The 72,089-nt window shown below is 47.6% G+C and overlaps 1 protein-coding gene across 1 annotated transcript; it reads right to left on the reverse strand.

Annotated features, from left to right (window-relative positions):
• Positions 1–8,592: 8,592 nt before the first annotated feature.
• LOC149358576 (uncharacterized) lies at positions 8,593–46,705 on the reverse strand. The gene is made up of 13 exons (XM_089567566.1): positions 45,950–46,705; positions 40,685–40,818; positions 38,246–39,344; positions 35,555–35,691; positions 33,674–34,772; positions 30,982–31,118; positions 29,100–30,198; positions 26,409–26,545; positions 24,527–25,625; positions 21,836–21,972; positions 19,954–21,052; positions 16,200–16,336; positions 8,593–15,406 (listed from the first exon to the last, which is right to left on the reverse strand). Exons 1-13 carry the CDS (start codon positions 46,445–46,447, stop codon positions 8,932–8,934), a joined length of 13,287 nt encoding a protein of 4,428 aa, XP_089423692.1. The 5' UTR covers positions 46,448–46,705; the 3' UTR covers positions 8,593–8,931.
• Between the last annotated feature and the right edge of the window lie 25,384 nt (positions 46,706–72,089).

Below are 72,089 nucleotides of genomic sequence, written 5' to 3' on the forward strand. Positions count from 1 at the left end.
TGTGGTGGAAACCTTTGCGGGTCTGCCTCTTGAAATAGCATACCTCTGTGTACAAGGGCTACTAATCTGGACGCAACGACTTTTCTAGGTTACGTGATTTATAACCGTTGCCATCATGGCTACAGTGAACTAGAATTAGGGGTAATGTAAAGCGCCAGAGCTGCAGTGTGACTCCAGAGGTATCAATATCGACTGTCGACAGTGGCACGAGCATGCAGTTGATGGCTTTGGTGTGTTATTCTAGAGCAGATTGAAGCGATACCTAATTTTCAGATTACTGAACATTCTTATTTCGGTAAAGTTCACTAAATGAATATAGCCTTCTTAAGAAGCCAAACAAATTAGGTGTTTACGTGAAAAGCTGGAGCTGCGGCGTGAAGCTAGAAGTGTTGACTGCTGACAGGGGCACGAACATGCAGTTGAAGGCTCTTGTTTGTTATTCCAAAGCAGCTTAAAGTGCGGTACTTCATTCTTGGATTACTGCTCATTCTTTTTTCCGAGAAAGTTCACTAAAAACAATACCGCCTTCTTAAAAAGCCAAACGCAGCATTATACCTTCGTACGTTGAGAAAGTGTTGTCCCAGATGGGCAGCCACGGTTGTTATGTTTCAAGGTCAGGAAGCTTAGGAGCACAACAACATTTGCTTTGACCATACTTTAACGCTTGCTCAAGCCGGAAGAAGTTAATTGAGCTATCTTTATTAAATGGCGCTGGCGTGAAGTCCTATTGATGGGAGAGCGGAGTAGGGACAGAGAGAAGTTAATTTAGCGCTTAATTTCGAACCAGCGATCTTGGATGGCGTCAAACGGTGTTGGCACAACCTCTTCGAAAGTGTTTCGGAGTTTTCGAAACAACTGGGAACTGTAGTGGTTTATTTATTTCACGGAACTGTATCACGGGCGCCTCTCGATTACTAAGCCGATTCAAAGAATTGTTGCATAAATCTCTGCGCTAGTTCTTTGCTGACGTGCGACAGAATAATAGGGCTCACCACAGGGATTTTAGCTCAGTGAATGGAAGCTAGAGGATTAAGAATGGAAACGATCGTCGAAAATGCGGGCGCCATTACACATTGCGCGCACCGTGTCCAGGCGCCGCAAAAACACGGAAGAGATAGCAGCAGCACCATGGCAGTGTTTCAGATGAGGTTCCCGCATTTTGTACGTTTAATGAGCCGTCATAAAGCGTTTGGCTGTACGGCCCAGCACTGCTGTACACCGCTGATAACAGCCTCTGCATTTTTGCTTTAGGCTAAGCAAAAAAACAAAGTGCTTGGAACAAAAAGCACTCGACTATTTTGGATGTAATTTTTTAGTAATAACATTAATGAACTGTGAAATGCGTGGGTGTGCCCTTACTGCTGTTATTCAGCGGAAAAAGCTTAGCCGTCAAACGCACAATGGCTTAAGTAAGCAACGTACCCAATGCAAACGATTGTTCATATTGCCTTATTTATATTGTCAAATGGACCGCAGCCAACGTTTAGCCAGGAAGACTAGAAATAAACAAAAGAGGAGCTGTGAAAGCATCGAACAACCGCTTACAGCTCGAAAATATCCATAAACATGCGCTTGGTGTCACTTTTCCCCAAACCTCATTAGGAGAAAATCGATGCGACCGATGTGAGCTTGGGCAAGTGAGTTGTGCAGGCGTTGCTGTGAAAGTTAAGTACTAGACAGGGCGCGTTATTTTTGAAGCGATAGACGTATTTGGCGTACAGCCCCCGTCAAAAGTATACAGCCCAAGGGGTTTGCTTGTGATGCTCGTAGCATGCCTCGTTATGCATCCTTGGCGACCGTAATCTATCGAAAGTGGAATGGCTTTGCGTCCTCAATCCTCCAAAGCTTTGGAGTGCTGGATAAGCGAGGTAGCCCCGCTAAACAGTTTATAAGCAAACCCGTTGGCCTGCATACTTTTGACGGGACTGTAAGTGAGGTTTTACGTGGAACCTGAACATAATGATAGGAACGTGGCAAAAATTTCAAGGCAAAAAGAAAGACCTGGGCTGTGCTGAACTCACGCGGAAGTTCTCTACTGCTGGACACGGGTGGTATCTTTATTGCTGCAGTCATCCTCGCCGGCAAGTCCAATGCCTATATGACTGCCCCATATAATATGCAAAACGTCTCCTAAAGGCGCCTTAACAAGCAACGAAGATTTTTTAATGTTGCGACACAAACGCCTGCCTTTGTGATGTTGGTCTTTGTACTTCACGGTGGATGACATGGGTGAAAGACGAAGTCAGTGAATCTGCATAAACTTCTTACCTCGGATTCGCATCCCACGCATTCCGGAGCCCTCCACTACGGCACCTCTTTCTTCCTTTCTTCTTTCCCTCCCTCCTTTATCGCTTCCCTTACGGCGTGGTTGGGGGTGTCCACCGAGATATGTGATAGTTACTGCGTCATTTCCTTTTCTCAAAAATCATTTTTCAATTTCAATTTTCAATCACACGCCACAACACCTATGTTTCACGCGCCCTATAAGAAAATTTGCCGAGAAATCATTAACTGCAATTAAATATTCATGGAAGAGTTTGCTAAACATATCGCGACGTCGTTAATGGTAATGACTTAGTTTAAGTACAATCCGCGCTTTGAGACCTTAACTTATGGTTCAGGCACTCCCCGTAAACATGGCATCGCGACTGGCTTTCCGGCACAACAACCCTCGTGGCAAATGACTTCCAGGAGGTGTTGCGATTTTACCCGAAGGGAGGCAGAGATTAGTCCCGGTTGCTGTCGGCAAATGGAGGAAATAAGCCACGGCGGGCGACGAAAAATTCCTTTCTATAATCGGCAGAAAGAAGGGAAAACAAAGGGGTTGTCAAGCCCGAGGGACGATATGCGAAGAAGGCAATCTGTTTCCATAAATAACGAAACGGATGTCCATTTAATTTTTATTTGTATTTATTTTTGATACGAGAGATGGCACGCCTTCCGGTTTGATACCCTGAAGACAAGGTCATGAGGAGAAAAAAAGAATGTCGGTCTAATGGACGACACTGGAACAGCGCTTTAATGAAAGCCCCGCCGCGCTCTAGAGTTTAATACCTTTCAACGGATTCGCGTGGACGCGCTTAAAGAAGCACTAAATCACACACGTGCGCGAGCATTAAATGTCCATCTAGAGGCACGAAGAAATGCGCCCAATATCTTATGGCACTGAGAAAGCAAAGTTTTACGTCCGCGAAGCAATAGCATAACAGAGGTCTCCACAGGTGCCGTCCACTTTCCTCGTATTTTAGCCAGGCCTCTTACGCGTCTTCCTGTTTAATTTTAAATGGCCTTTGCGCGCCTCCTCCATTCTCCTTCTTAGGCATCGTCTGGTCGTTAGAGGGGAATATGCGAGACATGTGGCTCTTCCGCCACGTAGGAAGTGTTTAGAGAAGAGAAAAAAATTTTGCGCCTCCGTCTTCATAAATATGCAACTGGCGCGGATCACAAAGTGCTTTCCTGAGGAGCTGAGATGGTGAGCGCTGCAGTTACGCCGTTGATAGCTTCTGTAAGTGCGCCACGTATATATTTCTGTCGTCTAGGAACTGCGTGCACAAAAACCGGCTATTATACGCTGAGTGCCATTAAAACAACAAAGCTTTTCAGAGAGGCTCTTCTACCTCCTAAGCCTGCCTGCTTTCTCATGACAGCAGCTCGTAACCCTCACTTTTGCGACGTTATTTGGGGTTATTATCGTTGCAAGACACTGTCGCCATGCGACTGCACTCTAAAAAGAAAGGACTGAAAAGGGAGTAAATTTTATGCGTAGCATATTGCAATCACTCAGTTCAGCCCTTGGACGCGGCCGGGCAGCCACCAAACCACGTAAAAAAAGAAAAAAAAGAAAAAAAAGAAAAAAGAGAAGAAAAAAAGAAAGGAAAAAAAGAAAAAAAAAGGACGGCTGAGCACGGTGGCGGTTGCCACCGCCCCGTTTCAAAGGGGGCGCTCCTATCCATCCATCCATCCATCCATCCATCCATCCATCCATCCATCCATCCATCCATCCATCCATCCATCCATCCATCCATCCATCCATCCATCCATCCATCCATCCATCCATCCATCCATCCATCCATCCATCCATCCATCCATCCATCCATCCATCCATCCATCCATCCATCCATCCATCCATCCATCCATCCATCCATCCATCCATCCATCCATCCATCCATCCATCCATCCATCCATCCACCCACCCACCCACCCACCCATCCATCCATCCATCCATCCATCCATCCATCCATCCATCCATCCATCCATCCATCCATCCATCCATCCACCCACCCACCCACCCATCCACCCATCCATCCATCCACCCATCCATCCATCCATCCATCCATCCATCCATCCATCCATCCATCCATCCATCCATCCATCCATCCATCCATCCATCCATCCATCCATCCATCCATCCATCCATCCATCCATCCATCCATCCATCCATCCACACACCCACCCACCCACCCACCCATCCACCCATCCACCCATCCATCCATCCATCCATCCATCCATCCATCCATCCATCCATCCATCCATCCATCCATCCATCCATCCATCCATCCATCCATCCATCCATCCATCCATCCATCGATCCATCCATCGATCCATCGATCCATCCATCGATCCATCCATCGATCCATCCATCCATCCATCCATCCATCCATCCATCCATCCATCCATCCATCCATCCATCCATCCATCCATCCATCCATCCATCCATCCATCCATCCATCCATCCATCCATCCATCCATCCATCCATCCATCGATCCATCGATCCATCCATCCATCCATCCACCCACCCTTCCACCCTTCCATCCATCCATACGTCACGGAGGAAAAGCTGCTGAGAAAATCGAGTGCCGCCAAGCAATACCTCGCGCAAAAAGACCGCGCAATATACAACGCATTCTTGGCTTAACCAAGCTAAGCCTGGGCATCTTTTTTTCCTCTAGCGCGCACTATTTAAGAAAGGGAGTGTGTTTACTCCCTATTTACTCCCATATAGGTGTATTCGTGTACAGAGTGTACTTACTCCATTTTCAATGCACGAGCCAGGATTCACAAACGTCGGCTATCGCCGAAGCGGCCAATGGACTGCGACAAAAGCTGCCCTGAGCGTACACTTCCGAAAGCGACTGCTAGGTGACTGCTAGGCTCCTATAGGTAGTGCACAGGGCGCATACATATACACCACATGGGGACAGAGTTGCGCGTAGGTCCACCATTTTGCTTTCCAAAATGTCCAAATTATACGAGAAAGCCTCCACTTTTGTATGCAGGGGCGTTGATTTACCTTGCAGTTAGAGCCGGTGCTAGCTCAAACCGGTAATTTTTAGGTGTTGGACTCCCTTTATTTTGTGAAAAATACATTTTCAAGGATTGAGACACTTAGTAGCGGTGTGGTTGCACCAAGACCTATGTCTAGAAATTATCAACAGAATAATTGCCATGTTAACGGGCGGTGCCATTTGTTGTGAACTCCACAAGTCACTAACGCTCTATTTTCAACTACAAGAAAAACATTGCCATAAAGCTGAGTGCTCTAGAAACAAAAACACGTTTCAGTCAAATTGTCCACTTGGGCAAAAAAAAAAAAAGCCCGAAAAGGACGAGCATAGCAGGTGAACCATTGGCCATTGGACTTCTGGAGCAGTCGAGTGCAAAATGGTGCGGAGGTGTCGGCTTCTCTGCGGTGCTTGGATGCTTTGGTGAGACGTGATCGCTGTTTGGCCTGTAGGGGCGCGAACAGCGCGTGGAAAAATAACGCGAAATTCGGGTTCCTTTTACAGCGTGAGAGCATGGGCGGCGTAGGTATAGTGTTGCATGGCTCGGACAAAAACGCATAAAAATTGTTTCTGCCAGAGCACCGGTTTATTCGCGCTCAAGTTTCGCGCAGAGGCGGCAATTGGCCGTAAGTTTTGTTCTGTGCCACGTTTGGGTCAGGTACCTGCCTGAATCAGTGAGAATTGATCGAAAGCCCGGATTGTATGAGGCGATGTCGAACAAAAAATACGGTTTCGAAACCTGTTAACTAGCAGCGCCAGCTCTTATCGGCGGCAGAATGACAAAAAGCAGACGGACGAAATGCGCGTCACGAAGAGCGCTTCCCAACGTTTCGTGGGCGCGAGTGATGGTGGTAGTTTTACAGCTGTTGCAAAATTGCCTTTTTTGGTCCGGCATTGCCGCATAGGATGCGGACTTTCGATTAAACCTCATTGATTCTGGCACCAGATCCAAGCTTGCTTCGTGTAAAACAAAACTTACCGCCAAATTCTACCCCTTTGCGAAATTTGAGCCCAGACAAGCGAGCGGTTAAGCTGAAGGGTCTTTTTTTTGTATTTTCTCCGAGCGCCGAAACACTCAGTATTTGTTCACGTGACCACTCCGACGTCACCGGCCTTCGCACTTCTGGTTTCGACGGCTGGCGGCTCGCTGGCGTTCGTCTGCAAGGCGCTCTTCCGGTTCTCGCTGTGGATAGCCAACTGGCGGACGGCACAAGAAACTTCCTGCTTATGAGCATGTTATGTGCTCGTGCTGCAAAATGCTAGATTCAACCAGATGATTTACTCGTACTATTCTGAGTGTAGCATCGGCCCGAATGTGTCCTAAAACCGGCAAACCTGCAGAGAGTTTTTTTTTTTTTGCTAAGCTCACGTCATAATGCTCTTCACGCACCACGTAATTCGTTTTCAAACTGTACTACAGATTACAAACGAAGTATACACTCTGCCCAAACGTAGCCCGCCGCCTGCCGGCTGTAGTCGTCGACAAGGAATGCACTACATATTGTTGTCGAACGCACATAAGCTGGTTGAACGTTCTTCTTACGGAAGTGCCTGTACCGTTAATATCAACTTAGCCGTATAATGGATCTGCATACTAAACTTCGCCGTATAGAGATTGAGCACTCGAATGAAAGGCGATAATATATGGCCTTGCTTGCCGGTGCCTCACGTACTGCATGAATGATGGCCGGCTCTGGGGAATTTGTTTAATGATTCAAATGATCGGTATGTCCATACCATGTGGCATAAGTTGGCCACCTAACCGAATAACACAAGTACTGCACGAACCAATAACCCAGCTACTGAGGACTCGGAGGCGAAGCTATTCAGCTTACATTCGCAAGAACAGCTTTCGCTGGTGAACCGGACAACAGCGGCGGCAAAAGCCAATGGGCTCCAGGAATGAGGGCCCAACCAACCAGCTGCGATTTCCTCTCTGCATTAAACGTTCTCTCTGTCTTCAAATGATCGGTGACGGTGCATGTATGTTGTACAGCGCAGATATTTTTTCAGTATATCTGAATGCGCATTCACCTTTCCACTGCACAGAAAATATGAAGGAACACTTTCTTGCAACGCTCTTTACTCGATCTCTACTTGAAATGCGTGCGCGTGTCTGTGATAGCACTTGTTAAAAAAAAACAAAAAAAAAACAGGCATTTTGCAATTTCAGAACGCCCGCGGCCTGCGCAAAGTAGCCGATTCGACGGCTGGAACGAAAACGAAACTGCTTCAACGGCCGCCTACACTTTAAACAGAAAGGGGTAAAGAAGGGAGTAACCTCTCCTCTAGCGCCATCCCCGCTAGAGGACAGTTCACTCCCTTTTAGTCCCATATAGGTGTATTCGTCTTAGTGTAGCAAGCCCAACAGCTTGAATGCCGTTGATAGCTTGTGGTTCTGAACTTGGATACAACGCTGACACGCTGTTTGAGTGCACAGACTGCGAGTCGAAAAATTTAGCCCTCGTGCTTGCGTCCAGCCTTTCTCTTCGTCGTTTGTTTTGTTTTGTTTCAGATTATCACTCTTCATATTCACTCATACTATCGCCGTGCTGCTGTCTTCGTATTTCGACGGTAATTGTCCACTGACGGCGAAATAGCGTTCCTCTAGAAAGCGCGTAAATACACGTCACCAAGCGCAGCTGTACGAATCCGTGAGCGCTCGCGCAATTTTTGTGGCCTATAAGAGATTTGTTTTCGGTAAGAATCACACATTTTCTCTCACGTGACGCTATTGTTTAAATCTAGCCTGACTTGGTATTCCCCCTTTTTATTGTCCCTTTAACACGGCGATTTCAGAGCGTTTGCTCTAAGCTCGTTATTGTCGTTGTCCTTTGTTGCAGTCGCATCAGGGTGCCTTGCACAGTAAGATAGTTGTGAAACACTGACTCATTTAAGGTAGTCGAGGTTGAATTTTGTTTTGCAGCTCGTTCTTCTTCTTCTTTCTCTTGTTCTTCTTCTTCTTCATCTTCTCCCGCAGTAAAAATCGTTCCTTAGTGCCTCGTTGTCGTTGTCGTCAGCGGCGGCGCAGTCCGCAGCGCAAAGTGTGAAGAAGATGTTGAAAACGAAGCGCTAGCGACACTTTTTCGTCATCGCTGATCGCCTGCGCACGAGTCTTCTGAAGCAGCACCACGCATGCGATTAGTCTCCGTGTAGTGCCACACGAATAGACGGCCTATATGAAATGTAAATAGGGTTCGACTTTCGGGAGGATCCCCATCAGCTGTCGCTTGAGCAGCGCCCCGTACATAGCTTCATTACAGCGCTCTTTTTTCACTTCGTTTACAAAATAATGAGAACAGAATTCGGTTCAAGCACGAGAAGGTACATTTATTAACAAGCGTAGTCCCGTAGAAAGAGCAACAAAAATTCAGTCTTAAATAAAGCACTCAACAAGGTACAAGAGCACAAATAGGCAATGCTACAAGAAAATACCATAGCCCATAGCCACCCATAGCCAGCCGAGCTGGCTATGGGTCCCATCAAGTTTTGATGTATTGGTTTCACAAAATAAAATGATGATGATGATTAAGGTACACGCTTTGCAAGGACACGCAGCAAGCACAGGATGGCGTCAGAAACAAGCAAGTACAATAAGGCGCTACAAAGGATCATGATGTTTAATCTAAAAGGCAATTATATAGGCACTTACAAAACTGGAGAAAGGAGAGCCGAATCTTCAGGTAAGGAATTCCAGTCGGATATTGATTTCGGAAGGAAAGAAAATTTGTACAAGTTCTTGCGGGCAAAAAGTGGCTTTATGTAACGACTGTGTTTATTCCGAGGTCGGCAGCTGTCTTTTTTGAGGTAGTCTTGAAGCTGTGTGCCTATTTTGTTGAAGTACAAAAGACGAAGAAAGCGCAGTCGTGCGAGCTTTCTTCTTTCAGCCAATGGTTCAAGACGTGCCTGTCGTAACATTTCGGACGGCGAGTCTTTTCGCTTATACCGGTCGTATATGAATCTAGCGGCTAATTCTTGAATCTTTTCTAGTTTATTTATGTCGGCTTTAGTGTGCGGGTCCCATATTATGGAGGCATATTCCAGGGATGGTCTAATAATGGATTTATATGCTTGCAACCTCCGCGCACTCGATGCGTTGCCCAATTTATGCCTCAAGATTCCAAGCTCTTTCCTCGCTGATGCGCAGATGTTAGAAATATGTGCTGACCATTTGAGGTTGGGTGTTAAGGTAACACCCAAATACCTATATTCTTCCACTTGTCTAATTCTATTGTCCTTGATAGTATACTCAAATTTCATTTTATTTGTTTTGTTGCTAGCACACAAGTAAGCAGTTCTGTCAAAATTGATGACCATTTTCCAGTTATTGCACCAGTCAGCTAGTCGTTTCAAGTTTTCTTCTAAGATTCGTTGATCCAATTTAGAATGAATACTTTTGAAGATAATGCTGTCACCAGGGAGTAACCTAGCCGACGTGCTGTTTCCTAGTTCACTTACAAGGTCATTCATGTAGATATTAAATAGAACCGCTCCCAACACGGAGCCCTGCGGAAGGCCATCATTTAAATAAGATTTCACCCAGTCGCGAATTTGAAGAGGGACGCCTATTTTTTTCATTTCACTTATTAATTTGCTGTGGGAAATATTGTCAAATGCTTTGGAAAAGTCTAGAAAGATTATATCAACCTGTCCACCATTATCGAGAGCTTCAGCTAGCTCATGAATGGTGTCTGTTAGCAGCGTATTCGTGGAAAAATGTTTCAGAAAGCCAAATTGCCTGTTGCCAATTGCTGCATACCTCTCTAAAAAGCTGTTAAGATATGTTAGTATAATATCCTCTAGAAGTTTGCATGGAATATATGGGCATGGTAATGGTCGGTAATTATTCATTTCTAATGGAATCCTCTTCTTTAATACAGGGTCAACGCGCGCAACACGCCAGTCATGGGGCACGACGCCTGACTCAACAGATTTTCGAAAGATTACGACAAGAAACTTAGCCAAAATTTGGGCATACCTTTTTAGAAATGCTGCGGGCATATTATCAGGACCAGACAATTTTTTTGGATCTAGTCGCAGGAGTAATCCGATGACGAGTTCCAAAGAAATGTTAATGCTGTTTGAGCCATCACTGACGGGTGTGTTATCAAAACTCGAATCAGGTTTTGAAAATTGGCTTTCGAATGGAAGGTCGAACCTATCTGCCATTTCTTTTTCGTTGATTATAGTGTTACCATCAGCAGACACTGGTTGTAGCCTTTTACTCTTCAGCTCTCTAGCCTCCGAAGGTTGCTTTTTGCATACTTTCGTTCGTTTTTCTGGAATGAAGTTGTGCATGCAGTAATCGCAGTGGAATTTAAACTTCGCCCACAGCTCATTTACGTCGTCCTCACTGAAAGATGATAAGGCGTCTTCAAGATAACCCTCAATACGTGAACTGTCCGCCGCGTCATAAAGTTTTACGATTTTTAATTTCGGCGAAGAGCGTCCAGTTAGCAGTGGGAGCATGCAGGTAAAGTAGAGCAGTTTATGATCAGAGATCCCCTCGTGAACTTCAGTAGTACAATCTTCAAAACAAGAGGAACAGAAGATGAGATCTAAAAGAGAGGAGATTGATCTAGTTACGCGTGTAGGACAACGGACAGTCTGAGTGAGGTTATAGGCAAGTTGCATACCAAGAAGTACTTCGGAACTTTTCGTACCCGGTGCTTCATACTTCGTTGTTCCCCAGTCAATATTGCGAAGATTGAAGTCTCCTGCAATTATCAGGTTCTGATTTTGATAATTTTCCAGGTAATCATGTAATCCCTGCAGATATTCTACTCCCGCCCCAGGAGGCCTATAGATTCCAACGATAGTTATCTCATCGCCTGAGAACTTCAGCTTGCACGAAACACTTTCATGATCATTTGAAACGCCGGGAAGCAAGGAAGAAGACAGTTCAGTTTTCACAAGTATCGCAACTCCTCCACCCTTCGTGGTGCGGTCCTTCCGGTAGCATGTGTATGCAGGTGGCACTATATCACTGTCAGGAATGTTAGCATGTAGCCATGTTTCAGATATAACTGCCACGTGCGGATCATACGAGAGTAATAACTTCTTTAACTGCTCCTGTTTGTTACACAAGCTTTGCGCGTTGAAACATATGAAACGAAGGGGTAGGCGCTGGTCTGCCTTGTCCACGTTACTGGCTGTCGCCTCCAAGCCTGGTGTAGCATTTTCGTCCACGTTGTCGTTTTCATTTTCCATATTTAAAGCAGAATAATCTTCTTCCTTTTCAAACTCGTTGCCTTCTTTGCAGCAAGGGGACTCCATGTCGTTTTCATTCAAAACACTACCGGCAACCTCCCAAGATGTTCTGGGTGAAGCGGGTGGCAGGGGTTTTTTTAGAGCGCTATCGAGACCAAAGAGCAAGCCTCCTGCCTCCAACAAATTCGCTGGAAATTCCGCATCGTTTCGCTGCTTTTTCAGTTCATCGTCACAAGTGCGGATATCACTGGCGTCATGAACGACTGAGGACGCCTCAGGGGATACAGATGAAGGTATCTTCACGAGAAGACGATCCTGCGAGTTATGCAGATCGTCATTGGTCAAATCAATGGTCCTCTGATTCTTGACGGGGCTGCCGAAAATGTGATCCAGCAGAGGGTCTTCCAGTCTCTCTGTATTTGGCTCCTCGTGTTGTCGCGTCCTTTTACTCTCACGGCCATTTTGCCAATGTTGCTGGTTCTGCTTGTCGCTGGTTTCAGGTTCACTCCATTCGATGTCTGCAGTAGTCCTTTGACTGGAGATAGGCGCAATTACGGACCGTTCCGTCTCCTGGTTAGCAATGGAACTGGGGCCTTCATTGGCATCGTGAAGGACAGAAGACGCCTCAGGGGATAGAGAGGAAGGTATCTTCACAAGAATTTGAACCGGCGAGACATGCAGATTGGCATTGAGCGAATCAATGACCCTCTGATTCTTGACGGGGCTGCTGGAAAGGTTATCCAGCTGCAGGTCTTCCAGTCTCTCTGTATTTGTCTCCTCGTGTTGTCGCGTCCCTTTACTCTCACGTCCATTTTGGCCATGTTGCTCCTTCTGGTGAGCCGACTGCTTGTCGCTGGTTTCAGGTTCACTCCATTCGATGTCTGCAATAGTACTTTGACTGGCGATATGCGCAATTACGGACCGTTGCGTCTCCTGGTGAACGATGCAACTAGGGCCTTCACTGTCATCGTGAACGATGGAAGGCTCCTCAGGTGATACAGATGACGGTACATTCATGAGAACTCGATCCGGCGAGGCATGCATATCGGCATTGCTGAAATCAAAGCCCCATTGATTCCCCACAGGGCTGCCGAAAAGGGGATTCCACCGCTGGCCTTCCAATCTTCCTGTGTTTGCCTCGTCGTGTTGTCTCCTCCGTTTCTTCCGTTTCCTCTTTAATCCGTTTGGACCCGGTTGCTGCTTCTGATGTGCCGCCTGCTTGTCGATGGTTTCATGCTTACTCCATTCGATGTCTGCAGCAGTCCTTTGTCTGGGGATATGCGCAATTGCGGGCAGTTGCTTCCCCTGGTTAACAATGCATTTGGGGCCTTCACTGGCATAATGAACGACCGAAGACGCCTTAGGGCATTCAGTTGACGGTACCTTCATGACAACTGGATCCTGCGAGGCGTGCAGGCCAGCAATGGGGAAATCAAAGCCCCATTGATTTCCCACAGGGCTTCCGAAAAGGGGATTCCACCGCTGGCCTTCCAATCTTCCTGTGTTTGCCTCGTCGTTTTGTCTCCTCCGTTTCTTCCGTTTCCTCCGTTTCCTCTTTAATCCGTTTGGACCCGGTTGCTGCTTCTGATGTGCCGCCTGCTTGTCGATGGTTTCATGCTTACTCCATTCGATGTCTGCAGTAGTCCTTTGTCTGGGGATATGCGCAATTGCGGGCAGTTGCTTCCCCTGGTTAACAATGCATTTGGGGCCTTCACTGGCATAATGAACGACCGAAGACGCCTTAGGGCATTCAGTTGACGGTACCTTCATGACAACTGGATCCGGCGAGGCGTGCAGGCCAGCAATGGGGAAATCATAGGCCCATTGATTCCCCACAGGGCTGCCGAAAAGGGGATTCCACCGCTGGCCTTCCAATCTTCCTGTGTTTGCCTCGTCGTTTTGTCTCCTCCGTTTCTTCCGTTTCCTCTTTAATCCGTTTGGACCCAGTTGCTGCTTCTGATGTGCCGCCTGCTTGTCGATGGTTTCATGCTTACTCCATTCGATGTCTGCAGTAGTCCTTTGTCTGGGGATATGCGCAATTGCGGGCAGTTGCTTCCCCTGGTTAACAATGCATTTGGGGCCTTCACTGGCATAATGAACGACCGAAGACGCCTTAGGGCATTCAGTTGACGGTACCTTCATGACAACTGGATCCGGCGAGGCGTGCAGGCCAGCAATGGGGAACTCAAAGCCCCATTGATTCCCCACAGGGCTTCCGAAAAGGGGATTCCACCGCTGGCCTTCCAATCTTCCTGTGTTTGCCTCGTCGTTTTGTCTCCTCCGTTTCTTCCGTTTCCTCCGGTTCCTCTTTAATCCGTTTGGACCCGGTTGCTGCTTCTGATGTGCCGCCTGCTTGTCGATGGTTTCATGCTTACTCCATTCGATGTCTGCAGTAGTCCTTTGTCTGGGGATATGCGCAATTGCGGGCAGTTGCTTCCCCTGGTTAACAATGCATTTGGGGCCTTCACTGGCATAATGAACGACCGAAGACGCCTTAGGGCATTCAGTTGACGGTACCTTCATGACAACTGGATCCGGCGAGGCGTGCAGGCCAGCAATGGGGAAATCAAAGGCCCATTGATTCCCCACAGGGCTGCCGAAAAGGGGATTCCACCGCTGGCCTTCCAATCTTCCTGTGTTTGCCTCGTCGTTTTGTCTCCTCCGTTTCTTCCGTTTCCTCTTTAATCCGTTTGGATCCAGTTGCTGCTTCTGATGTGCCGCCTGCTTGTCGATGGTTTCATGCTTACTCCATTCGATGTCTGCAGTAGTCCTTTGTCTGGGGATATGCGCAATTGCGGGCAGTTGCTTCCCCTGGTTAACAATGCATTTGGGGCCTTCACTGGCATAATGAACGACCGAAGACGCCTTAGGGCATTCAGTTGACTGTACCTTCATGACAACTGGATCCGGCGAGGCGTGCAGGCCAGCAATGGGGAAATCAAAGGCCCATTGATTTCCCACAGGGCTGCCGAAAAGGTGATCCCACCGCTGGCCTTGCAATCTTCCTGTGTTTGCCTCGTCGTGTTGTCGCTTCCGTTTCCTCTTACGTCCATTTGGACCCTGTTGCTGCTTCTGATGTGCCGACTGCTTGTCGCTGGTTGCATGTTTACTCCATTCGACGTCTGCAGTAGTCCTTTGTCTGGGGATATGCGCAATTGCGGGCCGTTGCTTCCCTTGGTTAACAATGCAACTGGGGCCTTCAATGGCATCGCGAACCACCGAAGACGCCTCAGGGTGTACAGATGACGTTATGTTCATGTGAACTCTATCCGGCGAGACATACAGATCGGCATTTGTGAAATCAATGGCCGATTGATTCGTCACAGGTCTGCCGAAAAGGTGATCCCACCGCTGGCCTTCCAATCTTCCTGTGTTTGCCTCGTCGTGTTGTCGCCTCCGTTTCCTCTTACGTCCATTTGGACCCTGTTGCTGCTTCTGATGTGCCGACTGCTTGTCGCTGGTTGCATGTTTACTCCATTCGACGTCTGCACTAATCCTTCGGCTGGCGATATGAGCAATTACGGACTTTTCCGAACCCTGTTTAACAATGCAACTGGGGGCGTCACTGACGTCATGCGTGGCCGCTGGGAAGTGTGAGGACAGAGAAGAGGTCTGCGGCTCGGAAAGTCGAGCCGAGGCGTGTTCTGCTGTAACCATTTCAATAGACGTCTGCAATCTGACAGGGCTGCCGGATCGATTATACCGTTCCTCCTCCTCCGGTTTCACCCTCTGGTCCTCCTCAAGCCGCAGCCTACGCTCCCCGTCATATTTTTGATCCTGCTCTTGATTCTGATGAGTGTGAACCCTATGGCTGGTTCCTTGCGTCTCTCTTTCGATGTCTCCCAGCACTTCTTGACTGATGATTGCGCACTGGAGCTGCATAGCAGTCGAAGTGTCATTGCTGTTACAGGCCCTGTGAGAAAATAGAAACAGGTGCTTATTATTACTGCTGCAGGCGAATCTCGGCAATTGATTTCTGTTCGTGTGAAGAGTGAGAGTTCAGCTGGCCAGAATAAATTATTTTACGAAGACTTATTGAGAAAACTGGACGATAACAGAGTCCATAAACAGTTTTGACTCACAGTGGCGAAAATGAGCACACAGCTGACCGGTAAGCATACAGGAAACCATGACAGAAGGTTAAAGGGTTATAAACGTAGGGTAAAAACTCAACAGTACGGAAACCGGAACAGGATATGCAGGAAGGCGTGGTTCCATTACAATCGAAGAGGCGGCGCTCTACTTATTTAGCAAGATCAGCGAGATGTGAAGATATAAAAGAGAATTTAACTAAGAAGGCGAGAGAGGTGTAGTGCGTAACATGTTCGTAGAATCAATTTACCATATTTTAATAGAATGCAGCAGTGCCCAACTCAGATGTCGACACAGGTACTGGCAATTTCTCTCTATGGTCGTAGGGTTTAGAGATAATAAAATACGTAAAACTGAATCTGAGGTAAACGTTAGCAAAAACCGATATGCACATTGACGGCTTAAAATCAATGCATTAACGTAAGGACACAAGTTTTGAATTAAAACCGATGAAGCATAAAAGTCAATAGAGCTATTGCTTCTAAAAAACGATGAATTTATGCATAATACCACTACGTTTGACAGATTGGATAGAGAAATGTAAAGAAAAGAAATACAGAGCATGGTGGTTAGTCCCATCATCCATTCCTAAAGAGAACGCTCCTAACACCCACCCATCCATGAATCCATACATATCTTGCTGGTGGGGCGACGTCCCGTCCGCCACCACTTGCGAGCTGCCGTCTGTGCGGCACCATCCGGGGGAGTCCGCGTACTCGGACTGCCAGTAGAACTCGCTGCCAGCCTCTTCCTGCAGCACATACAGGAGACTGCTTATCTTCGTCGCGGGATGCACTGACGCAGTGCCGCACATCGTTTTCTGCAGGCCACGCTGTATGCGGACTGCCATAGACCTGTGCCCGCAGGCGCAATAAAATCACTTCGTACGCTGATACAACAGATGCCCTAACAGTTCGACGAAGGCGCATGTGTGTGGGCAAAACATTTCAAGAGTTGAGGCCAAAAGTTCACTGCACTCTGAGCAACTTGGTGCGCAAGGAAATACAGTATAGCGCTGGAGATCCGAAGCAGATAAGTAAGAGAAAAATATGACCGCTTATACAAATGACAGAAACAAAACAGAGACCTCGTCCTGATTACGACGGTTTAGGACGACCACGGCAGACTTTCGTAGATTACACAAACTCTGACATCGTACGATATTGCGTCGCTGAAATGCAGTGCACAGTATGTTCAGTGACATTTGTTAACTTTCGGTCTTTGTTACCTCATGAACCGCGTAGTGAGTATACCAGGCTCGTTTCTCGAGATTATGCGTCATAAATGAGGTTTGGAATCCTTGGTTTTCATTTTTGAATATTTTGTGGAAATTTTTCGATGTTTGTTTTAGAACAGAATTTCTCGTTTTTTTTTAGTGGAAGAATATCGATATGTTCTAATGATTTGGTGACTTTTTCTGCGATTTAGTGTTGGAGTCCTAAGGGATGGAAAGGCACTTAGAGTCTATATTAGGCTTTCTTCAGCATGAACGCGTTATTCTCTAGTAGTTGTTGTTCATATGGAAATGCTTGTAGCAGAGCATGTAAGAGGAATAGCTGTCATACTGAAGGGCAGTGCAACGCAAACTAAATGAGAAGATAAAAAGTCAGCAATAAAATTCCAATACGGAAAGGTGTCAGGCAGGGAGGCACGATCTCGCCAATGCTCTTCACTGCCTGCTTACAGGAGGTATTCCGAGGAGTGGAATGGGAACAGTTGAGGATAAGAGTTAATGGAGAATACCTGAGTAATTTGCGATTCGCTGATGACATTGCCTTGCTAAGCCTCTCATGACAAGAACTGCAAAGCATGATCAATCAGTAAGACAGGCAGAGCAGAACGGTGGGGCTAAGAATTAACATGCAGAAAACCAAAGTAATGTCCAACAGCCTAGCATGGCAACACCAGTTCGCAATTGGTAGCGAGGTGCTGGAAGTAGTAAGAGAATATGTCTACTTAGGGCAGGTAGTGACCGCAGATCCGGATCATGAGAGGGAAATAACTAGAAGAATAAGAATGTTGTGGAGCGCATATGGCAGGTTCTTTCAGATCATGAATGGTAGCTTGCCAATATCCCTGAAGAGAAAAGTATACAACAGCTGTATCCTACCGGTACTCACCTATGGGGCAGAAACGTGGAGGCTAACAAAGAGGGTTCAGCTGAAGTTAAGAACAACGCAGCGAGCTATGGAAAGGAAAATGATAGGTGTAACGTTAAGAGATCGGAAGAGGGCGGAGTGGGTGAGGGAACAAACGCGGGTTAATGACATCTTAGTTGAAATCAAGAGGAAGAAATGGGCTTGGGCAGGGCATGTAATGCGAAGGCAAAATAACCGCTGGTCCTTAAGGGTAACGGAGTGGATTCCAAGAGAAAGCAAACGTAGCAGGGGACGGCAGAAAGTTAGGTGGGCGGATGAGATTAAGAAGTTTGCGGGGATACAGTGGCGGCAACTGACAAAGGACAGAGTTAATTGGAGAGACATGGGAGAGGCCTTTGCCCTGCAGTGGGTGTAGTCAGGCTGATGATGATGATGAAAAAAATGAGTGAAGTTTACATGTAAGAGGTAGATTAACACATCACCGCTTGGTTGTCATGCTGCGTTGAGCGAGAGAGCGGGGGCATAACTTAGTTTGGATGTTGCTGGCTCCAATGGAACTGCGGCCGAATCGTGGCAGCCAGAGCGTCATACGTAATCATTCCGTCCACACAAGATTCAGCGGCGCTGTACTATATGGAGTTGATAAACCAACTTAACCGACTAATTGCTCAAATAGGAAGATGATAGCGACCAAACGGTGCTTAGTCAGCAGGTGGGAAGGAGGTGATGCTTGCTAGTCTGCTGAGGCGTGTAAGCTTGCGAAGCAATGCACCAAATAGCACAACTACCAAACTTACAAAACAATTCCGCCACCACGTCACGCCGCTGGCTTCTCTACCTATTTATTTTCACCTTTGAGTGAATGCTACACGTGCTCATCAGTCAGCTAGCTGCGCCTTGCTGCCAAGCATCCAGGCTTTTTTCGGTTAATAGCGATTTTCGAAAACTTTATTCAACGTGTGCCTATACGATTTTTCGGTTTAAACAGCAAATACCATAGCCTCCTCATATGCTGATGCTGCCGGTCAGACTACAATAGCACTAATTTGCTGAGTTTTTCGCTGCAAAGGTAGGCATGCTAACCCAGCAAATCAACAGGGAGCGCGCAGCCATGGCTGTATTGACCTACTACCAGAAGTAATTATGCCTACCATTAGTGACAGTGAGTTTAACGATTCTTACCGATAAGCACAGCAGAAAATGTTTTATTCTCACGACAGATTTTCCGGTAGTGTTTTGAGGCCTGACGGCTGAAAATCTTGTCGTGACAACCGGATTCGGTGTAGTATGGCGCAGTCCCCTGTCCTATCGACAGAGACAGTATACTGTCGTCATAAGAGAAAGCTTCTCCTTCGGAGCAATAGCGCAAACAGGACAAGGGAGAAAAGAACGAGTAGACACACACTTTATCTTTTGTCCCTTGTCCTTTTTGCGCGCGCTATTGCTTCGAAGTATGAACCAACAAGCCCGAATTTCAACGTTGCTTCTCAATGGTACGGAAAAATTCGTCTTAACGACAGGACGACAAAAGATATGTTGTAGTGTGGGAGCAGGTTTATCGTATTTTTCGGCTGGGTGTATTCTGCCCTTTTCATCTATAACCTTTTAGAGAGTATCAGTAGTTTTTGGCTTTCACTGCCACTTTTCGCTTTCGTACCTTGGGACAATGCGCAAAAATATCGGAATCCCGAATAAGAAATAAAAAAATAAACACCGCAAAAAATTACAAGAGAGTAGCGCTACGTGGTTGAGAGCCGACAATTTGGGAAGTACTGTGTTCGTGCCGCTATGGCTCGTGGAATATGCGGACATCGTGTGGCATCGCGAACTTTGTTCCCAGGCGTAGACAAAGAGCGGCTAGGGGGCTGCAACGGCATATTCGCGAATTTTTCACTTCATGAGTTCTTAAGGCGCGACAGCCCTGGCTATTAAGACGTTACATAGCCCCAACGGCTGCATTCTCTTGCTCTCATCATCCCGCTATCGGATGCATTTCCCGCCTTGCTTTGGCTATTCTAGGGTAGCCTGTGGCAATTTCGGACTCATCTCAGCAAGCAGCACCTTAATCGGAGCGCGCCGATAGGGCGCTTCACTCTTGTTAGCTATACGGTCGCCCTGCAGTGTGGTCGAAAGTAATCGGAATCACGCACCTCGTGCCGCCCCCCTACTTCTAACGTCCTAGCCCATGATCAGCATTGGAACGATCAAGCCCCCATAGAATATAACCGCCCCGCGCGGCGTACCGGCAGCTTTCGGGAAGATCACTCACCGGCTTCCTAAAGACTGCACCTATACTCTTCATCCTCGCATTGTTGTTCTGGGAGTCTTCACGGCTCTTGTTCAGGTGTTTTGCTTCGTCGTGGCTCTTGTAATGTGACATGACGGGCTCATCATGGATCAAAATGGTAGTAAGCTGCCCAGGACAAGCTTCCTGTACGCAGCGCCACCAACAGCGCACTCCGTCTTGTCTCAAGAGCGTGAACAAATAACCACGGTAATTGGCCTGCCCAGCCGCGTCGACTACGACTGACTCTTCGCCTTCAGTGACTTCCAAAGTGCCACCATGATTCGTTGGAGTTGTCATCATTTCACTCTCTGGGGCTCTGCCGAAGGAACGTTGCTTCTGCTGTTCATCGTCGTAACTACGGGCATCACTAGAGTCGTGAATGACCGAAGATGCCTGAGGGGATACAGATGAAGGTACCGGCGTGAGAAGTCGATCCGGTGAGACATGCAGATCGGCATTGGTCAGACCGATGGCCGACTGCTTCCTGACCGGGCTGCTGTAAAGTTGATTCCACTGCCGCTCTGCCTGTCTTTCTCTATTTTCCTCCTGATGCTGTTGCCTCCATTTCCTCCTACGTCCATTTTGGTCCTGTTCCTGCTTCCGATGAGCCGACAGCTTGTCAGTGGTTTCTTGTTGACTACCTTCGGTGCCTGCGTTGATCCCTTGACCGGCGATATGCACAGTTACTACGGAGCGTTGCGTCTTCTGGTTACCAATGCAATTGGGGGCTTCATTGACGTCATGCGTGGCCGCTGGAGCGTGGGTTAATAGAGGCGACGCCTCCTGCTCAGAAAGTCGACCCGACGCGGTTTCTGCTGTAACCGTTTCAATGGACGTCATCAACTGACCAGGGCTGCCGGATGGGTGATGCCATTTTTGTTCCTCCAGCCTCTCCCTCTGCTCGTCTTCAAGTGGCAGCCTGCGCTCCCCGTCATATGTTTGTTCCTGGTCTTTGTTCTGGAGAGGGTGCATCCTCAGGCTGGTTCCTTGCGTCTCCGTTTCGATGTCCCCAAGCACTCCCTGATTGATGATTGAGTGCTCGAACTGAATAGCAGGGGATGTGTCGACATCATTGCAAGCCCTGTGAAAAAATAGAAACAAGCGCTTATAATTACTGCTGCAGGGAGAATATCGGCAATTGAATTGTGTTCATGCAAAAAGCGGGAATTTAGCCGACCAGAATACAATATTGTACGAAGAACTACTGAGGAAATTGGACAATAACACAGTCCATGAGCAGTTTTGACTTATAGTGGCGGAAATGACCCGTAAGGTTATAGGAAAACATGACAGCAAAATAAAGGTTTGTAAACCTAGGGCCAAAAACCAAACAGTACAGAAAGAGGGACAGTCAATGCAGGAAAGAGTTGTTCTATGATAATCGAAGTGGTGGCGCTCTGATTGTTTAGCAAGATCACGGGAATGAGAAGCTATAAAAGAGAATTTAACCAAGAAGGCGAGACAGGTGTAGTTCTTAACAAGTTCGTAGAATCAATTGAGCACATTATAGCAGTATGCGGCAGCCCCAACTCAGATGTCGACACAGGCAGTGTCAATCTCGCTGTGTGGTCGTAGGGTTTCGAGATAACAAAATAAGTAAGAATGAATCTGTGGTAAAGACTTGCAAAAACCGATATGCACATTGACGGCTTGACGTATGCACATTGACTTAAGGACACTAGCTTTGAAATAAAACCGGTGAAGCATAAAAGTCAACAGAGCTATTGCTTGTAAAAAACGTTGAATTTATGCATAATACCAGTACTTTTGAATGATTGGAGAGAGAAATGTAAAGAGAGGGAATGCAGAGTATGGTGGCTCCTCCCATCCCCCCGTTTCAAAAGAGAACTCTCCTAACACCCACCCATCCATGAATCCATACACATCGTGCTGGAGAGGCGACGTCCCGGCCGCCATGACTTTCGAGCTGCCGTCTGTTCGGCACCATCCGGGGGAATCCTCGTACTCGGATTGCCAGCAGAACTCGCTGCCAGCCTCTTCCTGCAGCACGTAGAGGAGATTGCTTATCTTCGTCGCGGGATGCATTGACGCAGAGCCGCACATCTTTTTCTGAAGGCCACGCTGTATGCGGGCTGCCATAGACCTGTGCCCGCAGGCGCAATAAAAGTACATTGTACGTTGGTACAACGGAGGCCCTAACTGTTCGACTAGGGTGCATGTGTGTGGGCAAAACTTTTCAAGAACTGAGGCCCAAAGTTCACTCCACTCTGTGCAACCTGGGAGCGCAAGTATAGCGCGAGAGGTCGGAAACAGATAAGTAACAGAAAAGTATGACCGCTTAATATAAATGACAGAATCACAATAGAGACCGCATCCTGATTACGATGGCTTAGGACGACTACCGCAGACTTTGGTAGATTCGACGAACTGTGACATCGTACGACATTGCGTCGTTTACATTGCACAGTGTGTTCAGTGATATTTCTTAACTACCGGTATTTGTTACTTCATGAACCGCGTAATGAGTATATCCAGCTCATTTCTCAAGATTATGCCTTTGGAATCCCCGGATTTTATTTTGGAAAATTTCGTGGACATTTTTCGGTGTTTGTTTTGAGAACGGACGTTCAAGTTTTTTTGTGGGGAAGGATATCATTATGTTCGAATGATTCGATGACTTTTTCTGCAATTTAGTGTGTTAGTTATAAGTGGTGGAAAGTCACCTATTGTCTATATTAGGCTTTTATCAGTATGAACATTTTGTTGTCTAGTAATTGATGTTGATATGGTAATGCTCGGAGCTGAGCTTGTAGAAGGGATGGCTGTCGTAATTAAAAGGCAATGCAACGGGAAATAAATGAGAAGGTATAAAAAGCGAGCGAAGCTTGCATCTAAGAGCTAGACTGACACATGATCGCTTGGTTATCGGGCGGCGTTTAGCGAGGGAGCGGGGGCATCTCTCAGTGTGGATGGTGCTGGCTCTGATGGAACGACGGCTGAATCTTGGCAGCCAGAACGTCATACGTGTTCGTTCCGTCCAAACAAGGTTTAGTGGCGCTGTACTATATGGAGTTGATTAAACCAACTTGGCTGACTAATTGCGCAAACAGGAAGATGATAGTGACCAAACGGTGCTTAGCCAGGAGGAGGGAAGGAGTGGTTCTTGCCAGTCTGCTGAGGCGTGTAAGCTACCGGAGCAATACCCCAAAACGCTCAACTACCCAACTTACAAAACAACTCCGCCACCACATCACGCCGCAGGCTTCTCTACCTATTTATTTTCACCTTCGAGTGAGTGCTACACGTGCTCTTCAGTCAGCTAGCTGCGCCCAGCATGCCAAGAATCCCGCCCTTTTGCGGTTAATACAGACTTTCCAAAATTTTATTCAGCGTGTTTCTATACGATTTTTCGCTTTAAACAGAAAAGACCATCGCCTCCTCATATGCTGATGCTTCCTGTCGGATTGCAGTTATACTAATTTTCTAAGTTGTTGCCTTTAAAGAAAGGCATGCTATCACAGCAGATCAGCAGGCAGCGCGTAGACATGACTGCATTCACCTACTACTATAATTAATTATGCCGACCATTGGTAACAATGACTTGCCGATCTTTTTAAAAAAGCACAGCAGAAAATGTTTTCTTGCCGCGACAGATTTTACCGTAGCGTTTTGGATTCTGACGACGGAAATTCTTGTTCGTGGCAACCGGATATTGTGCAGTTTTGTGCGGTCCCCTGCCCTATCGACAAAGCCAGTACACTGTCGTAATTAAAGAAAGCTTCTCAATGCTACAGAAAAATTTGTCCTAACTGCAGGACGACAAAATAAAAAAAAAATGTCGCAATTTGGGAGCAAGTTTGTCCTAATTTTCGACTGGGAATATTCTGTTCTTTCTCGTATACCTTTTTAGACAGTACCAGTAGTTTGTGGCTTTCATTGCCGCTTTTCCCTCTGGCACCTTGCAACAATGCGCAAAAATACCGAAATCCCGAATAAGAAATCTGTGCTGAATAGCATTCACTGAAAGAAAAAAAACACCCAAAAAAAATAGAAGACCGTAGTGCTACGTGGTGGAGAGCCCCGAAAATTTGGGAAGTACTATGTTTGTGCCGCTATGGCTCGTGGAATATGCGGACATCCTGTGACATCGCGAACTTTGTGGCCAGGCGTAGAAAAAGAGCGGCTAGGGGGCTGCAGCGGCATATTCGCGGCCTTTTCACTTCGAGAGTTCGTAAGGCGCGACAGCACTGGCCACCGAAAGGTTACGTAGTCCCAACGGTTGCAATCCCTTACTCTGATCGTCCCGCTACCCGATACATTTCCCGCCCTGCTTTGGCTATTCTAGTGCTGCCTGTGGCAAATTTGAACTGATCTCTGCAAGCAGCACCTTTATCGAAGCTCAACGATCGGTCCCTCCACTTTTGTGAGCTATATTGTCGCCTTGTAGCGTGGCCGAAAGTAATCGGAATCCCGCAACTCCTGCACTCCACTACTCCTTATGTCATAGCCCATGAGCAGCGTTGGAACGATCAATCCCCGCCTTAATAGAACCGCCTTACGCGGCGCAACGGCAGCTTTCGGGAAGATAACTCACCGGCTTCCTGAAGATTGCATCTATACGCTTCGTCCTCGCATTGTTGTACTGAGAGTCTTCACTGCTCTTCTTCGGGTGTTTTGCGTCGTCGTGGCTCTTGTAACGAGATATGACGTGCTCGTCATGGATCAAAATGGTGGTGAGCTGCCCAGGACAAGCTTCCTGTACGCAGCGCCACGAATTGTGCACCCCGTCTTGTCTGAGGAGCATGAACAAATAACCATGGTATTTGGCCTGCCCAGCCGCGTCGACTACGACTGACTCTTCGCCTTCAATGACTTCCGTAGTGCCACCATGATTCGTTGGAGTTGTCATCATTTCACTCTCTGGGGCTCTGCCGAAGGACCATTGCTTCTGCTTTTCATCGTCGTAGCTGCGGGCATCTCTGTAGTCGTGAATGACCGAAGACTCCTGAGGGGATACAGACGAGGGTACCGGCGTGAGAAGTCGATCCAGCGAGACATGCAGATCGGCATTGGTCAGACCGATGGCCGACTGCTTCCTGACCGGGCTGCTGTAAAGTTGATTCCACTGCCGCTCTTCCTGTCTTTCTCTATTTTCCTCCTGGTGCTGTTGCCTCCATTTCCTCCTACGTCCTTTTTGGTCCTGTTCCTGCTTCCGATGAGCCGACAGCTGCTCAGTGGCTTCTTGTTGACTACCTTCGGTGCCTGCGTGGATCCCTTGACCGGTGATATGCACAGTTACTACGGAGCGTTGCGTCTTCTGGTTACCAATGTAACTGAGGGCTTCTTTGACGTCATGCATGGCCGCTGGAGCGTGGGTTAATAGAGGCGACGCCTCCTGCTCAGAAAGTCGACCCGACGCGGTTTCTGCTGTAACCGTTTCAATGGACGTCATCAACTGACCAGGGTTGCCGGATCGGTGATGCCATTTTTGTTCCTCCAGCCTCTCCCTCTGCTCGTCTTCAAGTGGCAGCCTGCGCTCCCCGTCATATCTTTGTTCCTGGTCTTTGTTCTGGAGAGGGTACATCCTCAGGCTGGTTCCTTGCGTCTCCGTTTCGATGTCCCCAAGCACTCCCTGATTGATGATTGAGTGCTCGAACTGAATAGCAGGGGTTGTGTCGACATCATTGCAAGCCCTGTGAAAAAATAGAAACAAGCGCTTATAATTACTGCTGCAGGGAGAATATCGGCAATTGAATTGTGTTCATGCAAAAAGCGGGAATTTAGCCGACCAGAATACAATATTATACGAAGAACTACTGAGGAAATTGGACAATAACACATTCCATGAGCAGTTTTGACTTATAGTGGCGGAAATGACCCGTAAGGTTATAGGAAAACATGACAGCAAAATAAAGGTTTGTAAACCTAGGGCCAAAAACTCAACAGTACAGAAAGAGGGACAGTCAATGCAGGAAAGAGTTGTTCTATGATAATCGAAGTGGTGGCGCTCTGATTGTTTAGCAAGATCAGGGGAATGAGAAGCTATAAAAGAGAATTTAACCAAGAAGGCGAGACAGGTGTAGTTCTTAACAAGTTCGTAGAATCAATTGAGCACATTATAGCAGTATGCGGCAGCCCCAACTCAGATGCCGACACAGGCAGTGTCAATCTCGCTGTGTGGTCGTAGGGTTTAGAGATAACAAAATAAGTAAGAATGAATCTGTGGTAAAGACTTGCAAAAACCGATATGCACATTGACGGCTTGACGCATGCACATTGACTTAAGGACACTAGCTTTGAAATAAAACCGATGAAGCATACAAGTCAACAGAGATATTGCTTGTAAAAAACGTTGAATTTATGCATAATACCAGTACTTTTGAATGATTGGAGAGAGAAATGTAAAGAGAGGGAATGCAGAGTATGGTGGCTCCTCCCATCCCCCCGTTTCAAAAGAGAACTCTCCTAACACCCACCCATTAATGAATCCATACACATCGTGCTGGAGAGGCGACGTCCCGGCCGCCATGACTTTCGAGCTGCCGTCTGTTCGGCACCATCCGGGGGAATCCTCGTACTCGGATTGCCAGCAGAACTCGGTGCCAGCCTCTTCCTGCAGCACATAGAGGAGATTGCTTATCTTCGTCGCGGGATGCATTGACGCAGAGCCGCACATCGTTTTCTGAAGGCCACGCTGTATACGGGCTGCCATAGACCTGTGCCCGCAGGCGCAATAAAAGTACATTGTACGTTGATACAACGGAGGCCCTAACTGTTCGACTAGGGTGCATGTGTGTGGGCAAAACTTTTCAAGAACTGAGGCCCAAAGTTCACTCCACTCTGTGCAACCTGGGAGCGCAAGTATAGCGCGAGAGGTCGGAAACAGATAAGTAACAGAAAAGTATGACCGCTTAATATAAATGACAGAATCACAATAGAGACCGCATCCTGAATACGATGGCTTAGGACGACTACCGCAGACTTTGGTAGATTCGACGAACTGTGACATCGTACGACATTATGTCGTTTACATTGCACAGTGTGTTCAGTGACATTTCTTAACTACCGGTATTTGTTACTTCATGAACCGCGTAATGAATATATCCAGCTCATTTCTCAAGATTATGCCTTTGGAATCCCCGGATTTTATTTTTGAAAATTTCGTGGACATTTTTCGGTGTTTGTTTTGAGAACGGACGTCCAAGTTTTTTTGAGGGGAAGGATATCATTATGTTCGAATGATTCGATGACTTTTTCTGCGATTTAGTGTGGTAGTTATAAGTGGTGGAAAGTCACGTATTGTCTATATTAGGCTTTTATCAGTATGAACATTTTGTTGTCTAGTAATTGATGTTGATATGGTAATGCTCGGAGCTGAGCTTGTAGAAGGGATGGCTGTCGTAATTAAAAGGCAATGCAACGGGAAATAAATGAAAATATATAAAAAGCGAGCGAAGCTTGCATCTAAGAGCTAGACTGACACATGATCGCTTGGTTATCGGGCGGCGTTTAGCGAGGGAGCGGGGGCATCACTCTGTGTGGATGGTGCTGGCTCTGATGGAACCACGGCTGAATCTTGGCAGCCAGAACGTCGTACGTGTTCGTTCCGTCCAAACAAGGTTTAGTGGTGCTGTACTATATGGAGTTGATTAAACCAACTTGGCTGACTAATTCCTCAAACAGGAAGATGATAGTGACCAAAAGGTGCTTAGCCAGGAGGTGGGAAGGAGTGGTTCTTGCCAGTCTGCTGAGGCGTGTAAGCTAGCGGAGCAATACCCCAAATCGCTCAACTACCCAACTTACAAAACAACTCCGCCACCACATCACGCCGCAGGCTTCTCTACCTATTTATTTTCACCTTCGAGTGAGTGCTACACGTGCTCTTCAGTCAGCTAACTGCGCCCAGCATGCCAAGAATCCCGCCCTTTTGCGGTCAATACAGACTTTCCAGAATTTTATTCAGAGTGTTTCTATACAATTTTTCGCTTTAAACAGAAAAGACCACCGCCTCCTCATATGCTGATGCTTCCTGTCAGATTGCAGTTATACTAATTTTCTAAGTTGTTGCCTTTAAAGAAAGGCATGCTATCACAGCAGATCAGCAGGCAGCGCGTAGACATGACTGCATTCACCTACTACTATAATTAATTATGCCGACCATTGGTAACAATGACTTGCCGATCTTTTTCAAAAAGCACAACAGAAAATGTTTTCTTGCCGCGACAGATTTTACCGTAGCGTTTTGGATTCTGACGACGGAAATTCTTGTTCGTGGCAACCGGATATTGTGCAGTTTTGTGCGGTCCCCTGCCCTATCGACAAAGCCAGTACACTGTCGTAATTAAAGAAAGCTTCTCAATGCTACAGAAAAATTTGTCCTAACGGCAGGACGACAAAATAAAAAAAAAATGTCGCAATTTGGGAGCAAGTTTGTCCTAATTTTCGACTGGGAATATTCTGTTCTTTCTCGTATACCTTTTTAGACAGTACCAGTAGTTTGTGGCTTTCATTGCCGCTTTTCCCTCTGGCACCGTGCAACAATGCGCAAAAATACCGAAATCCCGAATAAGAAGTCTGTGCTGAATAGCATTCACTGAAAGAAAAAAAAACACCCCAAAAAAATAGAAGACCGTTGTGCTACGTGGTGGAGAGCCCCGAAAATTTGGGAAGTACTATGTTTGTGCCGCTATGGCTCGTGGAATATGCGGACATGCTGTGACATCGCGAACTTTGTGCCCAGGCGTAGAAAAAGAGCGGCTAGGGGGCTGCAGCGGCATATTCGCGGCCTTTTCACTTCGTGAGTTCGTAAGGCGCGACATAACTGGCCACCGAAAGGTTACGTAGTCCCAACGCTTGCAATCCCTTACTCTGATCGTCCCGCTACCCGATACATTTCCCGCCCTGCTTTGGCTATTCTAGTGCTGCCTGTGGCAAATTTGAACTGATCTCTGCCAGCAGCACCTTTATCGGAGCTCAACGATCGGGCCCTCGACTTTTGTGAGCTATATTGTGCCTTGTAGCGTGGTCGAAAGTAATCGGAATCCCGCAACTCCTGCACTCCACTAGTCCTTATGTCATAGCCCATGAGCAGCGTTGGAACGATCAATCCCCGCCTTAATAGAACCGCCTTACGTGGCGCAACGGCAGCTTTCGGGAAGATGACTCACCGGCTTCCTGAAGATTGCATCTATACGCTTCGTCCTCGCATTGTTGTACTGAGAGTCTTCACTGCTCTTCTTCGGGTGTTTTGCGTCGTCGTGGCTCTTGTAACGAGATATGACGTGCTCGTCATGGATCAAAATGGTGGTGAGCTGCCCAGGACAAGCTTCCTGTACGCAGCGCCACGAATTTTGCACCCCGTCTTGTCTGAGGAGCATGAACAAATAACCATGGTATTTGGCCTGCCCAGCCGCGTCGACTACGACTGACTCTTCGCCTTCAATGACTTCCGTAGTGCCACCATGATTCGTTGGAGTTGTCATCATTTCACTCTCTGGGGCTCTGCCGAAGGACCATTGCTTCTGCTTTTCATCGTCGTAGCTGCGGGCATCTCTGTAGTCGTGAATGACCGAAGACTCCTGAGGGGATACAGACGAGGGTACCGGCGTGAGAAGTCGATCCAGCGAGACATGCAGATCGGCATTGGTCAGACCGATGGCCGACTGCTTCCTGACCGGGCTGCTGTAAAGTTGATTCCACTGCCGCTCTTCCTGTCTTTCTCTATTTTCCTCCTGGTGCTGTTGCCTCCATTTCCTCCTACGTCCATTTTGGTCCTGTTCCTGCTTCCGATGAGCCGACAGCTGCTCAGTGGTTTCTTGTTGACTACCTTCGGTGCCTGCGTGGATCCCTTGGCCGGCGATATGCATAGTTACTACGGAGCGTTGCGTCTTCTGGTTGCCAATGTAACTAAGGGCTTCTTTGTCGTCATGCATGGCCGCTGGAGCGTGGGTTAATAGAAGCGACGCCTCCTGCTCAGAAAGTCGACCCGACGCGGTTTCTGCTGTAACCGTTTCAATGGACGTCATCAACTGACCAGGGCTGCCGGATCGGTGATGCCATTTTTGTTCCTCCAGCCTCTCCCTCTGCTCGTCTTCAAGTGGCAGCCTGCGCTCCCCGTCATATGTTTGTTCCTGGTCTTTGTTCTGGAGAGGGTGCATCATCAGGCTGGTTCCTTGCGTCTCCGTTTCGATGTCCCCAGGCACTCCCTGATTGATGATTGAGTGCTCGAACTGAATAGCAGGGGATGTGTCGACATCATTGCAAGTCCTGTGAAAAAATAGAAACAAGCGCTTATAATTACTGCTGCAGGGAGAATATCGGCAATTGAATTGTGTTCATGCAAAAAGCGGGAATTTAGCCGACCAGAATACAATATTGTACGAAGAACTACTGAGGAAATTGGACAATAACACAGTCCATGAGCAGTTTTGACTTATAGTTGCGGAAATGACCCGTAAGGTTATAGGAAAACATGACAGCAAAATAAAGGTTTGTAAACCTATTGCCAAAAACCAAACAGTACAGAAAGAGGGACAGTAAATGCAGGAAAGAGTTGTTCTATGATAATCGAAGTGGTGGCGCTCTGATTGTTTAGCAAGATCACGGGAATGAGAAGCTATAAAAGAGAATTTAACCAAGAAGGCGAGACAGGTGTAGTTCTTAACAAGTTCGTAGAATCAATTGAGCACATTATAGCAGTATGCGGCAGCCCCAACTCAGATGTCGACACAGGCAGTGTCAATCTCGCTGTGTGGTCGTAGGGTTTCGAGATAACAAAATAAGTAAGAATGAATCTGTGGTAAAGACTTGCAAAAACCGATATGCACATTGACGGCTTGACGTATGCACATTGACTTAAGGACACTAGCTTTGAAATAAAACCGGTGAAGCATAAAAGTCAACAGAGCTATTGCTTGTAAAAAACGTTGAATTTATGCATAATACCAGTACTTTTGAATGATTGGAGAGAGAAATGTAAAGAGAGGGAATGCAGAGTATGGTGGCTCCTCCCATCCCCCCGTTTCAAAAGAGAACTCTCCTAACACCCACCCATCCATGAATCCATACACATCGTGCTGGAGAGGCGACGTCCCGGCCGCCATGACTTTCGAGCTGCCGTCTGTTCGGCACCATCCGGGGGAATCCTCGTACTCGGATTGCCAGCAGAACTCGCTGCCAGCCTCTTCCTGCAGCACATAGAGGAGATTGCTTATCTTCGTCGCGGGATGCATTGACGCAGAGCCGCACATCTTTTTCTGAAGGCCACGCTGTATGCGGGCTGCCATAGACCTGTGCCCGCAGGCGCAATAAAAGTACATTGTACGTTGGTACAACGGAGGCCCTAACTGTTCGACTAGGGTGCATGTGTGTGGGCAAAACTTTTCAAGAACTGAGGCCCAAAGTTCACTCCACTCTGTGCAACCTGGGAGCGCAAGTATAGCGCGAGAGGTCGGAAACAGATAAGTAACAGAAAAGTATGACCGCTTAATATAAATGACAGAATCACAATAGAGACCGCATCCTGATTACGATGGCTTAGGACGACTACCGCAGACTTTGGTAGATTCGACGAACTGTGACATCGTACGACATTGCGTCGTTTACATTGCACAGTGTGTTCAGTGATATTTCTTAACTACCGGTATTTGTTACTTCATGAACCGCGTAATGAGTATATCCAGCTCATTTCTCAAGATTATGCCTTTGGAATCCCCGGATTTTATTTTGGAAAATTTCGTGGACATTTTTCGGTGTTTGTTTTGAGAACGGACGTTCAAGTTTTTTTGTGGGGAAGGATATCATTATGATCGAATGATTCGATGACTTTTTCTGCAATTTAGTGTGTTAGTTATAAGTGGTGGAAAGTCACCTATTGTCTATATTAGGCTTTTATCAGTATGAACATTTTGTTGTCTAGTAATTGATGTTGATATGGTAATGCTCGGAGCTGAGCTTGTAGAAGGGATGGCTGTCGTAATTAAAAGGCAATGCAACGGGAAATAAATGAGAAGGTATAAAAAGCGAGCGAAGCTTGCATCTAAGAGCTAGACTGACACATGATCGCTTGGTTATCGGGCGGCGTTTAGCGAGGGAGCGGGGGCATCTCTCAGTGTGGATGGTGCTGGCTCTGATGGAACCACGGCTGAATCTTGGCAGCCAGAACGTCATACGTGTTCGTTCGGTCCAAACAAGGTTTAGTGGCGCTGTACTATATGGAGTTGATTAAACCAACTTGGCTGACTAATTGCGCAAACAGGAAGATGATAGTGACCAAACGGTGCTTAGCCAGGAGGTGGGAAGGAGTGGTTCTTGCCAGTCTGCTGAGGCGTGTAAGCTAGCGGAGCAATACCCCAAATCGCTCAACTACCCAACTTACAAAACAACTCCGCCACCACATCACGCCGCAAGCTTCTCTACCTATTTATTTTCACCTTCGAGTGAGTGCTACACGTGCTCTTCAGTCAGCTAGCTGCGCCCAGCATGCCAAGAATCCCGCCCTTTTGCGGTTAATACAGACTTTCCAAAATTTTATTCAGCGTGTTTCTATACGATTTTTCGCTTTAAACAGAAAAGACCATCGCCTCCTCATATGCTGATGCTTCCTGTCAGATTGCAGTTATACTTATTTTCTAAGTTGTTGCCTTTAAAGAAAGGCATGCTATCACAGCAGATCAGCAGGCAGCGCGTAGACATGACTGCATTCACCTACTACTATAATTAATTATGCCGACCATTGGTAACAATGACTTGCCGATCTTTTTCAAAAAGCACAGCAGAAAATGTTTTCTTGCCGCGACAGATTTTACCGTAGCGTTTTGGATTCTGACGACGGAAATTCTTGTTCGTGGCAACTGGATATTGTGCAGTTTTGTGCGGTCACCTGCCCTATCGACAAAGCCAGTACACTGTCGTAATTAAAGAAAGCTTCTCAATGCTACAGAAAAATTTGTCCTAACGGCAGGACGACAAAATAAAAAAAAAATGTCGCAATTTGGGAGCAAGTTTGTCCTAGTTTTCGACTGGGAATGTTCTGTTCTTTCTCGTATACCTTTTTAGACAGTACCAGTAGTTTGTGGCTTTCATTGCCGCTTTTCCCTCTGGCACCTTGCAACAATGCGCAAAAATACCGAAATCCCGAATAAGAAATCTGTGCTGAATAGCATTCACTGAAAGAAAAAAAAAACACCCCCCAAAAATAGAAGACCGTAGTGCTACGTGGTGGAGAGCCCCGAAAATATGGGAAGTACTATGTTTGTGCCGCAATGGCTCGTGGAATATGCGGACATCCTGTGACATCGCGAACTTTGTGCCCAGGCGTAGAAAAAGAGCGGCTAGGGGGCTGCAACGGCATATTCGCGGCCTTTTCACTTCGTGAGTTCGTAAGGCGCGACAGCACTGGCCACCGAAAGGTTACGTAGTCCCAACGGTTGCAATCCCTTACTCTGATCGTCCCGCTACCCGATACATTTCCCGCCCTGCTTTGGCTATTCTAGTGCTGCCTGTGGCAAATTTGAACTGATCTCTGCAAGCAGCACCTTTATCGGAGCTCAACGATCGGGCCCTCGACTTTTGTGAGCTATATTGTGCCTTGTAGCGTGGTCGAAAGTAATCGGAATCCCGCAACTCCTGCACTCCACTACTCCTTATGTCATAGCCCATGAGCAGCGTTGGAACGATCAATCCCCGCCTTAATAGAACCGCCTTACGCGGCGCAACGGCAGCTTTCGGGAAGATAACTCACCGGCTTCCTGAAGATTGCATCTATACGCTTCGTCCTCGCATTGTTGTACTGAGAGTCTTCACTGCTCTTCTTCGGGTGTTTTGCGTCGTCGTGGCTCTTGTAACGAGATATGACGTGCTCGTCATGGATCAAAATGGTGGTGAGCTGCCCAGGACAAGCTTCCTGTACGCAGCGCCACGAATTGTGCACCCCGTCTTGTCTGAGGAGCATGAACAAATAACCATGGTATTTGGCCTGCCCAGCCGCGTCGACTACGACTGACTCTTCGCCTTCAATGACTTCCGTAGTGCCACCATGATTCGTTGGAGTTGTCATCATTTCACCCTCTGGGGCTCTGCCGAAGGACCATTGCTTCTGCTTTTCATCGTCGTAGCTGCGGGCATCTCTGTAGTCGTGAATGACCGAAGACTCCTGAGGGGATACAGACGAGGGTACCGGCGTGAGAAGTCGATCCAGCGAGACATGCAGATCGGCATTGGTCAGACCGATGGCCGACTGCTTCCTGACCGGGCTGCTGTAAAGTTGATTCCACTGCCGCTCTTTCTGTCTTTCTCTATTTTCCTCCTGGTGCTGTGGCCTCCATTTCCTCCTACGTCCTTTTTGGTCCTGTTCCTGCTTCCGATGAGCCGACAGCTGCTCAGTGGTTTCTTGTTGACTACCTTCGGTGCCTCCGTGGATCCCTTGACCGGTGATATGCACAGTTACTACGGAGCGTTGCGTCTTCTGGTTACCAATGTAACTGAGGGCTTCTTTGACGTCATGCATGGCCGCTGGAGCGTGGGTTAATAGAGGCGACGCCTCCTGCTCAGAAAGTCGACCCGACGCGGTTTCTGCTGTAACCGTTTCAATGGACGTCATCAACTGACCAGGGCTGCCGGATCGGTGATGCCATTTTTGTTCCTCCAGCCTCTCCCTCTGCTCGTCTTCAAGTGGCAGCCTGCGCTCCCCGTCATATGTTTGTTCCTGGTCTTTGTTCTGGAGAGGGTACATCCTCAGGCTGGTTCCTTGCGTCTCCGTTTCGATGTCCCCAAGCACTCCCTGATTGATGATTGAGTGCTCGAACTGAATAGCAGGGGATGTGTCGACATCATTGTAAGCCCTGTGAAAAAATAGAAACAAGCGCTTATAATTACTGCTGCAGGGAGAATATCGGCAATTGAATTGTGTTCATGCAAAAATCGGGAATTTAGCCGACCAGAATACAATATTGTACGAAGAACTACTGAGGAAATTGGACAATAACACAGTCCATGAGCAGTTTTGACTTATAGTGGCGGAAATGACCCGTAAGGTTATGGGAAAACATGACAGCAAAATAAAGGTTTGCAAACCTAGGGCCAAAAACTCAACAGTACAGAAAGAGGGACAGTCAATGCAGGAAAGAGTTGTTCTATGATAATCGAAGTGGTGGCGCTCTGATTGTTTAGCAAGATCAGGGGAATGAGAAGCTATAAAAGAGAATTATCCAAGAAGGCGAGACAGGTGCAGTTCTTAACAAGTTCGTAGAATCAATTGAGCACATTATAGCAGTATGCGGCAGCCCCAACTCAGATGTCGACACAGGCAGTGTCAATCTCGCTGTGTGGTCGTAGGGTTTCGAGATAACAAAATAAGTAAGAATGAATCTGTGGTAAAGACTTGCAAAAACCGATATGCACATTGACGGCTTGACGTATGCACATTGACTTAAGGACACTAGCTTTGAAATAAAACCGGTGAAGCATAAAAGTCAACAGAGCTATTGCTTGTAAAAAACGTTGAATTTATGCATAATACCAGTACTTTTGAATGATTGGAGAGAGAAATGTAAAGAGAGGGATTGCAGAGTATGGTGGCTCCTCCCATCCCCCCGTTTCAAAAGAGAACTCTCCTAACACCCACCCATCCATGAATCCATACACATCGTGCTGGAGAGGCGACGTCCCGGCCGCCATGACTTTCGAGCTGCCGTCTGTTCGGCACCATCCGGGGGAATCCTCGTACTCGGATTGCCAGCAGAACTCGCTGCCAGCCTCTTCCTGCAGCACATAGAGGAGATTGCTTATCTTCGTCGCGGGATGCATTGACGCAGAGCCGCACATCGTTTTCTGAAGGCCACGCTGTATACGGGCTGCCATAGACCTGTTCCCGCAGGCGCAATAAAAGTACATTGTACGTTGATACAACGGAGGCCCTAACTGTTCGACTAGGGTGCATGTGTGTGGGCAAAACTTTTCAAGAACTGAGGCCCAAAGTTCACTCCACTCTGTGCAACCTGGGAGCGCAAGTATAGCGCGAGAGGTCGGAAACACATAAAGAACAGAAAAGTATGACCGCTTAATATAAATGACAGAATCACAATAGAGACCGCATCCTGAATACGATGGCTTAGGACGACTACCGCAGACTTTGGTAGATTCGACGAACTGTGACATCGTACGACATTATGTCGTTTACATTGCACAGTGTGTTCAGTGACATTTCTTAACTACCGGTATTTGTTACTTCATGAACCGCGTAATGAATATATCCAGCTCATTTCTCAAGATTATGCCTTTGGAATCCCCGGATTTTATTTTGGAAAATTTCGTGGACATTTTTCGGTGTTTGTTTTGAGAACGGACGTTCAAGTTTTTTTGAGGGGAAGGATATCATTATGTTCGAATGATTCGATGACTTTTTCTGCGATTTAGTGTGGTAGTTATAAGTGGTGGAAAGTCACGTATTGTCTATATTAGGCTTTTATCAGTATGAACATTTTGTTGTCTAGTAATTGATGTTGATATGGTAATGCTCGGAGCTGAGCTTGTAGAAGGGATGGCTGTCGTAATTAAAAGGCAATGCAACGGGAAATAAATGAGAAGATATAAAAAGCGAGCGAAGCTTGCATCTAAGAGCTAGACTGACACATGATCGCTTGGTTATCGGGCGGCGTTTAGCGAGGGAGCGGGGGCATCACTCTGTGTGGATGGTGCTGGCTCTGATGGAACCACGGCTGAATCTTGGCAGCCGGAACGTCGTACGTGTTCGTTCCGTCCAAACAAGGTTTAGTGGTGCTGTACTATATGGAGTTGATTAAACCAACTTGGCTGACTAATTCCTCAAACAGGAAGATGATAGTGACCAAACGGTGCTTAGCCAGGAGGTGGGAAGGAGTGGTTCTTGCCAGTCTGCTGAGGCGTGTAAGCTAGCGGAGCAATACCCCAAATCGCTCAACTACCCAACTTACAAAACAACTCCGCCACCACATCACGCCGCAAGCTTCTCTACCTATTTATTTTCACCTTCGAGTGAGTGCTACACGTGCTCTTCAGTCAGCTAACTGCGCCCAGCATGCCAAGAATCCCGCCCTTTTGCGGTCAATACAGACTTTCCAGAATTTTATTCAGAGTGTTTCTATACAATTTTTCGCTTTAAACAGAAAAGACCATCGCCTCCTCATATGCTGATGCTTCCTGTCAGATTGCAGTTATACTAATTTTCTAAGTTGTTGCCTTTAAAGAAAGGCATGCTATCACAGCAGATCAGCAGGCAGCGCGTAGACATGACTGCATTCACCTACTACTATAATTAATTATGCCGACCATTGGTAACAATGACTTGCCGATCTTTTTCAAAAAGCACAGCAGAAAATGTTTTCTTGCCGCGACAGATTTTACCGTAGCGTTTTGGATTCTGACGACGGAAATTCTTGTTCGTGGCAACCGGATATTGTGCAGTTTTGTGCGGTCCCCTGCCCTATCGACAAAGCCAGTACACTGTCGTAATTAAAGAAAGCTTCTCAATGCTACAGAAAAATTTGTCCTAACGGCAGGACGACAAAATAAAAAAAAAATGTCGCAATTTGGGAGCAAGTTTGTCCTAATTTTCGACTGGGAATATTCTGTTCTTTCTCGTATACCTTTTTAGACAGTACCAGTAGTTTGTGGCTTTCATGGCCGCTTTTTCCTCTGGCACCTTGCAACAATGCGCAAAAATACCGAAATCCCGAATAAGAAGTCTGTGCTGAATAGCATTCACTGAAAGAAAAAAAACACCAAAAAAAAATAGAAGACCGTAGTGCTACGTGGTGGAGAGCCCCGAAAATTTGGGAAGTACTATGTTTGTGCCGCTATGGCTCGTGGAATATGCGGACATGCTGTGACATCGCGAACTTTGTGCCCAGGCGTAGAAAAAGAGCGGCTAGGGGGCTGCAGCGGCATATTCGCGGCCTTTTCACTTCGTGAGTTCGTAAGGCGCGACAGCACTGGCCACCGAAAGGTTACATGGACCCAACGGCTGCAATCCCTTACTCTGATCGTCCCGCTACCCGATACATTTCCCGCCCTGCTTTGGCTATTCTAGTGCTGCCTGTGGCAAATTTGAACTGATCTCTGCAAGCAGCACCTTTATCGGAGCTCAACAATCGGGCCCTCCACTTTTGTGAGCTATATTGTCGCCTTGTAGCGTGGTCGAAAGTAATCGGAATCCCGCAACTCCTGCACTCCACTACTCCTTATGTCATAGCCCACGAGCAGCGTTGGAACGATCAAGCCCCGCCTTAATAGAACCGCCTTATGCGGCGCAACGGCAGCTTTCGGGAAGATAACTCACCGGCTTCCTGAAGATTGCATCTATACGCTTCGTCCTCGCATTGTTGTACTGAGAGTCTTCACTGCTCTTCTTCGGGTGTTTTGCGTCGTCGTGGCTCTTGTAACGAGATATGACGTGCTCGTCATGGATCAAAATGGTGGTGAGCTGCCCAGGACAAGCTTCCTGTACGCAGCGCCACGAATTGTGCACCCCGTCTTGTCTGAGGAGCATGAACAAATAACCATGGTATTTGGCCTGCCCAGCCGCGTCGACTACGACTGACTCTTCGCCTTCAATGACTTCCGTAGTGCCACCATGATTCTTTGGAGTTGTCATCATTTCACTCTCTGGGGCTCTGCCGAAGGACCATTGCTTCTGATTTTCATCGTCGTAGCTGCGGGCATCTCTGTAGTCGTGAATGACCGAAGACTCCTGAGGAGATACAGTCGAGGGTACCGGTATGAGAAGTCGATCCAGCGAGACATGCAGATAAGCTTTGGTCAGACCGATGGCCGACTGCTTCCTGACCGGGCTGCTGTAAAGTTGATTCCACTGCCGCTCTTCCTGTCTTTCTCTATTTTCCTCCTGGTGCTGTTGCCTCCATTTCCTCCTACATCCATTTTGGTCCTGTTCCTGCTTCCGATGAGCCGACAGCTGCTCAGTGGTTTCTTGTTGACTACCTTCGGTGCCTGCGTGCATCCCTTGGCCGGCGATATGCATAGTTACTACGGACCGTTGCGTCTTCTGGTTACCAATGCAATTGGGGGCTTCATTGACGTCATGCGTGGCCGCTGGAGCGTGTGTTAACAGAGACGACGCCTCCTGCTCAGAAAGTTCAGCCGACGCGTGTTCTACTGTAACCGTTTTAACGGACGTCATCAACTGACCAGGGCTGCCGGATGGGTGATGCCATTCCTGTTCCTCCAGTCTCTCCCTCTGCTCCTCCTCAAGTCGCAGCCTGCGCTCGCCGTCATTTGTTTGCTCCTGCTCTTGATTGTGATGAGGGTGCGCCGTCAGGCTGGTTCCTTGCGTCTCCCTTTCGATGTCTCCCACCACTCCCTGACTGATGACTGGGCGCTCGTGCTGAATAGCAGCGGATTTGTCGGTGCCATTACAGGCCCTGCGAGAAAAAAAAAATGCCGACGATCATGTTACTTCGAAATGCGAAATTTGAGCGCATCTCATAAGTTGTTTCAGGTTTTCGATAGATTGAGGCAAGGAATTCGATGGCGGCGACGGTAAGCTTCTCCTTCGGCAGCACGCACCTCTGGATTCTGGCAGCGATGGCGCTGGGCCTCTGCACTGGCAGCTCTGCACTGGCAGCTCGTCCGGCAGCGGCGGACGAAGGACTTCCACCGGTTGCCTCGCTCATGGCTCAGAAAGAGCTGGCAGCGAATAAACTATTTATATAGGCAGGCGGTTCGCAGTGACGAACGGCGCCGGGTATGTGTTTCGGCTCGGGCGGTGCACATATCGAGATCCGCCGCCACCGATCCGGCGCTCTGATTGCCGCCGCACACGAGTTGTATTGGAGCAGGAGCGAAGAGAGCATTTAAGTTATCGGAAGGCCACGGGAGATAGCGCCAGGAGCGCGCGCAACTAGAGCAGCGCGCTGCTCCGGCTGCGGAGCTGGTTACGAGGGACAACGGCGACGGCGACGCTGCGAAACGCAGGAACGGGCGCCAAAGAGCTGATCTCGGCAATTGATTTTTGCGAAGGGCGGGAAGCCAGCCGGCGGGAATAAAACAGTGTACGAAGAACTTTTAGAAAATATGACGATAACAGATGAGCTGGTTAAGTATTTAAATATATGTCCGTAAATAGTTTGAGCTAACAGTGGCGGATAAAGGACTACAAAGCTAACCAGCAACGATACAGTTAATCCTGACGAAAAAATAAAATGTTATAAACGGCTGGTAAAAAACCCAACAGTAAAGAAAACGGAAGAGGTAATCAAGGAAGGAATGATTCTATGATAATCGCAGAGGCGGAGCTCTAATATTTAACCAAGATCAGCGGTATGCCAAGCTATAAAAAGAATATTTACCAAGAAGACGAGACATGTGCAGTGCTTGATATGTTTGTGGAAACAATTAAGGGTATTTTAATAGAATGCGGCAGTATCGAACCCAGATGTCGACACAGGCACTATCAATCTCTCTGAGGTCGTAGGGTTTGGGGCAACAAAAATAATGTGAATGAGTCTGCGGTACTCGTCAGCAAAAAGTGTAGGAAGATTAACGGCTTAAAAGCAATGTAATGACATAAGGACCCAAGTTTCCTAATAAAAACTGATGAAGCATACAGGGCAATTGAGTTTTTACTTCAAGAAAAAGGGCGAATTCATGCTTAATACCACTACGTTTGACTGATTGGTTACATATATCTAAAGGGAATGAATATAGAGCATACCAGCGTCTGACATCACCCGTTTAAAAAGAAGACGCTGCTAATACGCACCCATTCATGAGTCCATGCATATCTTGCTGGTCAGGCGACGGCCTGGTTGCCGTTCGCGAACTACTGTCTGGGCGGCAACATTCGGGGTACTCCGCGTACTCGGACTTCAAGTAGAATTCGTTGTCAGCCTCTTCCTGCAGCGCATAGAGGAAATTGCTCATCTTCGTCGCAGTCTGCACTCACGCAGAGCCGCACATCACTTTCTCAAGGCAACGCTGTACGCACATTTGTATTGAGCTGTGCCGCAGGCGCATTAAAAACACCTCGTACGTTTATACACCGAGTGCCCTAATATTTCGCCGAGGGTGCATACGTTTGAGCACTTCACGAGCTGGGACCCAAAGTTCACTGCAAGTTGCGAAACATGGGTGCTTAAGGAAGTACAGTATAGCCACCGAGGTTCGAAACAAACAAACAAACAAACAAACAAACAAACAAACAAACAAACAAACAAACAAACAAACAAACAAACAAACAAGCAAGCAAGCAAGCAAGCAAGCAAGCAAGCAAGCAAGCAAGCAAGCAAGCAAGCAAGCAAGCAAGCAAGCAAGCAAGCAAGCAAGCAGACAAGCAACCAAGCAAACAAGCAAACAAGCAAACAAGCAAACAAGCAAACAAGCAAACAAGCAAACAAACAAACAAACATCATACATATTCTTGACGCACACGCTAGGTTTCGTGGCACTGTCCTGCGTACAGCTGATCAACCTGCTTAACCTACAAACTGCTAAACCTGGAGGCTGAAAGTGAAAAAATGGTGCTTAACTAGCTCTTGGCGAAGTGTAGGTGTTTGCCGGTCTGTAGAGCAGTGTAATGTGAGGAGAAATACCTCATATTGCACAACTGCGCTGCTTGTCCATCAATACAACCACTTCACACCTCTGGTTCCGCTACTCAGTTAATTTTCAACTTTGACTGAGTTCACCACTTACTCAGCAGCCAACCAGCTAGACATTACATGGCAGGAATAGAGACCTTTTTCCTTTAAAATACAATGCTGAAAAGTGAATCCTTTGTATTTCCAACTGTTTTTTTTTATGGTTTGAACGGAAACGTCCACTGCCAACTCTTTTGGTGATGTGCTATGTCGTAATTAATGCACTGATGTACTAAGTTGTGTACTGGCAGTAAAGGCGTGCTAACGCAGCGAATCCGTACCCAACAATTGTGGACAAAAGTGTTTTTGAACGGGAACCAGGTAAACGCAATTTTTTCATATATTGTAAGATTTCACTACAGCAATCTATATATCCGCAATTCGCCCGTCTACAGGCTTGCACTTTTTTTTGCTCTTAAAGTTTTTGCGATCATCAAAATTGTTTCCCATTGGTTTTTTCATGGCAGTCTTAACTGCTGCGTGAGAGGGACAGAAAAACTTTAAAAGGAAGATTTTGCTGCTCATCGGAAGAATGGACCATTACCTTCGATATTTCCATAACAGCGCCTTACAATTTTTTGAAAATTTTTGTGCTCAAATACTGGACATGAGGCTGCGCACAGGCAGTCACTACGATGGCTGCGACTACCTATACTAGAAGCAATTTTGACCAGCATGTGTAGCAATGCGGCAAACGAATATGACGCCCCTTGGTTCTATAACTTCTATTATAAATTTTCAGTAGTTTTTGGTGATCGTTGCAGCTTTTAGCGTTTGCAATTGCAACTAGCCAAAAAGCATCAAATTCTTCAGATAAATATTACGTCAAATAACATACACTGACTAAAAAAATATAAATACCGCAAATAATAAAGAGCGTAGCTCTCCGCGTATGCGAGCCATAAATAAGGTGAGTACTTTTCTCATGTCTATGTGGCTCGCCCAAGCTGCGGGCATAGTTTGAACACAGTTTTACGTCGCGAACTGTGCGCCGATGCTTAGAAAAAGATTGCCTAGGTGTCTTCGATGGGGTATTTTTAACGGAGTTAGCAAGGCGCGGTGGTACTGGCCACATAGCCGTGACACACTACCAAGGGCCGCATGGTCCAACTCTGATCGTCCCTGCTCTCAATGTACAGTATGCGTCATACTTATAGCCAACACGACAACGCGCAGCCGCTGTGCTTCGGGAAGCATTTCTGCCTACAGCCGGCTAGAATAGGCGGCAAGGGTGCATATGCAGTGAGCCGGCCGGCTCCTTTTCCCGGTGAAAGGACTTCGCGAAGATAGGTGGCCACATGTTGCCGTGTTCCTATTAAGCATGATTTATCTTGTATGCACATCTTCCACGCTGCCGGTAAACATACTGCACCCGGCCCAGACCAAATACATTACCAAATGCTAGCCCATCTTTCGGAACCTGCCGTAGAAGCAGTTTTAAAGTTTTTTAATAAAATATGGGTCTCCGGGAAGCTACCTGAGGCATCACCACCAAGCCACCAAGTTCCCCCGGTAGTTATAGACCCATAGCGCTCACAAGTTGTCTTGCCAAAACTTTTGAAAGTGTTCTTAATATCCGGTTAATGTTCGTCCTTGAATACCGTACACTGCTTTATATACATCAATGCGGTTTTAGGAAAGCGTGGTCAACAACCGATCATCTAGTCCGCCTTGAAAATACAGTACGAGAGGCGTTTATTCACAGACAACACTGCCTGGCAGTTTTTTTCGACATGGAAAAAGCTTATGACACCACGTGGAGGTTCGGTATTCTTCGTGACCTTGCAGATCTAGGCATCTGCGGCAGGATGCTAAACTGCATAAAGGACTTCCTCCCTGGCCGTTCATTCCAAGTCCGCCTTGGCTCAACACTTTCGAAGAATTTTAGTCAAGAAAATGGAGTGCCCCAGGGGTGTATTCTCAGTACAACTCTCTTTATTGTGAAAATGAATTCTCTTGTGAAAATAATGCCAAAGTCTATTATGTATTCTACATGTGTTGATGATCTTCAAATAGCGTACACCTCCACGAACCTCTCAACATGTGAACGACAAATACAGCTGACGTTAAACAAACTGGCACTTTGGGCTGAAAGAAATGGATTCAAGTTTTCCCCTCAAAAACAGTCGCCGTTCTTTTTTCACTGAAGAGAGGCTTACAGGCCGACCCTACACTCCACCTAAATGAAACAGTACTGCTTGTGAAAAGGGAGCATAAATTTTTGGGCGTAACATTTGACAGAAAACTTACGTTCCTACCCCACATAAATAACCTAAAAAAGAAAGCCACTAAATCACTGAACATAATGAAAGTACTGTCTCGAAAACACTGGGGGTCTGATAGAGCATGCCTCCTACACATCTATCGCTCCTTGACACGTTCCATCTTAGACTATGGATGCGTAGTGTACGGATCAGCACGGCCATCATATTTGAAAAGACTAGACCCCACACATAACTCAGGCCTTCGCCTTTCATGCGGCGCTTACAGAACATCGCCCATAACCAGTCTCTACGTCGAGACAAATGAAACCCCGCTATAAGTAAGAAGAAATGCCCTTACTTGTACATATGTTTTCAAAGTGAGATCCTTGCCAAAACACATGTTATTCCATCGTAACAGAGTGCCCCTCTAGAATAATATTCGGGAACAAACCACAAGCTACCAGGCCTCTGATTTTAAGGTTCGAAGAGATATGCCAGAATCTGACATAGCTGACACATTACCTAACATGGCTCAAAGACGGGACCCACTTGCCCCATGGAATAATTTTCTCACCGACTGCGATCTCGCGCTTACACAGTTCCGAAAAGCACAAACTCCCTCACAACACATCATCCAAGAATTCCTCGCACTCGAGGAAAGGTACAGTGGCCTTGAAACTTTTTATACTGACGGTTCAAAAACAGCCGATTGTGTTGGAAGTGCCGTAGTACAAGGAAGATGGGAAAAAATAATAAGACTTCCGCAGTATGCATCCATCTTCACTGCTGAATGTTATGGCATCTGGGTTGCGGTAGAGAAAAGATTAAACGAGAACATAAGCAACAGCGTTATTTTCACAGACTCGCTCAGTGTACTCACAGCGCTTCACATCAGAAATGCAGTCACGCCACTACTCGGCGACATCATACACAACATAATAACAGCCACTGCCCACGGACTAAACGTCAAATTCTGCTGGGTCCCTAGTCACGTCGGTATAAAAGGGAATGAAGGAGCAGACGTATGCGCAGCTCAAGCCCGGAACAAACAAATCGAGAAAGTAAATTTACCTTTTAAAGATTAAATGAAATTAGTACATTCTAAACTAAGGGATAAATGGCAGGCAACATGGAATAATACAATAAATAATTAACTCCACTTGGTTAAGCCTGTGTTGGGCAAATGGAAAACATGTACTCACCAGGAACGCATTAAGGAAGTCATTTTATGCTGTCTTCGCATAGGACACACACACCTCACACACAACTTCATACTACCAAAACAAGACAAACCTATATGTGACGCATGCGGAGACGACCTCACCGTAAACCATTTGCTATACTCATGTCGAAAGCTCGAAACACTGAGGAAGAAACGTTTCACACGGTTTTACAATGAACAAATGCCTTTTCATCCATCACTGGTTTCGGGAGAGAATGCACTTGTCGACTTGTCCTGCACAGTTAACTTTTTGCAAGAAGCAAATATTCTAAACAAACTATAGGTTACAACAACTGTAACACATAAATTCTAGAAACATGCATTTCACCCCTTGCTTTACAATTTGTTGACACACCTCATCTTGCCTTACTTGTTTTTGAAACACCTCAGCCACTTTCTTATTCCTGAGAAGACGGCTGAGGTCCCTATTCCATCGGGTGGGAACCTCGAGATCCTTGCCCAGCCAAGGATGGCTTCTGAGCTGTCCGACCCTCTTTAAAGCTTTTACCATAAGTCACTTCTAAACTTTTGTCTTACGTTTTTACTAGGTTGCATGAATTAACTTTTTAGGCCCCTTACACCGCCCTTCATTTAGACTTTTGTATATAAAACAATTTTTATACCCTGAGCTTGGCGCATGATAGCCTTAGTTGCTTATGCGCCATTAAACTCAACTGAACTCAACTCACTTCCACGCTTCCTTTGCCTAATCTCGTGCGGCCTGTAGCACTCTTCAACTCATCACAGCAAGCACCAGCTTAATCGGAGCTCATTGATGAAGCGCTCCACTCCCGTTAACTACATTGGTCGCCCTGCAGCGTGTTCAAATATGATTGAAAGTACGCCAACCTCCTGTCGCCTGACTACTCATAACGTCACATCCCATGAGCAGCGTTGGAACGATCAACCCTCATAGCATAATCGCGCCGAGGCACATCGGCAGTTTTCAGGAAATGACTCACCTGGTTCCTCAAGACTGCATCGTAGCGCGTCATCCCCGCGTTGTTGTTGTGGGAGTCTTCACTGCTTCTCCGATGCTCTGCGTCGTCGTGGTTCTTGAACTTATTCATGACATGATGGCCCTTGATCAATATGGTGCCGAGGTGCGAACGACAAGTTTCCACAACGCAGACCCACCAGTAGTACAGTTGGAATTGTTGGGATTCTGGTAACAGCTTGAACAAATGGCCACCGTACTTGGCCTGCGGCGTGCCATGGTCGTCCTGCGCCACTTCGACTATGTCTGAATCTTCGCCTTGAGTGACTTCCCATGTGCAAGCAGGAGCCTCTCGCGCGGTCGCCACTTCACTCACTGGGGCTCTACCTCCCGTCGGACCGCCGACGCCCGCCGTGCGAAGCGTCGTCGGCGAGCCTAATAACTCCGGCAGAGTAAAGCCAAGCATAGCGAAGAGTAATGCAACTGCCGACGATTGTCTGGCCCCGCGAAATAAAGTGAGCATTCCGTCCACAAAACTCCACAGAACAGTTCATGCCAAAAAGCACGCTGTCGCACTAAAAAAGAAATAAAAAATGCCTGGTGATCACTCAATATGATGCGGCAAATAAGCGATACCATAAGCTTCATGACGTCGCTGTAGCTCAGAGGGATCCTGCTCCTCGAGTTGACGCTGTCGCCCAGGCCGTGGCTGTTGCGAGATGGCGCAGCAGCGTCTTCATCATAGTTTGTGTAAAGCGAGGGAGTTATATCCGAACGCTTCGAAAGCAGAGGCAGGAGTGAGCGAGCGCGACGCGACATCTATGACTCACGAGCCGATCGCAGTGTTGCAAAATGAGAAGCAATGATTGCGCCGCTTACGGATACCACCTCCTCTCCCCGCGTCAGCGTGGACTTCCGTTAACGTCCCGGCGTTCGTCATCCGGAGCTCCTCTGTTCCGAGTGCCGCGCGTGGTGATAAGTGTGCAGGAAGGCGAAACTATAGACAGTGAACGACGGTAACTTTGGCGAAAGGACTCCACAATGCTGTAGGAATAAAGTTCTATCAGTTCCTTATCAACGTGCTCCCGCCTCGCGAGTCAAGGTCGAGCCCAGGCCGTCACCGGCTAACGCTGACGTGCCGCAGACAAACCGACACTTTGCGGAGTGAAACTTCCACTAATCCCCCGTGTCGCAAAATCATCCTTTGGTTGCGTTTACAGCGGTTGTTTGGGGCGGTCCAAAAAACCGCGCCCAGAAAAGAGAGGATTGGTGGATGGCTTACGGAGGGCGCATGCTGTACGCGCGCACCCGCGCTGGCAAGCTCGCTTTACTTGTGCTTTTTGTTTCTGCCCAGCCTGCCGTTGCTGCTGCTAGGTTGTCGCGCTTGAGGTGAACAGTATTTATTTACCGCAGCGCTAAGAAACTGCGCAAAGAACAACGACCTAATTTGTATGTTTTGTATTGAAATCTTGCATGTGAACTAGATTTCTTTTTTTTTTTTTTAACAAAAACGTGCTATTTCGTATACAGTATCTACAACAACAACAACAACGACAACGTACACCTCAGCAGCATTGCCGTCACCGCGAATGTCTGTGCTCGACGTGGCTGACCTGGGACTGTTTTCAGCGCTCCTGCCGTCGTCTCAGTTCATTTCAGTAAACCCCCGTCTTACGTACCATAAATATAGAAACCAGGTTACACTGTGATATTGCATACAGCATAAGTTTCTTGTAAAGCGTGCTACACTGGCTGGAACAGGAATTTCATGGTACTTCTGCTGGCGTGAAATTAAATAGCACTGATACACATTTTCACTGCACAATTCCACAACAAAACATTCCAGTAAAGTAAAGCGAAATATACGCCATTTCATTCACCTGCTTTTGGCTGTTTTGCACAATTGGTGTACGCTCCCATTGCTGCGCTCGCTCCACAGCCTCCCACGACGTATCGGCTCTTCTTCATGTCAAGTTTTACTACTGTGTCTCTGTAACCACACAGTATAGCACCCAAAAAGGCGAAGCGGAGGCGGCGCCGTTCGGCACGAAACACCGCACTTCGCTAGCGGGACATCGTACACATTCGTCTTCTCATTTAGGGGGGGGTGGACGAGCTGCACCGAACGCGAAGTTTGCAAGAGAAGCTGCGTTTACATGAACCCGACAGCGGCGGGTCGAGTGAGGGGATCGAGTTGAGCAAGGTCAGCCCAACTTGACGACTGCGTGTTTATGTGAACTGGATTTTAGCGAGTCGAGACCGCTCCAATACCAGCGACCCCAAACGTCAAACAGCGTAAGCGGGAGAGGGCGGTGGCAGCCTCCAAGATGGCGGCACGGCACCGCTGTCTCGGAGCCGCGACGGCGCAGGCGAATAACAGGTTCGCATTTATCCTCTCCCCTCCCGCTAATCAGACTCTTCGACTCCATGCCTTTAGAAAGGCGCGTCAAGCGAGTTAACCAACCCCCTGCAGGCGAGTTAACTCGACTAGCTGTGCCGCTTATTTTACTCGACCTGACAGCGTTTACATGAATCCGACTACTGGTCTTTTACCCGACAAGAAAACTCGACTCGACTCTATACGAAAGTGACAGAAGAGGATTAACGGCGGCAGACCATCGACGAAGGCCACGGAACAGGGGCGCGAGGTCACGAGAGCTAGATGCGGGTTTCGAAGGTCACCAAATATGGTCGAAGCTGTTGAAGGCAGTAAAATCACTAACACAGGAAGGGACTCAACGCCAGTGTGACCGACGCCGCGTCATAAGAAGCTCTCGGAACACGCCAACGGCGTGCGCTCCTTGCGCAGCTTGCTACGTCGCAACGGTCAACGGCCGCGGGATTTTAGAATAAAGATTCAAAAGGGATAGTGAGAGAGAGAGAGATTTTTCCTTCTTTAAGAACCATCTCGTTGTCGATCCGTACGCCAAATGTGGCGAGGGTCGTCAAGTCAGCCGGGACGGAAGGGGCTGGCGCTTTCCCCCTCCTGCCTGCTACGCATACGTCAATGCGGGGCACGTCCGAAGCGTGCGGAGAAAAGCGGCGGTGGCGGTTTGCCAATGTCTTGTAGGCGCGCACTCGAGCTGACGTCGCCGAGAAGTGCGATCACGTGACATGACGTCACTACTACCGACAGGTAGTCGCTGGAATGGAGGCAGTGGATGGCAAAATCGGTCTCTTCATAATTAGGCTTTTTTTTTTCACTCGATCGTAAACCAGTGGTTCAAGAGATATATAAAAGCCGCGCAGTTTGAAAGTACGTCGTCGGGTGCGTCTGTCCTCACAGCTCGGCTCGTGTTGTGTAACTTTCGAACGTTTGCTCAATGCTCGCCGTATGATGTGTATAGCTCTTGCGGGACCTGGCCTTATCGTTGATGCTGTTAAGCAAGCAATTCTGCGAGGGGACGGCTGGAGAACTTTTCCTTTGTTTAACACGCTCTCATTTCATCAGCGCACTTGTGGTCGGGACATACTATCGTTTTCAAAAATGCACGGCCATTAGCTGGTGGTGGTGGTGTAAAACATTTATTTATACTATTTACAAGAGAAGTATTGCTTGGACCGGGCCTGAGGGGCCCGGCCATCACAATAACTAGGAGGGATCCTTAGTCCGGGACCCTTGTGACCTCCGCAGCTGCCCGGGCTCTTGTCACCAGGGCTCATTGGTATTGGAGAGTTGAGCAGCCGAGCAGGGCAGCCTCCCAGTACTCTCGGGTGGGGTTGGGGTGTGGTGGGAAACAGGATTGACAGGGCATGCCCACATCATGTGATACGTGTCCGTAAACACTTCCCCACATTGCGGACACTCGCCCGAAATGGCTGCGGATGGCTGCGGCAGTAGGAGCGGCTGCGGGGCCACTCTGGCCACACCACGGCGCTGCCATCTCAGCCAGCTACTCTACGTAGGACGTCAGGACATGCAGGATTCCTCCTTGCGTTCGGCCATGCTTGCGTGGGGCACTCGCTGCGAGGATGCGCTTAGTTACGAGAAAATTTCTCGCTCGCTAAAACGCGCAAAACGCTTGATACATTACGTGTGCGACGTTCCTATGCCTCGCCACACTGTATCGCCTCTGACGCTCACTTCTAAGCAATACGTGAGAGGCTCTCACATCTTTACACGTTTTGTGGGGGACATGCAGGAAGGAAAAGGAAATTTTTCTTCCTCCATGGGGGAGGGGGGGGGGGGGGGGGGGCACGGCAAGCGTGCATCGAGGCGGCCAAAAAATGCGTCATGGCAAGGTGCTGTTGCTGTGTCGTCCTCTCTAGACGTGCTGCAGCAACACGCCTAGCGTAGCGCATCGTCAAAACACCACTGAGTGAAGTGGTGAAGCCGTGTTTTCCATTTTTATTGCCCGCTTTGCATCTCTAGCTAACGGAAAACACGGTTTAAAGTAAGCCTTTAGTCCGAACTGCTATCGGGAAGATAGCAGTTCACTTCGCTATCGCCTCTGCATGCCACCCTTATAGTACAAAATGCCACTGGGTTCATCTTCAAAGGTAATATTAAGTAGAAACAAATGAAATCCATTCTTTTACACCTCATCAGCTTACAGCATTTTTCCAATGACGATAAAAGTGGACGGCGATGAACGGGCCGCGTCTTCCGTGTAAAGGACAGCGTTTAGAACTTCGTTTATCAAGCTTGCGGTTTCTATGCCCTGTTATGACCTGCCGGAAGACAAAAAGTATTATCCACTACCAGCGCGTTGTGGTTCGTGTGTGCGTGCCCACTTCCGGAGCTCACAAACCGCGACACTCGACCACGAGTGGTCATCAGCTATCGCGTTCATTTATTCTTCGTAAAACAGAGCCCTTTGTCCTCTTTATATAAACCACTATTTAGCTGCTTTCCTGGTCCTGATTCCTAAATTATGCGTTCAAACCCATTCCCAGCGGTGAGTAGCGGATGTTTCTTAAAAGGACAACGCAGGAGGTATAAGCCGCGCTTTCTCCTGTAGCTAGAGACACAAAGCGGTCATGAAAACGAAAAACAGCGCTTCACCATTTCACGCATGCAGTAGTAGGGTGATGCTAAGCGATTGTAGACTTGCTGACACAACACGTCCAAGACCGGAACTCATTCACCAGGTACACCTGTATCCCGCTCAAACTGACGAGTGTTTGTGGCCTGCAAGGGTGGAAGAGCGGGCTAGTTGGTAGTTCATCTTGAGGAAAAACACAGCGCACTCCTAAGACACGGACAAAGAAAGGCAAGACGATACAGCGCTGACTTCAACTGATTATTTTATTGTGGAGCAACATATATGTACGTTCGAAAAGTGGGCGGGAAGACATGAGTAACATCTGCTGTGTTTGTGGCCTGTGTGATACTGTTTTTCCGGTGCCAATGTACAGAGCCTTGTATACAATGGACGCCATGGTAGTGACTTTTTGAAAAGAGTAAAAAGAATGAAAGTGCAGACAGGAACCAAAACGTTCTTCCTCAAGTTACATGCTGAAACCCTACCAGTTAAAAATTTTTTGAGGGAAGGTTTCTATTTTTACTATGGGGTTCGCATTGCCTAAGCTGAAAGTTGCTCGAAACAACTGACCATGTGCTTCTTCACTATTGGGAGGGGGTGTATTTCTGGAACGTTTTGCAAAGAAACATTAAAAAAAGAGTTTCCGCTTCATCCATACGGTATCAGATATTTGTTCATTAAAAATGAGGTTGGTTTCCCGTTTGACGAAATAATGCTCTGGAGGCTCCATAGTATATGGCGCTTCATAATGGCGCCTTACTACTGCGGTCCTGGCGCGCGACCAGACCGCATGTATTTTCGGGGCAATGTACATATATTTTTGGAAGTCTTGAAATCCCAATCATATGTACCCGATTGGCTACCTACGATGGAAAATTCGAGGCTGTTGACAGAATTTTAAACCTGACAAGGTCTGCCAGGATGATCTGGCAGGTTGCGGGTGTGAAGATTTGCCAAATATCCCTGTAGTTTTTGCAGTGTTTTGTCAAAGTGTGGCAATAAAGAAAAAAAAGCTTTTGTAGTTTTTGGGTAGCGTTCATATTTAAAACTGCGCGAACAAAACAGGGACCTAGCAAGAACACAGTAACACACACAAGCGCACAAACACACACTCTGCGCTTTTAATTCACACTAATTTGCTTTCAACGGCAATCTCTTTACTTTCCATATATATACGTCCTTAAGATGTTTGCGACCAATGCGAGCACGCTACCACCAATTTATTTATTTCACCGTGCCGGTTCCGGGCGTTGACGGGGCAGCATATATATATATATATATATATATATATATATATATATATATATATATATATATATATATATATATATATATATATATATATATATAATGTGATCGCATGGGGGTGTTTGAATTACCAACGCTAGGTCATGTGGGTGTGACGTCACGACTCTCTCGATTCAGCCGTTTCGGCCACGACACCGGTCAGCGCACACACCGGTTTTTCTGCGACAAGGCGCCTTTAACACTAGCGCATTAAAATATTTTGCTAGGCTACTTATGGTAGGAGAGAAATACCTACATGCATACAGGCCAAATATCGCTATTTTACCGTCATTCTTAAAACTAGCAGCCTCCAAGCAGTTTCCCACCAATGCGCAATGCGTGCGATGTAGTGGTGGACTTTGTCTCTTTTTACCTTAAGAGCTATGTTGACCCCTGAGAAAGGTTTCTCATAAGCGGCCAGCAGAGCCCAGCTTCAACGCGCATAGCTGGATGTCGTTTATCTCCCTTTGTTCTGTATTGAAAGCCATTCCGTTCCCTGGGTTGATAAGCGTACCGAATACCGTTTATCTCTCTTTGTTCTGTCTGGAAGGCGATTGTGCACCCCGGCTTGATAAGCATGCTCCAATCGCAGTGAGGTCAGCGAGGGCGCGCAAAAGGATTACGTACTGGCAGGATTCGAGATAAACGGAAAGTTTCGAACTCTGCCAGCAGCGTATATTGTTACCTATGGCGTTGCCTACGTGCTCAGGAGCCTCGTACTCGAAAAATAATTAACCACAACAGAAATGTGGCCGTTGTAGCCAGAAATCGAGCCCGTAAAAACGCTGTCAACAGCATAGGGATGTAGCCATCGAATAAGCCGATCAGTCCATCAAAGGCTGAGGTTAGTATCATCGGTGAGCGAGGTTTATTGCTAGAGTGTCGCCCCCTCGGTCATTCGGTCGGCTAACATCATCGGCTGTACAGGCGCCAATATACCGGGTGTTCCACCTACGAAGTTCTGCAATTTTTAAAAATTTGATTTTTGAGTTAGAAGAGGGATTTTTTTTCGGCATAACATTGTCAGAGGTGTAGTACATCCGAATACAACCAAGACGTGCTAACTAGCAGGCTGGATAACTGGTATTGAATAGTTAACGTTTTGACTAATACTGTTCATCTCTTTAATTACTGAGAGGCGTGTCGCCCACTTTAAGTAATATCGATATCAGTATTTAGAATTCCGAAAACGACTCACCCTCGACTCTGTGGCCCGACATATTTTGGCTACATCGCGTCAGGAAGCATGCGCTTCCGAGAGGCTTGCAGGAAAACCAACCGCTCAGGTGCACACACATGACGGAAGGCAGCAGTCACCGATGCCGAGTCTTTGTTGGCCTCAGTCATGCATGTCATAACGATCCCCTCTTGTTCCTTCCTTTGGCTGCCCCCAAGTGCACGTAACTCGTCTAAATAGCCACAAGTTTTTGAAAGACAGCGCCGAGAGTAACTGCATTTTTGAAGTTCTAAACACTAATATGGATATTAATTAGTTTGTGCTACGCGTCTCTCAATAAATAAGCAGACTGGATCCGCTAGGTGGCGCCGCCCTGGTTAGCTGGCTGACTATCGTGCTCCGTTTTTCACCTGCCCCTGGCCTGGTCCAGGGCCTTGCCCGCCCCTGGATATACACTCCATCGCGTCAGGAAGACATCCGCACCACGAGGACACCATTCGCATCACGGCCCGCTGTCGAGCTGGCGCTCCAAGCGCCTCCAAAAATCTGCTGCGGCGCGGCGCCTCACTAACCCTAACGCGCCGCGCCTGCACCTCTGGCATGCAGCGTCTCAACAAGCCCCTGAAGCCGAGACCCACCCATACCTCGCCGGTGTCAACTTCTTCCGACGCGGCCGCCGCGGGGCCTACTCCAACCACGCTTACAGCCATGTCTCAACCGGCTGCGTTCAACACCGGCCACACCACCGCGCCCATTCCCGTCGCGTTCACCGACGCTGGGAGCTCCGAATCGACAGCCGCAACGCAGCCGGCAGCGTTCGTCACCGCCGCGGCGTCCACTGCTGGCCAACTCCACGCATTAAGGGAAGCCAAGAGCTTCGGGCCCACAGACGCATCGCAGTCGACTGCGTTCGTCGCCGCCGCCAGTGCCGCCGCACCTACTCGGACCACACTTCCCGCTGACAGCAAGTCCAGCACCTTGGTACCTGCGTCGCAGATTGCGGCTCAGGCTGACGACACAGCAGACATGGACCTTACGGCGTCACCGGTCGACGGCCATCTCATTCCGGCCCCTGAGGTCGGCTGGACCACCATCGGTGCCTGCCGTAAGCCTGCCTCCGCCACCCGGCCCCGCACCGAGCTCATCACAGTTGGCATCCAGCTTCCCCCTGGCACCCTCAACCCCAAGATACCGCTCTACGACGTCCTCGCCGCAGTCGTCTCCGCTGCACAACTGTCTTCCGAGAGCAGTGCGGAGATTACCCTTCAGGCCAAGCCAGCCCAAAGCCTCGTCTTTTTAAAAACTCATTCCCCTCTCACCGCCCACCTCCTGCTTTCTATCACGCATCTTCAGCTTCACGGTAAGCCTATCACCATTAAAACATATGCCCCTAATCCTCCCATCTCATGCCTCGGCGTCATCCATAACGTCGGTGGCCACTTCACCCCTGATGACCTCATGCATGATATCGAATCATTCAAAACCGATATTCTTGCTGCTCGTATGATGGGCACCACTCAGTCGGTGCTCATAACTTTCGCTGGAACCGTAATCCCCCACTTTGTGTATTTCAAACGCGTTGCCTTCCGGTGCCGTCCCCATAAGCCTAAGCCTCCCACCTGCACTCGTTGTCTCGCTCTTGGACACCGCGCCCACCAGTGTCCACAGCACAGCGTTCCGGCAAAGTGCCGTCGCTGTGCTGCTCCTCTACCCGCCGACCCTTCCGCTCATGTATGTGCCCAGCCCTGGTGCGTTCATTGCAAGGTAAACACCCACTCCTCCCTCGACCCCACTTGCCCCTTTCTCCTCGGTAAACAACGCGAGTGTGCCAAAGCTGCGTACCTACGACGCCTAGCTTTGCGCCGGGCCACGCAACCCACCCCCTCCTCCTCCTCTAATCATGAACCTCCGTCAGCTCCGGTCACGTCACCACCAGGCTCATACGCCGCCAAAGTTAAAGGCTCCTCGGTTCCAGCGTCCCTTTCCAGCGTCTCTTCCACTGCACCACCCTCTCCATCCCTGACTGACGAGAGCCGCTCCTTCGACCTCCGGCTCGCTATGCTGGAACGCCAGCAGCGAGAGCAACAGCGAATTTCCCACGACCTACAACAACAGATCCACGCCTTGACCCAAACCCTCCAGACAACCACCTCCTCTCTTACCTCCCAGCTTACCAAGCTAAATGAGCACCTTGCCACACTCACCACTCCCTCCTCCACCGCCCAGGTCGCCCCTTTGGCTGATCTTCTCGAAACCACCACACAGGCACACCACACTCGCTTGGTTCAGCTAGAGACATCGGTTCTGCAGATTCTTACCACCCTCCAAGCACAATCCAAACAATTAGAATCCTTCACTTCTACGCTCCAATCCCTGCATGAGTCACTGCCCCCGGCCAAAAAGAAGGAACGCGTACCCTCACGAAGTTCTACCTCTACACTATCATAATGGCTTTTGGCGAGGACCTCGAGATTGTGCAGTGGAACTGCCGAAATCTGTGCTATAATAAGACCCCCCTCCACCAGTATCTACTCGCCCGCCCCTCCCTGCCCCATTTTCTCCTTCTCCAGGAGACCCGTACGGCCCGCACTGTCCCAGGCTACCGCGCCTACCATGCCGCTACGGCCACACCACTTGCGTCTATTTATGTACGTAGCGACGTGCTCGTGGAGCCGCTTGATATCCCCTCCGTCCTTCTTAAATATTTAGTTGGTGTGGTCTATTACCACCCTTCTTCCCGCGTCTCACTCGCCCTTTTGTCTTTCTACAACCCCCCTGTTACCTCCTCTTTATTTTCCGCCCTGGGCAAGTTCCTTCACTCTCTTCCTTCTAACTCCCATCTCCTCTTTGGTGGTGACTTTAATGCCCCTCACACACTCTGGGGCTACCCTCAAACCCTCAAACCCGGCCGCCTTCTCCACTGTCTGGCCCAGGAACGCCACCTCACCCTTCTCAATACTCCTGGCTCTCCTACTCGAGCGGGCACTGCCTCACAGCGTCCCACGACACCCGATCTCACTTTCTCTCGGGGTTCACTTTCATTTCACTGGCAAGTGACAGCCGAAACTCTTCTCAGTGACCACTATCTTGTCCACATTTCCACCTCTCTTTCCCACATCCCTCGCAGTCATCCGGTCACTCATACTGACTGGCACGCCTTCCGCGCTAATCTCTCCTCTGACTCCTTTCAATCCTACGACGACTGGACGTCGCGCATCACTGCAGCGCTCACGTCCAGTAGCCGTCGTGTTCGCTCTTGTCACCCAGTCCCAGACCCAGATCCTCACCTACTCCGTTTATGGCGTCGCCGTAAACGTCTTCAACGCTCCTTCCGCTGCCAACCCCACAATGCCCAACTTTCTTCCCGGATCACTGCTCTGCGGGCCGAGATCGTCGCCCACTGCGCCTCACTCGAGCACTCTCGTTGGAGCGCTCTTTGTGACCGTCTTGACTCTGCATTGCACTCGCGATCCACATGGTCTCTGTTCAAATCCCTCCTTGGCACTAAGCCTGCCCTTGCTCCCACTCTAGCTAAAGCCCTCACTCAAGGAACTCCCTCCGATGTTTTTGATCAGCTCGCCTCTCTCTATCTCCCGCCCCCTCTGGCACCCTCCTACCCGGTGTACTGCGGTGGACCTAACCCCGATCTGGACCAATCATTCACTCTCCGGGAGCTCGAATCGGCTCTGGCTGCTAATGCTACACGCTCGGCTCCCGGTGAGGATGCCATTACATACACCACACTTCGCAACCTTCCTGACTGCGCCAAAGAATTCCTCCTTAAAACCTACAATGATGCATGGGACAGCGGCTGCCTGCCTAGCTCCTGGACCTCCTCCCTCATTTCTATGATTCCAAAGCCGGGCAAGCCTCCCTCTCTCTCTAACCTCCGCCCAATCTCCCTGACATCATGTGTTGGTAAGACCCTTGAGCGAATGGCCCTGACTCGCCTCTCTAATTTTCTCGAGACGAGGGAGTTCTTCCCTCATTCTCTCATCGGCTTCCGACGCCACGTCTGTGCACAGGACATGTTTCTAGTTCTCCAGCGCACGTTTCTGTCACCTACCCCCACTCAAATTCACGCACTTGTGACCGTCGATGTTCGCAAGGCCTTCGACGGTGTTTGCCACGACCACATCCTTTCCCAACTCTCCTCCCTAGACTGTGGCTCCCGCATGTACTCTTATATCCGCTCATTCCTCTCTAAACGTGTCGCTCGCTTTCGAGTCGACACCTATCTGTCCGACCCCCACAACCTCACCCGAGGCACTCCTCAAGGTGCTGTTCTCTCTCCTACCCTTTTCAATCTTGCTATGGCCCCTCTCGCCTCCCAGCTAGCTGAAATTCCCGACCTGCATCATATATTTTACGCCGATGACATCACTCTCTGGTGTTCGTCTGGCTCTCCCGGTCACGTACAGGACACCCTGCAACGTGGCCTAGATCTCATCGACTCCTTTCTCACCACTGCTGGCCTCTCTCCTGCTCCTGAAAAATCCGAGCTCCTTCTCCTCAACCATTCCTCATACCAGCGCTCACACAACCAATTCGTCTCTCTCCACCTTTCTGGCTCTCCCATTCCTGTCGTCACGCAGTGCAAAGTTCTTGGCTTTCCTTTGCATGCAGCCAAGAACGTGCAAGCCCTCCACCGTGCTGTCACCACCTGCCACTCCGTAACTCACCTCCTGCGGCGCGTGGTCACTCGGCGCTCAGGTCTCCATGAGGCTCATGCGTGCCGAGTTGCCCACGCGCTGGCCCTCAACAAGGTCTTGTACTTTGCACCCTACGTTTCCTTCAATCAGACTCAACTTAACGCTCTTGAGACTGCCCTTGTGGGCCTCTACAAGGCAGCTCTCAACCTCCCTATCACTACCTCTACTGCAAAGATCTTTGCAACAGGCCTCTTTCATCCTCTCCGTTCTCTGCTCTCTCTCCATCATGACTCGCAGATTGCCCGGCTTTCCCTTACCCGTCAGGGTCAGTGGTTACTGACTCAAGCGGGTATCTCGCCCATTCCCTGCGCCCCGTTTACCTCTCCTATTCCCACCCCGGCTCCCAATCTTCGGATCCTCCCCCTTCCGTCCAACATGTCCCCCGTTCTGCACGCCGGCCGTCGTCATGCGGCCGCACAGCACCATTCCCCTCTCTTTGATACCCAGGGTGTAGCTTACACGGATGCCTCCTTCGTGGCTCCTCGAGGTTCCTGCGGCTACGCCCTGTACCACCCCCACCTCCCCGCTCCTGAAACTCACACCAGCGGGCCGTTTCTACGCCCTCCGGATGCATTGTCCCTCGAGGTCCTCGCCATTGCGCATGCCCTCCAGTCATTTGCCCTCCTTCCCTCTCTTCAAGAGTACACAGTCTATTCAGACTCACAAGCCGCTATACACCACATACAGAAACGCACCCTAACCCCTTCTCTTCAACAGGAGGTCGAACGAGCGGTCTCCGCTTTGCAGCCTTCCATCGTTTTCCTCCGCTGGGTCCCTGGGCATTCAGGGATTGACGGCAATGAGCTGGCTCATCAGCTCGCCCGTGACACACTTTTCCGGGCACCGTTGATCCCCTGGCCCAAGCCCTCGGAGGACGGTGGGAGACTCACCCTTCGCCGCACCATAAAAGAGGTCTACCTCGAGCTCCGCCTCGACAAACGCCTTTACCCTCCCCCTCATCCATCACTCACAGTGCCGGAGGCTCGCCTTCTTCGGCACGTTCAAATGAATGCAATCATCACCCCGTCTCGCCTCTTTCTCTATCGCTATCGATCGGACCCTTCCTGTCCCAACTGCCCCTGTATCTATGCGGACCTTGCCCATTGCCTCTTCTATTGCCCGGCTGCTCAGCAGTCGGGTTCCTACCCCCCACCTTCTTTATCCATCACCACCTGGCTCGACTGGCTTGGCGCTGAAGGGGAGGAAGAACAGCGACTTCTGGTCGCCCAGGCGGTCGATATGCTCGGCCTGTAAATTTTGGTCGAATAAACGTCTTCTACTACTACTACTACTAAGCAGACTAACAGTAACAGTTAAAAAACTAACGACTCCCCGTTTGTCAACCAGCACGTCTTAGCTGTATTGTTAAGCGCTACACCATTGACAGCGATTTGTTGAGAAATGTGTTCGAACGTGAAAACCATATCTTTAGAAAAAAAAGTTCAGAACACCTTAGGTTGAGCATCAGGTATTTCGAACCAATTTTCAGTGTGGGCAGCTTCGAGAGTTCAGGCCCAAATTAGTTTACGCCACTTGTGTAGCCGTATATAGTTCTTTGCGGTTTAGACGGGGACGGGCATGGGCGTCGACGTAAGTAAATTGTTACGTGGTGTAGTCACCTCACGTGCAGGCAGAGCATGTGATTTCGACTTCTGCCGATATCCGCCGTGAATTTCGCGCACAGGAGGGGGACCATCAGAAGCACTGGCTGCGAGATCAGCGTCTCTATTGTGCTATGGGGCCTCTGGTTTTATGCTTTCCAGACGGCCCGGACATCAGTCCCAAAGCCATGTTCACCCAACGGCTCAAAGGTGCCGTGGATGGATGGATGGAAACAACTTTACTACACAAAAGAAAACAAAAATCTTCCAAGGCGGTCCCCTACTGGTCCAGGAGTTCACGGGCTTGTGCTTCACGTAAAGCCCGATCCACCAGCCATTTCTGGCCGGCGGGCTGAGCGGTCCGTAAAGCAGCCTCCCAGGAAGAATGAGTGGGATTGGGGACGGGGGGTACTGTCTTTGGGGAAGGACATTCCCAAAGGTAGTGGAAAAGTATGGATCTGGGCACGCCACAGGTGGTACATTCAGGAGGAAAGGTGGGGTGAAAGCATGCGAGACGGTAGGGGGAAATAAAACAGCCTGTCTGTAATTGCCGCCATGTGGCGCTGGATGAGGGCGACAAGGTACTGTGGAGTGGTGGCAGTGTCATGCGGCTGTGTTTGTAGAATGTTGTGATTTGATGATATGTAGAGAGGACCGATGGGGCCTCTTTCGCAGGGTTGGGTGCCTGATCATCCGGTGTCCGGGAGGAGAGTTCTTGGGCCAGCGCCGTGAGTGAAGGCTCGAATAGACTGGCATTTCCAACATTATGAGACCTCAAGTAGTTGTGATAAGTTTTACCTCGCTTTCTGCCTGCAAGAAAAAAGGATCCCGCGCATAATGTTTACCGCTTGAATTTTCCCGTGAGCTCTTTTATCTCCATGTATTGCGTCGTATGTGTTAATAACGGCGGACATAGTGGCAAAGGTTTCGTACAGTAAATTAGTCCTCGCGACCTTTTTGTACTCGGACACTAAGAGACAGTAGCGAGAGGTTTCTTTTTCGAGAATCACAATGGCTTCAGAATATTTCAGCTACCCTCGCCCACATCCTATTACAATGGCCGGCGGATCCTCCCCCGCTGGTCCTGGGGTACCTCACCACCTGGGAGGACTGGGAGAGCCTGATACGTTCTGAGGACCCAGTACGGTAGAAGAGCCGCCGCGGTGGCTCAGTGGCTATGGTGCTCGGCTGCTGGCCCGAAAGACGTGGGTTCGATCCCGGCCGCGGCGGCTGAATTTCTTTGGAGGAGAAATTCGAGGCCCGTGTACTGTGCGATGTCAGTGCACGTTAAAGAACCCCAGGTGGTCGAAATTTCCGGAGCCCTCCACTACGGCGTCTCTCATAGCCTTAGTCGCTTTGGGACGTTAAACCCCATAAACCAACCAACCTACGGTAGAAGACCGCCACGGACCGAGCTGCCGATGTCGTAAATTGCGGGAACATGAACGTTTGAGTGTAGTGGGGCTGTGCTTGAGCTGAGGAGCCTGTGTGGCCCATACTTCTAGGCTACTACTACTACTTGATTCTCTGTCCTCTTTTCCCCATTTCTTTTCTCGCTTTCTAAACCTTCCTTTTATTAGTTTCTTTTCTGCAAAAGTTTATTGGTAGCGTAGTTGGTACTGACTGTTTTACTCATTTCTTATCGCTAAAAAAAGACGAACTGGAATGAACGAATTGCATCATCATCATCATCAGTAACTTTATTCTGCGACTATTCCGAAAGGGGCGCTGCCAGCTGCAGCCGGCAAAAATCACGAAAGGATTGCTGCTAGTTTTGATAAATTTAACCAGTCTTATTTCTCAAAAGGTCTCTAACCCACACTAGTGCATTAAAGTATAGTTTTTATGAAACCTCTGCATATCAGTTAATGTCACACTTGTCACACTGTTCTCATTTACTGCTACAGCTGCCCTACGACTAGGCGGTAGTCGTAACGTCGGGGTTTGCCGGCGCCGACTAAAATTCGAAAGCGACATTCACAAATTGAAAAAAAAAAGTTATATTAAACAATTTTATTCTGTGTTTGTGAGACCCATTAGCCTGGCGTAGGTTTGTTTAGGAATGGAACTTAGAGTTGGCGTAGGAAAAATTTGGTCCATATACACTGTCTCTTTCAAGAACAGATGCTAAGTGTGAACTCGCTCTTAAATTTTTCTGTACGCTTCATTGTTAGGAATTAAGAAAGAATTTCCCTGCAGTAATTCAGAGCAAGAGTAACGATGAAGCAGGTACGATATAAGTTTTCCAGGGAATGTAGTTGATGTTTATTTTTAAAACAAAGATAACGTACAGTGAATCCATAAATCAGGAAATAGTTCGTCTGTTGCTTACAGTCAACAAGCATTTGCTCGCTCGAGAGTAGTTCGTAACGTGAACTGGCGTTGCAGTAACAGGGCGCCGCTAGCTAGCTTGACGCCTTGGTAAGGTACATACGTATCAGTGTTCATTTCAGTGTTGCGTAAATAATATATCATTTAGTATTTCCCGCGGGAAAACGAAACAGAACCGGCTTCTGAAGCCGACGTGTCAGGTCGAATACGCCTCGCCCACCCTGAATATGTTTAGGTGCATATACCTCCTGCCTCGTCTTAATGTTAATTAGACCCGACGGGAAACCCGCTCTGGTCTCTCTCCTGCAAAGCAAAAGCAGGTATGAAGAGAAGCAGAAAGAATCAAGAGCACTAACATCTGCGCCGCGAAATCGTGACTGACACCAATCGGGAACGGGTGGACCCCATTGCCGGATGCGTTATTGGTAGGCTTTCGGGACTAGCAGGGTTCTTCTGTATCGGCGTCCATATTGTTGCCTTTCTCCCGACTTTGACCTGCAGCGCTGATTTGACGTCCCGGCACTAGATGAACATATCTGCAGGAATATGCGCACAAAGGTTCCTAGTGGACTGGGCATACGTGCATGGAAGCTTCATAGAAAAGTACAGGCGTAAAAGGGGCTCTAACTACTGGGCAAGGTTGGAAAGCGTTGCGACCTCACCTTTCTCACGGTTGCCTCGTGATTGCAGGAAAGAAAGTTCGATATTCTGTTAGCAGCCCCTACATTCTCTCTTTGTGCATTAATCAAACTTGGAAACATACGCGGCCTGCTTCGGTAAAATTATTCAGAGCATGAAGGGGGGTGAGAGCTACATCCATGCAGCGTTATTCCGCACAGAATATTAAATATGGCTTGATACAAGTGTCCTTGAAAATATCAGCGGATGAAGTGTTTACAACATCTATAAAAATAATAGGATGCAGCGAACTGCGCCCGATGATACGCAAAGTAGCAGCGTTTTTTGCCATTATTGCCTTCCCTCAGGCGTAACGCGAACCATGACACGTACCAGAGTTTGGAGGCTACGCGATAACTAAGTAGGACTCACACGCCTTTGCTTTTATTATAGTATCTAAAATAGTTTCTTCTTACTGACATAAAGGATGCGCTGTAAGGAATAATCGCCAGAAATCTCGAAATGCAGGGACTGCTCGTCTCTTTTCCAGGCAGCAAGATAACGAGTGTCCTAGGCAGCTGCAAGACGATATCGCAAAGCTCGACGTGGTACCTGCATGCTCTTTTCCTTGCGCAAACAACTATAGCTTGATACTAAAATGAGAAAAAGAGCCGGCGCTGCTCTTTGAAGCAGGTGGCCTCACTTTCCTCAGGTCAGGTTTGTTCTCAGGACTTAGCATCGCCCTCTCAGTCGCTTTAGTTGAATTCGTTATACAGAAAGCACGCGTGCATTACGCTTTCCTTCTGGAGGCTGGTGCTCAGCTGCCTTAAAAGAAAAAAAAGAAATGTGAGTAGGTGATGGAGAAGAGAGAGAGAGGGAAAGTAAACAAGAAATCAAAGGAACCGAACCAGCAATTGTAGCGTACTCTGTCTCAGTAATACGATGCAGTGCTGTGGATGTTCCAACCGGCCCTGGGCGAGTTATGAGAGTTAGCTTTGATCAACAGCACACGCACTGACCCGAACACCCCAAAGGCTCAGTTTGAGTGGGCTTTGTCAAGTCTTCTACGGAAGTGTGGAAAATCGGCACCACTCTCTGCTGCGCTCTAATGACCCACTCACGCTGCCTGCAGCTTCTTGAACGCTGCATACTTTTACTGAGACCGAATGCGAAAAAAAGAGACCGCGGAATAACGGCAGCGGTTATACTGCCGTACACGAATGGGACGTGCGAAGCAAGGAGCCGTCCGGTTACGACTCCCTGTTTACGGCTCAGCGAGCTGCTGTGCTTTGCGCCGCCGTTTCCAGGGAGCGTTGATTTTATCTTTTGTTTTAACCAAGGGCGCTTCTTTTCCAAAAAGCGAGAGATATTTCGGCAACAAAACAAGTGGTACAGTCCACTTTTATTGGAAAGACAAGCCCCTGAACACTCTTTTGCTGCAGTTTTGCCGAGAAATTGGTAGCTCGTTGCTGTATTTTGGGTTAACGAGAGTCCAGATTTTCTCTGTAGTTATATTATTTTCTTAGCGTAGGCTGCAATCCATCGAGGTTAAAAAAAGAGCTGTTACACTTATTTTTGCGATCACCAGATTAGCAACATAAGCGGCGTAAAGCGAGCTTTATTTGAGCCTCTAGTGAAAGGAAGGGCGAATAACAAAAGAATAAATAGAGAATAAAATGGTTATATTGTCCAAGATCTTCATTCTACATCTTATATTGTTGTGCCCTAAATAAAAGCAAAATAGAATTGTAATGTTATCTATAACGTGAGTACTTCCAGTGATTTCAGTACTTCTATATGTGCAGTAACACGCAGTGCTGGAATGGTGGATGGAACCCAAAAGCGCCAAAATTCTCGGCTGACGTCGACATACTTCCCTTTCTTCGTCCAGTCAAAGGTGCTGAACGACGAATCCGCTATGTCTGGGGTTTGTATTAATTCGCCGCACTGGTAACAGCTGAAAAAGAAAATGGGATGTTCAATCGCATTTGAAAGGATTAAAGAGAACTAGAGAACTTGACGCTGCCCTTCTCTTCGCTGGCCGGGATGAGAGGACATTTTCGAAGCGCTCCAACTGAGAGGATTAAAGGCAAGCGGTCTGCTCAGAAGTGGAAACAAGAAATATAGTAGGACTGGGAAATAAAACCATTCCAGATAGCGGTCAGAGAATCGAAAAAAAATATATATATGTTATCAATGAAGGACCGCAAAAAGAGCTGCAGCTGCAGATAAACCAACAAAAAAGGCAAACAACTGACTGAGCGTACATATGCATGGGATATCAGTGAAATATGCGTGTTTCGTCGGCTATCTGCCTTTTTATTTCGTTCCAGTCGGATCAAACTGGCATTTATGAATACAGAATACAACTTAATTGCCTCTCTCTTTTTCTCGGGCTGGTAAAGAGGAACAATATTGTTTCCAGATCTTAGGGATTACATTGCAGCTGTTTCTACGTAACTGCATTGTATTGTCGTTTTAAAATCATCGCAGATGACATTTTGGGATGATTTTTGTGTGCATGGAATTATGCAGATGATTTGAGAGAAACAAAATTACTGGCTGGACAAAGTTACGGCTAAGTTAAAGTGTTTGGCAAGAGCGGCTTGTGTGGCTGCTTAGTCCTTGGATTATTAAAACCACACTTACTTGCACAGAGCAAAAACAATTGAGAAGCCAAAGAAAAGTCACCTGAAGATCACTTCCTCAGCAGAGTCGGTTGGTTGGTTGGCCTCAAGTAGAATGGCACATACCCACTACGGGGGAGTGGCCAAGACACAGGCGGTGAACTGTTGGAAAGAGGAGCGTTTATAGAGGAGGAAAAAAAGTAGTAATTGGGTATAGGCTGAGAGAATGGCCGACGCAACGACAGGGGAACAGCAGAGTCTCTTCATTTTCTCTCCCTTTTTCACTCTTAGCCGCTTGGATCGTCCGGGATTGGCTTGGAGCGCTGCCAAAAACAACTCCTGGCTTCAGTACACGAAGGCTCAGTGTGCGTTGCCAGTCTGAATCAAAATGTATAAACTAAGAACACTTTGCATTAGTTGCATGCATAAACAAGCAAAATGAGACATAGAGCAAATGACTACAGATGGCATAATAATCTGTGGTCACTTTCCTGTTCAGATTCCTTACATAGCCTCAAGCTCACCTGGATAAAATGTTTTGCATGTATCAGAAGAACGTGTTGCTGAAAAGGATGCAGTGCTCACAATTCTGCAACTGTATCCCTACAACAGAAAGGTGTAGCTATTGCACTAAGTTTACTTCCAGTCAGCTGAGTCTCAGAGCTATCAAACTGAAAGATACCGTACCTGGTTCTAAAGATCAGTCGACGATCACAAGAGACACCCTTAGTAGGTCGAAACTTCTGTGGAAGCCAAAATCGCCTACATGGAGACAATTCTGGAGAATTTCCGTTGCACCCAAATATCTTTGTAATTAGTTTCAAAGACGTTTGAGCAAAAGGGAATAAGCACAACTAAGTGCCGGCGAAAAAATCTGGAAGGAGGCAGCAACAATGAGGTTTTTCGACGGTACGTCGGGCGACCACTGACAGCCGTACAAGTGCGGTTAGAACTAGTCGCAAGAAATCCATTGATCTCTATATCAAAAGTAGAAATTGAGGGCATTGACTGCCAGTGCGGTTAGAACAAGTGCGGTTAGAACTAGTCGCAAGAAATCCATTGATCTCTATATCAAAAGTCGAAATTGAGGGCATTGACTGCCAGTAACAGCGACGAGAGGATAAGTAATTAGGGCGGGGGGGATAGCAATTATAGCCGGTTCTAAAAGATGAAGTTTGAGGAAGCATCAAAAGCTGAGCGGGTCCCTTATACATCCGGGAGAACGCGAATGCTCAAAATTTGTTTCTGGAAGGGCACAAGTGAGGAAGCAACAATTTCAACATTTGTTCCGTTCGACGTTCGCTGAAGAAAAACCTAACTTCTACAAGTGCTTTCTTCTTTTCTTGAGGAGTAGGCAATGAATGCAAACCTATCACTGATCGAAGGTAACGCTCACACCCCTACACAGAGAAAAGTATAATTAGGCTGCAAATTTTAACTAGTAAGAAATCTTTCTAGGTGTAGATATAATAAAAGTGAAATGCATTAGTTCGTTCCTAATCAATATATGCACCAAGCACGAAGTTTTTATTTTTTATTTTTTATCAACACATTTGAGAAGCATATGCGTTTCATGTGAGTAACTCAATGAAAGCAAATAATTCAGCAGTAATTGGTTATTGCGCCTGTAATTAAACCGAGACACAGCTTCGCAGCACTTATTTTTCTGATAGTTGGTCCATGGTTTTCATTAATAAAAAATTGACCTTCTATCTGTCCGGATCGTCTACATCTGCCTATGTATACTGCAACGTGAAGGAAATAAAATCAGCTAAACGTTTGCGCAAGTCCTGCCTTGTGCCCTTTGCACGTCTTTTATGTATGCGCAATTGATTCTTCTTGATAAAGACGGAGGTGCGGCTCAGAGCATGTCAGTACCTCTCAGCATGTCTCTCTTTCCAATATCAATGCAGTCGTCGGAGGCTAATGGGAAGTGACAGTACGGTACGTAGACATTTCCAAGAAGCTTGCCTAAAGATAACCTGGAGTCGATATCCGAGAGCTTCGAGCCCATTCCATCCCGATGGAGACCAACTTGAAAGGTGAGACGCTTCTCCGCCACTTTAGTTCCCATTTCACTAGGTCTCTTCCGGAGAGTCTCCTTCTTACGCCACTTCATCGAACAGAGCTACGGGGTCTCTACTTTGGGGAATTCTACTAAAGGCTGCGTCGCAAATCTTCTCCCAACTGACTGCTTCAGTAACATCAGTTATTTGGACTCTTTCTTCCCAACCTCTTCCTCTTATCACGACATACAGGATGTACTTTTAACTCAGTCTTGTCCAAAAGCCTTTGATGGTTCCTTCAAAGCGTACCCCTGTATGAAAGTTCAACTGAGTTGCTTTAAGTCCATGATAAAAAGCCGTTTATTCTACACAAAACTGTGGCAACCAAAGTAGGGATATGCATAAGCTTGAAAGTTTTGGAGGTTTTTAAGCCTGCTGCCTCTTTAAGCACTGCCGAATGATAGGAATAATTTTGAATGGTTTTCAAGAAGGCTCAACTTTACATCATATTTGAAAACTTTGAATAAATATTATCGCCTTCTATAAACCTTTACGTACTCCACGGAACCGTTAGATGTATGCCGGCGTGGGCAGAGATGTCGCTCGAATTGATGAGAAAATTTTTCCTCCGGCGTAGATTCAGACAGAAATTTTGGCTTTGGAGACAGGTTACAGCATAAATTTCGTTGGAATTTCGGAATGGCGTCCTGCTAGTTTTGCCGTGGTTGGGAGATGAAAAGCATTTCATGTTTAAACCGCCTCCACATTTCCGTCGATATATGCCGCAATGCTTTGAATGCTGAGCCAAAAAAGCGTAACGCACCAAGAATCTGAATCGAGGGTCCATCGCTCAGATGAGCAAGGAAGCGAGAACACTGCTGACGCCAGTGCTGACGTCAGTGCTTACGTCAACGCTGTTAACACTGTGCTGAGCGAAATCTTGTGTTGCTCACACTCTCCCGAGGCCCCGCCGCGGTGGCTCTGGGGTTGCGGCGCTCGGCTGCTGTCCCAAAAGACGCGGGTTCGATCCCGGCCCCTGCGGCGGAATTTCGATGAAGGCGAAATTCTAGAGGCCCGTGTACTGTGCAATGTTAGTGCACGTTAAAGAACCCCAGGGGGTCGAAACTTCCGGAGCCCTTCACTACGGCGTCTCTCGTAGCCTGAGTTGCTTTGGGACGTTAAACCCCAATGAACCAAACCAATAAACCAAACTTTCCCGAGGAGATTCCACAAGTTTTCTACCTGATGCATGAGCTTATGAAAAACCAGAGGAATGCCAGAGCCACACTTATAAGTTTTACTGTCAGATAGATATCAACTTTTTCCTTATTGTACATTGTTAGCGAGATTGCACCCACGAAACTTCACACTGTTAAAGGCATGAGGTAGAAGCCTAAAATAGCAAAAAAAAAAAAAAACGTCATCGACTTTGTGCACAAGGTTGGAGAAGCTGATTCCGTGCAGATATGTGTCGGAAAAATGTTACCCTATTTGTAGAGCAAAGGAAATGTGCAGTAAACATACGCCACGACTTATGCTTAATTAACGAAGCCGGAAACTATAATTTATAACAATTAGTCTCCTCTGCTGTCTTTCATGAAACAGAGGGGACACACAGAGGTAATTATAAACGTACTCTTAATGGCAATGCATCCCATACAAAATTTTTTTTATACAGTCAATAGACGGTCTAGAAACTATGAACAGTCTATAGACAGTCCATAGACGTTTGTCTGTAAAGTCTATAGACTCTTTATGCACAAATCCTAGAGAAGTCCATAGGCAATACAAATGCTATAGACAGTCTGTAGACAATCTATAGATTTATGGCCATACACTTTAATAGACACCTGTCTATAGACAGATGTAGACTATGAATTGACAAAAAGAAATATCTATAGGAAGGCAATAGAGTTTATAAGAAGACTATCGACAGTTTATAGACCATTCTTACGAGGGATATATGGAGATGAGTGAAGAGCTACATAAAGACGTTTAGGCGCGGGAATTCAGAACCAAAGGAACTGGTATACAACTGAAGAGTGAACCCATTTCTCTGAGCTCAGACCGGGAGGACTGGAGCACACGTTTCCTTATTCTGGTTGTTTTGTTCTGTTCATGACGCTACGCACGCACTTCATGGAGCGACTCAGCGAAATTGCAAGGGCTAGAAACCTGTCCTTTGCCTATTCACGTGTTCATTATGCTTCCTTAAAACCTGTTTTGTCAATTTCGGAGGTTTCGTTGAGGCAACCTTTAACAGCGACAGCGCACAAATGTTTGTTCTGTTGAACTCAGCTGCTCCTGGACAATATCTCTTCTTTCGAACGCACCTGGAGCCACGGGAACGATATTTCGACGGTATTTGGGCATAAATTACGAAAATGACTCTGTTTTAATATACATACAGCACATGGGTTTGGATTTCTTACTTCGTGATAGGCGAATCCTCCTTCCATAATATGGATTTTGTGTTTGTGTAGGCAGGTGCGTAAGGTATTTCAAGAACGCATCGTTCTTGCACCTACTAAAGCCTACGGCAGGATTACGAAAGAATCGCTAATTTCTAATTTATCGTTTTTTACACCATCAGTTGGCCCTAGTTCAAACACTCCGAAGGGATATCCAAAAATATGGTATTTGGTGGTATTTTGTACAGTTATCTAATGTAGCTGCTAATTTCTTTTCTTCTGCCGCCGCGGTGGCTCAGGGGCTATGGTGCTCGGCTGCTGACCCGAAAGACGCGGGTTCGATCCCGGCCGCGGCGGCTAGAATTTTTTTGGAGGAGAAATTCTAGAGGCCCGTGTACTGTGCGATGTCAGTGCACGTTAAAGAACCCCAGGTGGTCGAAATTTCCGGAGTCCTTCACTACGGCGTCTCTCATAGCCTCAGTCGCTTTGGGACGTTAAACCCCACAAAACCAAACCAATTTCTTTTCTTAGTGCACAAGAACACGTATCTTATTAGGAATAATTTAAATGTAAAAATTCTTTGCGTACATAAGCAGGTAAAAATCCAAAATTATGTCAGGAAACTTGTTCAGCGATATTGCTTTGAAGGGCAACCGCGAGAATGATGTAGGAAAGGGGCAATAAACTTAAAAAGGTGGGAAAAGGTGAAAAACAAGTGTTTGAGTAAATATACTTATTTGGAGGGGGTGTTCTTAGGCTTAGAAGGATAAAAAAAAAACAAGAAATAAACTGCATTACGATTTGTATGATATGTCCCAGCAACAAAGTGGCCGCTTCTCTTTTCTTTCTTTGGCGTTATTAACAGTTTAGAATCACACTTCTTCCATCCAAATAGTGAAGTTCCCTGAGGCCAAAAACCAGAGACGAAATCTAACTGCTTCCTCGCACTAACCTTTCGCGCCTGAAAAGTAAGTCGCCGGCCGATGACAGGAGCAGGGAGACGCGTCTTTCCAAGCAAACATGCCACGGCCGTCAAGCGCACACGTGACCTTTTCATTTCGACGTCGGAGTGAAACTCCCACGCCCAATCAACGCTCCAGAGATGGCGACGTCTAGAACGCGAAAACCTGGCTTCCTAGTCACCGGTGTGAACTCGTCTGCAGAAGGGAAAAACGAAACAAGCGTCCACACGTGGGGAAAGAAAACGCCAAAAGATATAGCCACGATTAGCGCAAGCAGTCACTGTAAGGCCCAACGAGCTCTTGTGACAGTTCCGCTCCATGATTTGTAATCGCACTCATGGCCTTTAAAAGAGGAGATAGTTAATCCTTTCTCTTTCACCGTGGTTTGCGCTTTGGTTACGTCCTACTGATGGAAGTGCGATGTTCATTAATCTAGCCGTTCGTTTGCTTGCTCTGCTACGCGGATTATCAAAACTATATTTGGAAACATCCAACTCTGTTCTTGCTAGACTTCCTATTGCGTACTATTTCTTGCATTCTGTAGTGTAGCACACCGATCATTCCCGTCCAACGCTTATGCGAACGTGGGCGCTGAAAGAACCTGTTCAAAGAATAAGTAAGTGACGCAGAAAGTAAACAAGTAGGAAAAATAAGCTATGAGTAACAGCCTAAATGCAGTCTTCTTTGAAAACTTTCATTGAGAATTAAGGAAAAATTATTCGCGAAACCATTTGTTTCCTCTCCAGAAGTTTTAGAGCATACAGAATGCTCAATTCAGTTCCCAACTATCTAATTATGTCTTAAGTTTATTAGTTATGCTGCAGCATTCATTGCGCATAAAACCTTTTCGTGTTTTCTGCATTGTTTGCGTAAGAATCGAGGCCAAAGGATTTCTTCTAGTTCGTCTGTATCATACCCAGACACTGTGTTGCTGATATGCCGCTTCCAAAAAAGATGTTTTTTTTTTTTAAAAGTGAACACAGTTAGAAAGCAGGTAAGAAAGCCTGAAAATAGCGTTGCGCATACCTCAAGAAAAGGACACCCTAAGGAAGGCTTCACCAAGGGGTCTTTAGTAAGAATTATTAAAATTTGAGATGGACGGCGAGACGCTCTTAGTGAAGCGTTCTTACTGAAGCAAGGATCGGTGTAAAATCTGGACCTTACTACAAGCTAACGAATACATGAGCAAAATGACCCTTTGAATACGCTTCTATGACCTGCATGCCCGACAACAGGGAGGTAGTCAAGGTACCTGTTGCGACAGTAACCGCTTGGGTGACGTCGTTGCTGTGAGGCTCCTATTTTTTCAGTCCGACGCTGCGAGGAGCTGCGCGGCTTGCGCATGCGCAGTAAAAGTTGTTTCTCGGTATACGCGCCTGAAGCCAGCAACACGGATGGTATCCTGTTAGCCTCATGGAACAACCTTTGACAAAAGTGTTCAGGCTTAA

This window comes from Amblyomma mixtum, chromosome 2 (assembly GCF_055824585.1).
Source record: "Amblyomma mixtum isolate Tamu chromosome 2, ASM5582458v1, whole genome shotgun sequence".
Taxonomy (NCBI): Eukaryota; Metazoa; Arthropoda; class Arachnida; order Ixodida; family Ixodidae; genus Amblyomma; species Amblyomma mixtum.

Coding starts and splice junctions, on each gene's coding strand:
- LOC149358576 (XM_089567566.1), bottom strand. CDS start 46,447: ATGCTCACTTTATTTCGCGGGGCCAGACAATCGTCGGCAGTTGCATTA. Junction 26,546..29,099: donor ATGCAATCTTCAGGAAGCCG/GTGAGTCATCTT, acceptor TATGTGCTGCAG/GAAGAGGCTGGCACCGAGTT. Junction 16,337..19,953: donor GTGCAGTCTTTAGGAAGCCG/GTGAGTGATCTT, acceptor TATGTGCTGCAG/GAAGAGGCTGGCAGCGAGTT.